The 71,403-nt window shown below is 41.3% G+C and overlaps 3 protein-coding genes and 4 non-coding genes across 8 annotated transcripts; all 7 read left to right on the top strand.

Moving 5' to 3' along the window:
• The first annotated feature begins 1,314 nt into the window (after positions 1–1,314).
• LOC112068088 (ATPase inhibitor B, mitochondrial) lies at positions 1,315–4,167 on the top strand. The gene is made up of 3 exons (XM_024135109.2): positions 1,315–1,634; positions 2,506–2,618; positions 3,876–4,167. Exons 1-3 carry the CDS (start codon positions 1,566–1,568, stop codon positions 4,015–4,017), a joined length of 324 nt encoding a protein of 107 aa, XP_023990877.1. The 5' UTR covers positions 1,315–1,565; the 3' UTR covers positions 4,018–4,167.
• A 10,823-nt stretch (positions 4,168–14,990) lies between these two features.
• Positions 14,991–19,708, top strand: LOC112068086 (large ribosomal subunit protein uL13). Its single transcript, XM_024135107.2, has 7 exons — positions 14,991–15,089; positions 15,728–15,800; positions 16,080–16,145; positions 16,441–16,542; positions 17,013–17,098; positions 17,280–17,339; positions 19,455–19,708. The coding sequence occupies exons 1-7, from the start codon at positions 15,069–15,071 to the stop codon at positions 19,662–19,664; spliced, it is 618 nt and encodes a 205-aa protein (XP_023990875.1). The 5' UTR covers positions 14,991–15,068; the 3' UTR covers positions 19,665–19,708.
• Positions 15,561–15,643, top strand: LOC112068122 (small nucleolar RNA Z195/SNORD33/SNORD32 family). Its single transcript, XR_002893516.1, has one exon. It is a non-coding gene; the product is annotated as a small nucleolar RNA Z195/SNORD33/SNORD32 family (small nucleolar RNA).
• On the top strand, positions 16,254–16,332 carry LOC111969061 (small nucleolar RNA Z195/SNORD33/SNORD32 family). Its single transcript, XR_002877946.2, has one exon. It is a non-coding gene; the product is annotated as a small nucleolar RNA Z195/SNORD33/SNORD32 family (small nucleolar RNA).
• LOC111969066 (small nucleolar RNA SNORD50) lies at positions 16,708–16,777 on the top strand. Its single transcript, XR_002877951.2, has one exon. It is a non-coding gene; the product is annotated as a small nucleolar RNA SNORD50 (small nucleolar RNA).
• LOC112068121 (small nucleolar RNA Z195/SNORD33/SNORD32 family) lies at positions 19,223–19,304 on the top strand. Its single transcript, XR_002893515.1, has one exon. It is a non-coding gene; the product is annotated as a small nucleolar RNA Z195/SNORD33/SNORD32 family (small nucleolar RNA).
• Positions 19,709–19,801: 93 nt separating the features above from the next.
• On the top strand, positions 19,802–41,725 carry LOC112068087 (heterogeneous nuclear ribonucleoprotein R-like). Of its 2 annotated transcripts, XM_070438015.1 has the most exons (13): positions 19,802–20,156; positions 22,958–23,115; positions 23,728–23,846; positions 23,948–24,055; positions 24,172–24,285; positions 24,552–24,731; positions 24,926–25,061; positions 27,066–27,271; positions 27,448–27,597; positions 27,708–27,829; positions 31,738–32,279; positions 34,161–34,237; positions 36,042–41,725. In XM_070438015.1, exons 2-12 carry the CDS (start codon positions 22,962–22,964, stop codon positions 34,190–34,192), a joined length of 1,863 nt encoding a protein of 620 aa, XP_070294116.1. In that variant the 5' UTR covers positions 19,802–20,156; positions 22,958–22,961; the 3' UTR covers positions 34,193–34,237; positions 36,042–41,725. The 2 variants fall into 2 exon arrangements, with proteins under 2 accessions (XP_070294116.1, XP_023990876.1); XM_024135108.2 differs by lacking the exons at positions 34,161–34,237; positions 36,042–41,725 and having other exon boundaries at positions 31,738–33,800.
• Positions 41,726–71,403: the final 29,678 nt, after the last annotated feature.

Raw genomic sequence — 71,403 nt, 5'->3', positions numbered from 1 at the left:
CCACTCAGACACAACCTATGCTGTTGCTAAAATGATTATTGATTACTCCATTACGCTGCTGTCCATTGATTGTCATTACCATTAGTATCTATTTATCCACTATTACTCCTGTTTACAAGTATACACAGTTTACAAAGCATTAAGAACACCTGCTCTTTCCATGACAGATTGACCAGGTGAATCCAGGAGAAAGCTATGATCCCGTATGGATGTCACTTGTTAAATCCACTTCAATCAGTGTAGATGAAGGGGAGGAAACAGGTTAAAGAAAGGTTTTTAAGCTTTGAGACAATTGAGTCATGGATTGTTTGTGTGCCATTCAGAGGGTGAATGGGCAAGACAACTAAGTGGTAGTAGGTAGGTGCCAGGCGCACCAGTTTGTGTAAAGAACTGGAACACTGCTAGGTTTTTCAAGCTCAACAGTTTCCCGTGTGTATCAAGAATGGGCCATCACCCAAAGGACATCCAGCGAACTTGACACAACTGTGGGAAGCATTGGAGTCAACATGGGCCAGCATCCCTGTGGAGCGCTTTCGACACCTTGTAGATTCCATGCCCCGCCGAATTGAGGCTAAGTATTTATATATTCCTGCTACCAATCACTTTTCAGCCCTGTTTACATGTACATTCTACTACCAGTCACTTTTTACAAATATATAAACCTACCTCAATCATTTCAGTATCCCTTCACCACAGGAGGTTGGCGGCACCTTAATTGGGGAGGACGGGCTTGTGGTAATGACTAGAACGGAATCAGTGGAATGGTATCAAATACATCAAATATGTTTTCAATGTGTTTAATGCCATTCCATTTGCTCTGATCCAGCCATTATGAGCCGTCCTCCCCTCAGCAGCCTCCACTGCCCTGCACATTGAATAAGGTACTGTCACTGACCTGTATATACTTCCGTTCTAGTGTTAACTCACATTGTAGTTCTTGTGTGTTCATTTTAATTACATTTGTTATTCTATTTTCTATTACTATCACTGCATTGTTGGGAAAGAGCTCTCAAGGTAAGAATTTCCCAGTACTGTTTTAGACCTGTTGTATCCTGTGCAACAACTTGGACATTTTAAAATACAAAAGGTAATGTCTTATTTTAAATGTCAAGTAGTTGTTGTGTAGGCCTACTGTGTATTTGACAACATGCATATCTGGCAAACAAATCTATAATTTAGCAGAAGTGCTCACAGGCTGGAGTAGACCAATGCAATAAACAAATGGCAACGCCACTACGTAGTGCGCAGCGCATGCACATCAAACTGTGGGTATCATGCTGTCCGCTATATAAGGCCGTACCATTACAAATAGGGGTGGACATATTTCCAAGTGACATTTTGGTTGTTTAAGACTGATAGCCATTTATTAAAACGTGTCTAATGAAAAATTACACACGTTTTTACGGATGGTACTATTGAGCTGGATCTAATTGATCCTTCATAGAAAAATAATAAAGACTCAGCTCATCCGTTTACACACCCATTTTAGACAATGGTGAGGACCTGTTTTGGTTTATTTTGGTAGACAAGGGCAAATGGTCAAATGATAGTTGTTTTGGTGCGAAATGGCAAGATTTTTGAGACCTGACGTTAGGAGTCTACTCACCACACAGCTAAGGATGACATCTGACCAGGTAAAAAGGCACAACATATGATAAGACCACGTTTTGCTTTTCGCTGCTAATACAGTCTAAAGTTCAAGTGAAACAAGTGGTATTCAATTGTCAAGTGATTTGACTATGGCCTTGGACAATTTTTTAATGTTTTTTTTTGTTACCTACTCAGTCAGTCAATGTTTCACAGATATTTGGAACTTTCATCTAGATTCTGGTGCAACATTGTAGCAAACGACTATACTGACAGCATTCTATGAAGCGAAATTGTTTTGTAAGCAGTTCAATGTGTCCAGTTAGTTGAAAGCCAAGTAAAACATATTTTTGGGAAAAATATACTTCCGGTCTGATGTCTTCATGGAATTTGGTTGAATTCGTCCATCCTATGAATCGTTATTGAAACAAGTCTCTGGTGTGCTGTCAGTTGTTGTACACGATGGTCAGAGGTATTTTTTAAATTAAGGCATTGTTGACGTTCTCTTGTCAACTCCGTAGGTTTTTTAAGTGAACATTAAAGGAGGGCGTTTTACATTGGGGCATGAAAATCAATGTGTGAGGCCATATGGGCCTAACATTTTGCAATGTATTGACATATTAGATTAGTGTTCCACATGCAAAAAGATTCCCATTTCAATCTTTGCTTTAGCTAATTCAGCTGCATGTCACATGACACCAATTAATACTAATAACCATTTACTTTTATACAGCATATGCTGATAACAGCCTAGCCTTTACCATTGCACAACGAAATCTTTATGCAATTTGAAGGTCATACATTTTTTTCGGTAATAAAATATGTGAATTACACAACACACCAATGTCATACATGTTCCTTAGTAGGAGTAACTTGTTATTATGTTTACTTATTCATTTATCTTTCCTCATGTACCAGCTGGGTGAGTTGGGCAAAGGTGCAGGGAAAGGAGGGGGTGGCGGAGGATCTGTCAGAGAGGCAGGAGGAGCCCTTGGAAAGAAACAGGCCGCAGAGGAGGAAATGTACTTCAGGTGAGTTGGGGCTTATACAGTACATTACCAAAAGTATGTGGACACCTGCTTGTCGAACATCTCATGCCAAAATCATGGGCATTAGTATGGAGTTGGTCCCCCCTTTGCTGCTATAACAGCCTCCACTCTTCTGGGAAGGCTTTCCACTAGATCAGGGCTGCACAACAAGACCTTAACTAGCTGAATCAGATATGCTAAATTAGGGTTGGATTGAAAACCTACAGGACAGTAGATCTCCAGGAAGAGGGTTGGGCAGCCCTGCACTAGATGTTGGAACAATGCTGCAGGGACTTGCTTCCAGTCAGCCACGAGCATTAGTGAGATTGGGCCTGGCTCGCAGTTTGCGTTCCAATTCATCCCAAATGTGTTTGATGGGATTGAGGTGAGGGCTCTGTGCAGGCCAGTCAAGTTCTTCCACACCGATCTCGTCAAACCATTTCTGTATTGATCTCGCTTTGTGCACAGGGGCATTGTCATGCTGAAACAGGAAAGAGCCTTCCCCAAACTGTTGCCACAAAGTTGGAAGCACAGAATTGTCTGTCATTGTATGCTGTAGCGTAAAGATTTCCCTTCACTTGAACTAAGGGGTCTACCCCAAACCATGAAAAACAGCCCCAGACCATTATTCCTTCTCCGCCAAATGAAGTGCCAGATGGTGCCAGATGGTGAAGTGTTATTCATCACTCCAGCCGACTCTTGGCATTGCACCTGGTGATCTTAGGCTTGTGTGCGGCTCCTCGGCCATGGAAACCCATTTCATTAAGCTCCTGACAAACAGTTCTTGTGCAAACGTTGCTTCCGGAAGCAGTTTGGAAATCGGTCGTGAGTGTTGCAACCGAGAACAGATTGATTTTTACATGCTCGCCGGTCCCGTTTGAGCTTGTGGCCTACCACTTTGCGGCTGAGTTGTTGTTACTCCTAGACATTTCCAACACTTACAGTTGACTGGGGCAGCTCTAACAAGGCAGAAATTTGACGAACTAACTTGTTGGAAAGGTGGCAACCTATGACGGTGCCACGTTTAGGCCATTCTACTGCCAATGTTTGTCTATGGAGATTGCATGGCTGTGCGCTCAATGTTGTACACCTGTCAGCAACAGGTGTGGCTGAAATATCTGAATCCGCTCATTTGAAGGGCTGTCCACATGCTTTTGTGTTTATAGAGGTTTTGTGGCGGTCTCCCCGACCTTTAGAGGCTTTGTGGCAGTCTGTCTCATGTCATCACTGTACCTCATGCTTTCCTATCTCTGAATCCAGACGTAAAGAGCAGGAACAGTTGGCTGCACTGAAGCAGCACCACCAAGAGGAGATTGATCACCACAAGAAGGAGATTTCGAGGCTGCAGAGCGAGATTGACCGTCACAAGGGGAAAATTAGGAAGCTGAATCATGATGATTGAGACTCACTCTATTTGAATGAAGCCCAGGGATTCTTTATTGCCAACCCCTAGTCATTGCCTGCATTGCCTCTCTAGGCCAGCTCTGTGTATGTGTGATTAATTGTTCTGTATATGCTCGAGGTTATTAAAACAATTATTTGAAATGGTTAATGTTCTACTTTTTCATGGTTATTGCTTTCAATTATATTGTTAATGCTAAGATGGTAATTTGAGATGCCACATTACAGAAGGATGATGACAGTCCGTGGAGCTGGCAGAGGCGTCATGCCCATAGGGGGCAACAGGGTCCTGTTTTGACATTTTCCCATGTTAAATTAATTACTAAACTGAATTTTTAAGCCCACGTTTTATAATGATTATAAAATAAATTGTCAGCTGTATTTTGCGGAGTGTCACACTGACTGGACTAGGCAAAGAGTACGCAATATTTTATTTTTATTTGAAAATTTGAAGGATGAAATCTCTTGATGCGCCGTCTCATTTTCAGGATGGTCGGGGGGGGAAAAACTATACATAGTAACAAGAATAATATAGAATCTACTGTCTAATAATCAACTACTGTCTAATAACTAATAAAAACTACTGCTACTACTACTAATAAAACTAAGTACCTATAATATATTCATACAGTGCCTTCGGAAAGTATTCAGACCCATTTGAATTTTTCCACAAAAATCCGCAGCAATATAAAATGTTCAAATGTATTAGAAGTCAAAAACAGACCTTATTTACATAACTATTCAGAACCTTTGCTATTAGACTTGAAATTGAGCTCCGGTGCATCCTGTTTCCATTGATCATTCTTGAGATGTTTCTACAACTTGATTGGAGTCCATCTGTGGTAAATTCAATTGATTGGACATGATTTGTAAAGGCACACACCGGTCTATAAGTTCCCACAGTTGACAGTGCATGTCAGAGCAAAAACCAACCAATGAGGTTGAAGGAATTGTCTGTAGAGCTCCGAGACAGGATTGTGTCGAGGCACAGATCTGGGGAAGTGTACCAAAAACATTCTGCAGCATTTAAGGTCCCCAAAAACACAATGACACATCATTCTTAAATGGAAGAAGTTTGGAACCACCAAGATTTCCTAGAGCTGACCGCCCAGCCAAACTGAGCAATCAGGAGAGAAGGGCCTTGGTCAGAGAGGTGACCAAGTACATGATGGTCACTCAGACAAAGCTCCAGAGTTCATCTGTGGAGATGGGAGAACCTTCCAGAAGGACAACCATGTCTGCAGCACTCCACCAATCAGGCCTTTTTGGTAGTGGCCATACGAAGCTAATCCTTAGTGAAAGGAACATGACCGCCCACTTGATGTTTGCCAAAAGGCACCTAAAGGACTCAGACCATGAGAAACAAGATTGAATTATTTGGCCTGAATGCCAAGCGTCACGTCTGGAGGAAACCTGGCACTATCCCTACGGTAAAGCATAGCGGTGGCAGCAATATGCTGAGGGGATATTTTTCAGCAGCAGAGACTGGGAGACTTGTCAGGATCTAGGCAAAGATGAACGGAGTAATGTACAGAGAGATCCTTGATGAAAACCTGCTCAGGACCTCAGACTGTAAATAGTCAGGGCAGGCCATTTGATTACATTTACATTTACATTTAAGTCATTTAGCAGACGCTCTTATCCAGAGCGACTTACAAATTGGTGCATTCACCTTATGATATCCAGTGGAACAACCACTTTACAATAGTGCATCTAACTCTTTTAAGGGAGGGGGGGGGTTAGAAGGATACTTTATCCTATCCTAGGTATTCCTTAAAGAGGTGGGGTTCAGGTGTCTCCGGAAGGTGGTGATTGACTCCGCTGACCTGGCGTCGTGAGGGAGTTTGTTCCACCATTGGGGTGCCAGGCAGCGAACAGTTTTGACTGGGCTGAGCGGGAACTGTACTTCCTCAGAGGTAGGGAGGCGAGCAGGCCAGAGGGGATGAACGCAGTGCCCTTGTTTGGGTGTAGGGCCTGATCAGAGCCTGAAGGTACGGAGGTGCCGTTCCCCTCACAGCTCCGTAGGCAAGCACCATGGTCTTGTAGCGGATGCGAGCTCAACTGGAAGCCAGTGGAGAGAGCGGAGGAGCGGGGGTGACGTGAGAGAACTTGGAAAGTTGAACACAAGACGGGCTGCGGCGTTCTGGATGAGTTGTAGGGGTTTAATGGCACAGGCAGGGAGCCCAGCCAACAGCGAGTTGCAGTAATCCAGACGGGAGATGACAAGTGCCTGGATTAGGACCTGCGCCGCTTCCTGTGTGAGGCAGGGTATTACTCTGCGAATGTTGTAGAGCATGAACCTACAGGAACGGGTCACCGCCTTGATGTTAGTTGAGAACGACAGGGTGTTGTCCAGGATCACGCCAAGGTTCTTAGCACTCTGGAGGAGGACACAATGGAGTTGTCAACCGTGATTGCGAGATCATGAAGGGCAGTCCTTCCCCGGGAGGAAGAGCAGCTCCGTCTTGCCGAGGTTCAGCTTGAGGTGGTGATCCGTCATCCACACTGATATGTCTGCCAGACATGCAGAGATGCGATTCACCACCTGGTTATCAGAGGGGGAAAGGAAATTAATTGTGTGTCTCTGCATAGCAATGATAGGAGAGACCATGTGAGGATATGACAGAGCCAAGTGACTTGGGTTATAGCGAGAATAGGAGAGGGCCTAGAACAGAGCCCTGGGGACACCAGTGGTGAGAGCACGTGGTGCGGAGACAGATTCTCGCCACGCCACCTGGTAGGAGCGACCTGTCAGGTAGGACGCAATCCAAGCGTGGGCCGCGCCGGAGATGCCCAGCTCGGAGAGGTGGAGAGGAGGATCTGATGGTTCACAGTATCAAAGGCAGCCGATAGGTCTAGAAGGATGAGAGCAGAGAGAGAGAGTTAGCTTTAGCAGTGCGGAGCGCCTCCGTGACACAGAGAAGAGCAGTCTCAGTTGAATGACTAGTCTTGAAACCTGACTGATTTCGATCAAGAAGGTCATTCTGAGAGAGATAGCAGGAGAGCTGGCCAAGGACGGCACGTTCAGAGTTTTGGAGAGAAAAGAAAGAAGGGATACTGGTCGTAGTTGTTGCATCGGAGGGATCGAGTGTAGGTTTTTTCAGAAGGGGTGCAACTCTCGCTCTCTTGAAGACGGAAGGGACGTAGCCAGCGGTCAAGGATGAGTTGATGAGCGAGGTGAGGTAAGGGAGAAGGGCTCCGGAAATGGTCTGGAGAAGAGAGGAGGGGATAGGGTCAAGCGGGCAGGTTGTTGGGCGGCCGGCCGTCACAAGACGCGATATTTCATCTGGAGAGAGAGGGGAGAAAGAGGTCAAAGCACAGGGTGGCAGTGTGAGCAGAACCAGCTGTGTCGTTTGACTTAGCAAACGAGGATCGGATGTCGTCGACCTTCTTTTCAAAATGGTTGACGAAGTCATCAGCAGAGAGGGAGGAGGGGGGAGAGGATTCAGGAGGAGGAGAAGGTGGCAAAGAGCTTCCTAGGGTTAGAGCAGATGCTTGGAATTTAGAGTGGTAGAAATTGGCTTTACAGCAGAGACAGAAGAGGAGAATGTAGAGAGGAGGGAGTGAAAGGATGCCAGGTCCGCAGGAGGCGAGTTTTCCTCCATTTCGCTCGGCTGCCCGGAGCCCTGCTGTGAGCTCGCAATGAGTCGTCGAGCCACGGAGCAGGAGGGGAGGACCGAGCCGGCCTGGAGGATAGGGGACATAGAGAGTCAAAGGATGCAGAAAGGGAGGAGAGGAGGGTTGAGGAGGCAGAATCAGGAGATAGGTTGGAGAAGGTTGAGCAGAGGGAGAGATGATAGGATGGAAGAGGAGAGAGTAGCGGGGGAGAGAAGCGAAGGTTGGGGCAGTGTGGGAAGGTTTGGATGAGAGCGAGAGGAAAAGGATACAAGGTAGTGGTCGGAGACTTGGAGGGGAGTTGCAATGAGATTAGTGGAAGAACAGCATCTAGTAAAGATGAGGTCAAGCGTATTGCCTGCCTTGTGAGTAGGGGGGGAAGGTGAGAGGGTAGGTTCAAAAAGAGGAGAGGAGTGGAAAGAAGGAGGCAGAGAGGAATGAGTCAAAGGTAGACGTGGGGAGGTTAAAGTCACCCAGAAATTAGATTAGTTTATTAGTTGTTAGTTGATTAGTTGTTCAGCAGTCATGGGTTGGGGATAGAAGCTGTTAAGGAGCCTTTTGGTCCTAGACTTGGTGTTCTGGTACCGCTTGCCATGCGGTAGCAGAGAGAAGAGTCTATGACTTGGGTGACTGGAGTCTTTTGTAAAAGAAATGTGGGCCTTTCTCTGACACCTTGTATATACAGTTGAAGTCGGAAGTTTACATACACCTTAGCCAAATACGTTTAAACTCAGTTTTTCACAATTCCTGACATTTAATCCGAATAAAAATCCCTGTCTTAGGTCAGTTAGGATCACCACTTTATTTTAAGAATGTAAAATGTCAGAATAATAGTTGAGAGAATGATTTATTTATGATTTTATTTATTTCATCACATTCCCAGTTGGTCAGAAGTTTACATACACTCAATTAGTATTTGGTAGCATTGCCTTTAAATTGTTTAACTTGGGTCAAAGCTTCCCACAATAAGTTGGGTGAATTTTGACCCATTCCTCCTGACAGAGCTGGTGTAACTGAGTCAGGTTTGTAGGCCTCCTTGCTCGCACACACTTTTTGAGTTCTGCCCACACATTTTCTATAGGATTGAGGTCAGGGCTTTGTGATGGCCACTCCAATACCTTCACTTTGTTGTCCTTAAGCCATTTTGCCACAACTTTGGAAGTATGCTTGGGGTCATTGTCCATTTGAAAGACCCATTTGCGACCAAGCTTTAACTTCCTGACTGATGTCTTGAGATGTTGCTTCAATACATCCACATAATTTTCCTGCTTCATGATGCTATCTATTTTGTGAGGTGCACCAGTCCCTCCTGCAGCAAAGCACCCCCACAACATGATGGTGTTCTTCAGCTTGCAAGCATCCCCCTTTTTCCTCCAAACATAACGATGGTCATTATGGCCAAACAGTTATATTTTTGTTTCATCAGACCAGAGGACATTTCTCCAAAAAGTACGATCTTTGTCCCCATGTGCAGTTGCAAACCGTAGTCTGTCTTTTTTATGGCGGTTTTGGAGCAGTGGCTTCTTCGTTGCTGAGTGGCCTTTCAGGTTATGGCGATATAGGACTCGTTTTACTGTGGATATAGATACTTTTGTCATTTTCTGGAATTTTCCAAGGTGTTTAAAGGCACACTCAATTTAGTGTATGTCAACTTCTGACCCACTGGAATTGTGACACAGTGAATTATAAGTGAAATAATCTGTCTGTAAACAATTGTTGGTAAAATTACTTGTGTCATGTACAAAGTAGATGTCCTAACCGACTTGCCAAAACTATAGTTTGTTAACAAGAAATTTGTGGAGTCGTTGAAAAATTAGTTTTAATGACTTCAACCTAAGTGTATGTAAACTTCCGACTTCAACTGTAGGTCCTGGATGTCTTGGAAGCTTGGCCCCAGTGATGTACTAGGCCGTACGCATTACCCTCTGTAGTGCCTTGTGTTCAGATGCCGAGCAGTTGCCATACCAGGCGGTGATGCAACCGGTCAGGATGCTCTCGATGGTGCCGCTGTAGAACCTTTTGAGGGTCTGGGGACCCATGCCAAATATTTTCAGTCACCTGAGGGGGAAAAGGTGTTGTCGTGCCCTCTTCACAACTGTCTGTGTGTTTGGACCATGGTAGTTTGTTGGTGATGTGGACACCAAGGAACTTGAAACTCTCGACCCACTCCACTACAGCTCCGTTGATGTGAATGGGGGCGTGTTCGGCCCTCCTTTTCCTATAGTCCACGATTATCTCCTTTGTCTTGATCACATTGAGAGGTGGTTGTCCTGGGACCACACTGCTGTCTCATCGTTGTCGGTGATTGGGTCTACCACTCTTGTCGTCAGCAAACGTAATGATGGTGTTGGAGTCGTGCTTGGCCACGCAGTATTGGGTGAAGAGGGAGTACAGGAGGACACTAAGCACGCACCCCTGAGGGGCCCCAGTGTTGAGGATCAGCGTGGCAGACGTGTTGTTGCCTATCCTTACCACCTGGGGGAGGCCCATCAGGAACTCCAGGATCCAGTTTGAGGGAGGTGTTTAGTCCCAGGGTCCTTAGCTTAGTGATGAGCTTTGAGGGCACTAGTGTGTTGAACGCTGAGCTGAAGTTAATGAGCAGCATTCTCACATAGGTTTTCCTTTTGTCCAGGTGGGAAAGGGCAGTGTGGAGTGCGATTGAGATGGCGTCATATGTGTCTTGGGCACAGGGACAATGGTGGCCAGGGAGAGGTTGAAAATGTCAGTGAAGACACTTGCCAGTTGTTCCGCGCATGCTTTGAGTACACGTCCTGGTAATCCGTCTGGCCCGGTAGCTTTGTGAATGTTGACCTGTTTAAAGGTCTTTCTTACATCTGCTACGGACAGCGTGATCACACAGTCATCCGGAACAGCTGGTGCTCTCAAGCAAGCTTCAGTGTTGCTTATCTCGAAGCAAGCATAAAAGGCATTTAGCTCGTCTTGTAGGCTTGTGTCACTGGGCAGCTTGCGGCTGGGTTACCCTTTTTTGTCTGTAATAGTTAATAGGTCAAGCTAGGTGGCCTATTAATTCCTTCTTGATGAATAAATAAAAAAGCTGTTTTGTTTCTCTAATACTAGCCACCAGTGTTGACCTGTCATTCAGGGTTTTGAGCCCCACATTTTTTTGGGGGGGCTTGCCTGTTTTGCATGTTATTTTGACGTTAATACGTGTCACATATCAGTTTGTAAACAATGTAAAAAATATATCAGAGTTAGTAAAGCCGCATACAAATATGGTCTGTTTTCTTGAGTAAGGCAGCCCCAAAATGCAGGTGTGCACATGTAGCCTATAGCCGGTTTTAGAGGAATGTAATCATCAAATTTTGTAAGCGCTTTCATTGTCTGCTTACAAGCCCCCTTTATTTATCCTACGGTTCTAACTTGGTGTACAGGGAGTAGACTGTAAGAATGGCCCATGTTCTGAATTCTGTCGCTGTACATTTCAAAAGTGCTAAACAAATAGTTATATTGACTACGTCCGTCCTAGCTCGCTCATTGATGTCTTAATCAAAATTACGGATTGCCTCTTATCTGCTTGTCGTCCCCTTATGCCATAGTTTGTACATCTCAATTGTCAGTAGAAACCACATTTGTTTAAGCAAGTCAGCCATATCAGCTATGTTTTTTTTAAAGGCAGTAAATGAGGCTGAATGAACTTTCTCACTGCCAGACAAGGCTCCGCTAGCAGTGGTAAGGTTGGGACTGCTGTTGGGACAGATTTATGTAGGCCCTAACAGTTTGTGGGCACTGTTTGTCGCTGTTATAGTGCAATTAATTTATTGTTTAATGTTGTGTAGTGGCTCTGCTGGCATGCATCCCACTTTATTTTTTATTTTTTTGGCCCACCAAGATTTACATGCTAAAATCGCCACTGCTAGCCACCTACCAATTTTTTAAAGTTGGCTTAAGCTAGCCAGCTAGATAAGTTCCCAATCTCCCAACCTTGTAACTAGCTACCAAGCCATTTCAGGCTATCAATCAAGTAAGTAACTTGTCTAACCATTTTAGCTGGAATGCCTGCTGGCAAGGTTGCTAGACTTCATAAAATACTAAAATTGCTTTAATTCTTGGGTTACGGTACTATTTACCAGTGTGTCCTTTGTACTAAACTCCATAAAAGTCATAAAGGTTCTTAATCAATGTGCATTATTAATTAAATAGCAAATTAATAAGTTATGAGGTGTGCTTAGATAACCTATATAGAAAAATATACATGTTTTTTACAGAATTAGGCATAATGATTATGGCTCTAGATTGCAGGAAAGGCTGTTTCAGGTGTTTGAAAAAATGCTATATTCAAACGTCAAGTACTTCGTGCCCCCTCTAAAATAATGGGTGCATGATGCCCCTGGTAGATGGTAATCGATTAGGTGTTACCATCCCCAGCTATTACCGCCAGGCCGCTGATACAAATCCCATGTACACAAAACCGCCAGAATCCACAAATAATTTGTCCCCACCAGTATAAGACATATTAACTCTGCCCAACAATGCCCCCCCCCCTCCTCCTATGAACTGTAGCTAATCTAATGAACCCTATCCAGCTGTTGTTTTTGTTGTAATATTGTCTGTGATTTACATTGTTGTGGTGATGCTGTGCCGTTGAGACAATTTTCATGAAAGGGACTCACAATAAAAATATATTAATTAGATATAAGGTATGGTAATTATTTTAGAGCGCTATGAGAGCCAATACATGTATGAAAACATGAAGCTGACACGTATGAAAACAGATAAAACTCTTCCTTGAGAATCAGGCACTAATTTGTCCACTGAGGATAACGTAGTAGCCATAAGACATCATACATTGAGAATCCCCAAGAGACGCTTGTAGAATATTATACATTTGAGACATCAGTGTCTTTTTTTAATGAGTTAATATAAAAAGATGATGATGGCCCATTTCATGTCTAGGGAGAGACATAGTTTCAAATACACAGGACATGATGTTAAAATGCCTTGTGCCAATAGAAGATCATGAGCACTAACCTAAAATACTTGCTCCGGTGTTGGGACAGGGCAGATACGCCAGTAGAGTTTTCAAGTTGGCACCTTCCATCTTTAATGTTTCATTGATGAGCCTGCGACATCCCAAGAAAGCTCAACAGTGAGTTCTAGCGTCCAAGAACCTGTACCTGCCTAGTCTTCTCCCTCTCACTTTGAGGGCCAGCTGGGATCTTTCCTCTTCAGCCAGAGCCATTGGCAACACCTGATGTTGCCTTGATGGTTTGGCGAAGGGCTTGGCCGCAGATTCCAAGGTCCTTCAGCTGGGTCAGATGGTTTAGACCATTTCTTCTTTAAGGTTGCTGCCCCTATCATCGCCAAGCCTATCTCCGACCTTTTTAACCTCTCTCTCCTTTCTGGGGAGGTTCCCATTGCTTGGAAGGCAGCCACGGTTTGTCCTTTATTTAAAGGGGGAGATCAAGCTGATCCTAACTGTTATAGGCCTATTTCTATTTTGCCCTGTTTATCAAAAGTGTTGGAAAAACTTGTCAATAATCAACTGACTGGCTTTCTTGATGTCTATAGCATTCTCTCTGGTATGCAATCTGGTTTTCACTCAGGTTATGGATGTGTCACTGCAACCTTAAAATTCCTCAATTATGTCACCATTGCCCTTGATTGTAAGCAATGTTGTGCTGCTATTTTTATTCACTTGGCCAAAGCTTTTGATACGGTAGACCATTCCATTCTTGTGGCCCGGCTAAGGAGTATTGGTGTCTCTGAGGGGTCTTTGGCCTGGTTTGCAAACTACCTCTCTCAGAGTGCAGTGTATAAAGTCAGAAAATCTGCTGTCTAAGCCACTGCTTGTCACCAATGGAGTATCCCAAGGCTCGATCCTAGGCCCCACGCTCTTCTCAATTTACATCAACAACATAACTCAGACAGTAGGAAGCTCTCTCATCCATTTATATGCAGATGATACAGTTTTATACTCAGCTGGCCCCTCCCCGGATGTTGTGTCAAATGCTCTACAGCAAAGCTTTCTTAGTGTCCAACAAGCTTTCTCTACCTTTAACCTTGTTCTGAACACCTCCAAAACAAAGGTCATGTGGTTTTGTAAGAAGAATGCCCCTCTCCCCACAGGTGTTATTACTACTTCTGAGGGTTTAGAGCTTGAGGTAGTCACCTCATACAAGTACTTGAGAGTATGGCTAGAAGGTACTGTCCTTCTCTCAGCACATATCAAAGCTGCAGGCTAAAGTTAAATCTAGACTATTGTAATTGCTCCTCATTCACCCCAGCTGCCAAACTAACCCTGATTCAGATGACCATCCTACCCATGCTAGATTACGGAGACATAATTTATAGATCGGCAGGTAAGGGTGCTCTCGAGGGGCTAGATGTTCTTTACCATTCGGCCATCAGATTTGCCACCAATGCTCCTTTATAGAACACGTCACTGTACTCTATACTCCTCTGTAAACTGGTCATCTCTGTATACCCGTCGCAAGACCCACTGGTTGATGCTTATTTATAAAACCCTCTTAGGCCTCACTCCCCCCTATCTGAGATATCTACTGCAACCCTCATCCTCCACATACAACACCCGTTCTGCCAATCACATTCTGTTAAAGGTCCCCAAAGCACACACATCCGTTGGCCGCTCGTCTTTTCAGTTCGCTGCAGCTAGCGACTGGAACGAGCTGCAACAAACACTCAAACTGGACAGTTTTATCTCCATCTCTTCATTCAAAGACTCAATCATGGACACTCTTACTGACAGTTGTAGCTGCTTTGCGTGATGTATTGTTGTCTCTACCTTCTTGCCATTTGTGCGATTGTCTGTGTCCAATGTTTGTACTATGTTTTGTTGCTGCTACCATGTTGTTTTTCTACCATGTTGTCATGTTGTGTTGCTATCATACTGTGTTGTCATGTGTTGCTGCCTTGCTATGTTGTTCTTACGTCTCTCTTTATGTAGTGTTGTGTTCTCTCTTGTCGTGATATGTGTTTTGTCCTATATATATATATATATTTTTTTTTTTTATCCCGTCCCCGCAGGAGGCCTTTGATAGTCCGTCATTGTAAATAAGAATTTGTTCTTAACTGACTTGCCTAGTTAAATAAAGATTAAATGTGGCGACAGCAACCTGGTGGTGGATGTCACAACAAATCCACGACACCCAACCTCCACTGGGCAAACCCTTGCTTTCCAGCCACGCTGCTCTGCATCAGCTGCAAACTCAGCATACCGCAGCATTGTCTCCATATGCTACATTTAATGGGACATTTTAAAATGTATTACAAAATGTAATGGGAAATGTTTTCTGTAATCCCCACTCTGCCCAGGAGGTGGCAATGTGCATATTATATGCTGCGTATAAAGCCCTGAAGAAGAATGAAAATTCGTAATTTCCTTTAACGCTATAGTGCCGCCCAGAAACCCCTGTCTTTTACAGCGGGCAACCCCGTCTGTCTTTCTTTTCGCAAATCATGGCGGACCGGTTCAATAAGGTGTGTAACAGCGCAAGAACCAACATTGCTATATTTGTTTATAATACAGCCATATACATATAATTGTATCCAGAAGTGGAGCTAACTATTGCTCAGTGTTAAGTGAAGACTAGGGGGAAGGTCATTCATTGCTTTATTTGACACGTGAATGGTGTTGCTGACGTCGCTAGCTAAGCTAGTCATGCCTTCATTTAACGTTAGTTAGCTAATTAAAGCAAGGACCCTGCAAAATGAATTCCTGATTCTTAGACCTTTTTTATATAGTGTTTAGATGAAATACCTCAATTTGCTATGTAAGATTACTCAAATAACATGACTGAGTTCAAATCTCAATAGTTGGGTAACGCCATCTATTGCGCGAGCTAATGTTTAGCCCCAGTTAAGCTCTGAACGTTCTTGCCAGCCGGACGTGGCCATGTGGACACACAACCATAACTAAAATGTATTTATCCAAGTTCGTATTTATTTTTGCTTGTCAGTGATGTTTACCACAGTAACGTATTCGAGTTTGACGACCATGAGAATACTTTACATGCACTACCATCTGAGACATAAAAACAAACTCGTTGAATCATTTGAACCCCAGGTGGTGGGCAACTAGTTATTCGCATATGACTTGATTATGCTTGTCCTCCAAGGTTCTGCTGCTTGATGGCAGAGGCCATCTACTTGGTCGTCTTGCTGCCATTGTGGCTAAGCAAGTTCTGCTGGGTGAGTTTTGGAAGTCCAATATTTTGTCAATTAATACCCATCTCGTGACTTTGATCATTATCCAGTCCAGGGATATTGTCACTTGATGTGTAATTACATCTTGATGTGGACACAGCCATGTCTAGTTTGCTACAACTGTCAGTGACGCTTTTTAACCTACATTGTTTGAGTAACTACAATGATAACTCACATTACCCTCTGAGATGGTGTATATTAAACAATTGGCCTGTGTACTTGTCCATGTTTTAAAATGTAAGTCATGATTTCTCTCCTTTTCAGGACACAAGGTGGTAGTTGTGAGATGTGAGGGTATCAACATCTCTGGGAACTTCTACCGTAACAAATGTAAGTTATTGTCAGGTTTACTTTTTTGGTTTAATTGTAATGTTTTGAAGGATTGTGTGGTTATATTTTGATTCACAGTAAATATTTTCTCCTAAATCATAAGCTTTGCTTGTCAGTGATTAACGCAGTAAATATTTGAGTTTAACGACCAGTAAAATACTTTACATGCACTACCATCTGACACATTAAGCAACATAGTATATGTTGACCACAGTTGTGAAATAATTGTGGCTGTGGTGAAGCGGTTGAGACTATGGCTTAGCTTGATGGTGTACTGCACCTGTTTTATGAATAGTGAAGTACCTGGCTTTCCTGCGTAAAAGGATGAACACCAACCCCTCTCGTGGACCATACCATTTCAGAGCTCCCAGCAGAATCTTCTGGAGGACCGTAAGGGGTAAGATCAAAATTCCTTCTTTCTGTTTTTCAGCTCTGGCTTACTGGTCCAGTGATTTGCGTGGATTTAACCTATATGGATATTTATTTAAATGGTCCATATTGGGTTGATAGCATGAAGTACACACATTCTGAACTCTACTTTGGACAATGGATGGTTCCTACTTGACTGTGATGAACACTTATCCCAAAGCTGATCATTTTGATGAGAAACTTCCGGATCTGACTGCTGAGTTTAGTCAAGGCCACAATGTTGTGTTGGGATCTATTAAGTCATGGGGAAGTTACTGTACATTGGGAATTAAAGCATATTCACAATCCAAAATTGTCATGGAACTTCAGTTATGTATCTAAGTATTGTGATTTAATTCCCCCCCCATGGCTTCACTTACACTACGAAGTATTGCCAATCCAGTGCAGGGGGACCTAATTGCCTAAATGTTTTGTTGATGGCCCCTTTGACCCCAACAGGCATGCTCCCTCACAAAACCAAAAGAGGACAGGCTGCATTGGAAAGGTTGAAGGTGTTCGATGGTGTCCCCCCTCCTTATGACAAGGTGACTGATGTTTCAATAATTCAGCGTAACTCTATGATTGTGTGCTGTCAGTGATGCTACTTTTTCATACATACATTGTTTGAGTTTTGACTTTGAGAATACCCCTGAATCTGAGACGCAATTGTCCTCCCCTCTAATGGACTTGCAGTTGTTTGGAGCTGACGTTTATTTTGTTCCACAGAGGAAGCGCATGGTCGTACCTGCCGCCCTGAAGATTGTGCGTCTGAAGCCCACTCGCAAGGTAAGCCTAAAATCAGTTTGTCAAATAACGCCACTGACTTTATCAAAGCTACATTGACTAGTAGGTAGCTGTGTTTCAAAAGTTGCAGCTTGTGCTAATTAGAGGTCGACCAATTAAGATTTTTTGATACCGATACCAATTATTGGAGGACCAAAAAAAGCCGATACTGATTAATCGACCGATTTCATAAATAAAAAAATTAACTGCTTTTGTAATAATGAAAACTACAACAATACTGAATGAACATTTATTTTAACTTAATATATAATACATCAATAAAATCAATTTAGCCTCAAATAAATAATGAAACATGTTCAATTTGGTTTAAATAATGCAAAAACAAAGTGTTGGAGAAGTAAAAGTGCAATATGTGCCATGTAAGAAAGCTAACGTTTAAGTTCCTTGCTCAGAACATGAGAACATATGAAAGCTGGTGGTTCCTTTTAACATGAGTCTTCAATATTCCCATGTAAGAAGTTTCATATACCTTTGACTATTGGATGTTCTTATAGGCACTTTAGTATTGCCAGTGTAACAGTATAGCTTCCATCCCTCTCCTCGCTGCTACCTGGGCTCGAACCAGGCACACATCGACAACAGCCACCCTCGAAGCAGCGTTACCCATGCAGAGCAAGGGGAACGACTACTCCAAGTCTCAGAGCGAGTGACGTTTGAGACGCTATTAGCGCGCACCCCGCTAACTAGCTAGCCATTTCACATCGGTTACACCAGCTTAATCTCGGGAGTTGATGGGCTTGAATTCATAAACAGCAGAGCTGCTGGCAAAATGCACGAAAGTGCTGTTTGAATGAATGCTTTCAAGCCTGCTGGTGCCCAGCATCGCTCAGTCAGACTGCTCAATCAAATCATAGACTTAATTATAACATAACACACAGAAATACGAGCCTTAGGTCATTAATATTGTCGAATCCGGAAACTAACATCTCGAAAACAAAACATTTATTCTTTCAGTGAAATACGGAACCGTTCCGTATTTTATCTAACGGGTGGCATCCATCAGTCTAAATATTCCTGTTACATTGCACAACCTTCAATGTTATGTCATAATTACGTAAAATTCTGGCAAATTAGTTCGCAATGAGCCAGGCGGCCCAAACTGTTGCATATACCCTGACTCTGCGTGCAATGAACGCAAGAGAAGTGACACAATTTCACCTGGTTAATATTGCCTGCTAACCTGGATTTCTTTTAGCTAAATATGCAGGTTTAAAAATATATACTTCTGTGTATTGATTTTAAGAANCTTTTAGCTAAATATGCAGGTTTAAAAATATATACTTCTGTGTATTGATTTTAAGAAAGGCATTGATGTTTATGGTTAGGTACACGTTGGAGCAACGACAGTCCTTTTTCGCGAATGCGCACTGCATCGATTATATGCAACGCAGGACACGCTAGATAAACTAGTAATATCATCAACCATGTGTAGTTATAACTAGTGATTATGATTGATAAGTTTAATGCTAGCTAGCAACTTACCGTGGCTTCTTACTGCATTCGCGTAACAGGTGGGCTCCTCGTGAGGCAGGTGGTTAGAGCGTTGGACTAGTTAACCGTAAGGTTGCAAGATTGAATCCCTGAGCTGGCAAGGTAACAATCTGCCGTTCTGCCCCTGAAAAGGGCAGTTAACCCACTGTTCCTAGGCCGTCATTGAAAATAAGAATGTGTTCTTAACTGACTTGCCTAGTTAAATAAAGGTGTTTTTTCCCCCCCGGCAAAATCGGCTTTCAAAATTAACGATTTCCGATTGTTATGAAAACTTGTAATCGGCCCTAATTAATCGGTCGACCTCTAGTGCTAATGTTTAGCCATGTCGTTCTTGCGAGTCAGACATGGATTTAGCCAGGTACCAATCTTTGCTTATTGTCAGTGATGTTTACCACAGTAAGTATTCGAGTTTGACGACCATGAGAATACTTTACATGCACTACCATCTGAGACATAAAGCAACATCCAAATAATTATTTTCATCCCAAGTTATGGCAACTGTTCTTTTATGATCTGATATTGGATTATGTTAGCCTAATGATTTGATTTTTAATGCTTTTTCATTAGTAATTTTTCCTGTCCTTTGTGTGAACTTGCCTTCCCTAGTTTGCCCTCCTTGGACGTCTGGCCCATGAGGTTGGCTGGAAGTACCAGGCTATCACAGCCACTTTGGAAGAGAAGAGGAAAGAGAAGGCCAAGATCCGGTACACCAAGAAAAAGATAGAGATCAAGCTGTCAAAGCTGGCAGAGAAGAATGTGGAGAGCAAGATTTCAAAGTACACTGCTGTCCTTAAACAATACGGTGTCCTTGTCTGAGCTTGTTCATGGTTGCCTATAAAGATGGATAAATGTTTATAGAATGTTTGACTCGCTTGATTTCTTGGCATGTTTGAAGTTGACATGGCATTGTGAAGGAAAGTAATGAGCAATGCATCATGACATGTAGTTCTACAACTAGAGATGAGGTGTTAATTAAGTTTGAACACAACAGAAGAATTTGGAGCAGCATCCAGATTGTAAATTTTTCAAGGAGACCGAGTAATTTTGCGTATGACATTTAGCACAACAATCAATTGTTAATCTTTCTATGGCGTCAATTCTATTCAACACGATGACCCTGTGTGGTGCTGTCGGAAACCCCGTGTATCAAATACTTGCGCGCGGTTGGAGAGGAGGCCGCGTCAATTGCCCTAGCTGTCAATTCGCCAGTATGCAAACCAAAATAAACAAGAACCCCACTTAGGAACACTTCACATTTGGTATATTGTGACAATTTGAACTTTGCCTTATACTAGGCTTTGTGGATCGGTAAGTGCTTCCTGTTTTTCTGGTATTGTGGAGAGGAAAGGATTGGCCAAAGGGTCTGAAATTGCAATACTGAAGCAACTAACGCTCGCTAGCAACACTAGCAGTAATACTAGCTAGTAAGACAGCTATAGGAGTTAAAAATGGGGTAAAACGCAATCAAGCAGCATATCAGTACTATTTTAAAATGTATTTTTTTACAACTTATGTCTGATAGCAAAGGACCGGTATTTTAAGCGAATTGTCAATTTAATTCTCAGTTGCGGGGTGGGTCGGTCGCCTTAGAATTTGTATACAATACGAACCAAAACATGACTCGAGACACCCGCGTCCCACTCCCAGATATAACATACAGACATGCGTTATGCAGTCCAGCGATTAATAGACGTGTCGCTCACATGCAAAATATATTGCGAACGACTAGGAGCTAGCTACTTCCCTAACTTTTAAACTAACTGGCTGGGACGTTATTATAATAGCATTTCATACATTAAAATGCGTTTCAGTATAGCTCGTGAAAAAGTAGCCCAACCTGGACTCGGGTAGACTAAAAGTAAATACGGGACGCTCCAATTGTTATATTTCGTGTGGTATGTTAATTTGTGGAGGTCCCATAATCCACTTCGCATGTTACGAATTACGATTCGTATGATGCTTTCGTATATAGTGTATGCGGACACTCCTTCAATTGACTGGATTCGGCTATTTCAGCCACACCCGTTGCTGACAGGTGTATAAAATCGAGCACACAGCCATGCAATCTCCGTATACAAACACTGGCAGAATGTCCTTACTGAAGAACTCAGTGACTTTCAAAATGGTACGTCATAGAATGCCTCCTTTCCAACAAGTCAGTTAGTTAAATTTCTGCCCTGGTAAACTGGAAGTGCTGTTATTGTGAAGTGGAAACTCCATGGTTCAGGCTAGGCCCCGTATTTCCAGTGAAAGGACATTCCAGACGATTCTGTGCTTCCAACTTTGTGGCAACAGTTTAAGGTCCTTTGCTGTTTCAGCATGACAGTGCACAAAGCGAGGTCCATACTGAAATGTTTTGTCGAGATCGGTGTGGAAGAACTTGACTGGCCTGCACAGAGCCCTGACCTCAACCCCATCGAACACCTTTGGGATGAATTGCAACGCTGACTGCGAGCTAAAACACCCAACATCAGTGCTCGATCTCACTAATGCTGTTGTGGCTGAATGGAAGCAAGAACCCGCAGAAACTGTTCCAACATCTAATGGAAAGCTTTCCCAAAAGAGTGGAGTCTGTTATAACAGCAAAGGGGGGACAAACTCCATATTAATACCCATGAGATGTTCGACGAGCAGGTGTTTGGTCATGTTATAATTGTTTTATTTGTTGTGGCTAACATTAGCTAGGTGGGTAATGTTAAAGGGGTACTTAAGGATTTTGGCAATAATGCCCTTTATCTACTTTCCCAGAGTCAGATTAATTTGTGGATACCATTTTTATGTTTGCATGCAGTTTGAAGGAAGTTGCTAACTAGATACTCCAAGACATTTAGTCATATTGGCTCACAAAACTACCCCTAACTTCCTGCATACTGGACACACACCACCTTTCCATTCAGGTTTATTTAAAAAATCAATAATAGCTGTGACAGAAACAGGAAGTTCCGGTGTAATTTTATAAACGCCGACAGATAATTTGTTCGTTCGACATGGTGGTGGGATCTTTTTTTGTCAGTAAAAATAATTATGCTGGAAATCGCGGTGGAAACGCCTTCATGTTCAAATATTGATATAATAACCATCATATCAAAGTGAATTTGGAGTCACGCGATGACGTGTGGTGTAGTCATTCCACTACGACTCTGAAAACCATGCAGTATATTAGGCTTCAGATGAAATAAATTATGAGCTTCACACAGTGGTGAAAGTGCACGGTAATGAGGTTGATGCTGGTTTCCAATAAATATTGAGGGTCTTATTCTGGTAACATGATGATCAATGCTTGACTGTCGTTTGACAAATAAAAATATTCTAGCTCTTATCCATAACAATCTCATTACGTTGACTAGACAACCCGCACAGCCTACTCGCACTATAACTGCAAGCTGTTAGCTAGAGCGCAGGTGCCAAGACCAGAGTAGGCACATTTGCTATTTAACTCAACAGTTTTTGAGACAACTATCTTTAGAGTTAACAATGCAATGGAAACACATTTAACTTTAGATTTGTATTCGATGCATGAAAACTTAAGCTAAAAAGTATATTTTGTGTGCACTACTTCATCACGCGCTGATTTTTATCCACAACAAGTCCATTTGGTGGAAACATACCACTGGTGGAAAAATGCACATATTTTTTAAATGTAGATTTTAGAATATTCACATGAATATCTGTCATCAATTGTATGGAAACCTAGCAACTGGCACTTAACTCCTGCTTTGTTGGCAGTGTAGATAGCTAATTTACCAAGTTCAACTTCCTATTTTTCCCATTTCAAATATGCATCCACTGAATTTCTGTCGACTTAGGTCTGATCATTCTTTCTCTGCTGGAGGTTTATTCGGCTATTGTACGACGGTAACATTAGCTAGGTCTGGTGGCAATGGCAAATAATTGTTAGTAAGGCTTACTTTATTGCAGAACAGTTGCATTTAACCCTTTATCTAACATGTTCATATCCATAATTGGGCAGAAAATACTATTAGACTGTATAGTATTATGTCTTGCATATTGTTTGTGAATTAATGTGCAGCATGTATACTCCTTCATGTGGTTTCTAGTCACAGCCATGATGCACTGATATCTCTTGATTCCCATCATTTGTCCCTTAGGAGAATGGCAGCTAAGGTGAATGGCAGTTCAGCTCTGGTTAAAGAGGACGAGGAGCCCATGGACATAACTGTAACACACACAGAGCTCTACCAGACCCTCATAGATGCAGGCCTTCCACAGAAAGTGGCGGAGAGCCTTAATAAGATATTTCAGACTGGTAAATGCAAGGGGGGTTGTTCACAGTACTACTTGATGGCATTTCATGATATTTCAAAGACCTCATAATGTATATTTCTGCAAGCTCGAGAACACTGTATCAATCGAAGGATTCCACCTTGGTCAGTGGTCATATGATTTAAGTCACTTTGAGTAAAGGGGTCAGTATGTGCATAGCTGTGGAATGGTGACATGCAGAGCCCTCTTCGCTGAGCGACATCATGTTTCAGTGGCTCTCGAGGAATATATGACTCTTATCAAATGTGACCCTATAAGTAGAATTTCTCTCTGTCTGTGTGTATAAAAGTAAATTATTAGGTGGGTTTTTACATTTGTCCTATTTCACACATGTACAAGTGTGTGTTGTATGTGTGAATTAGGCTTTTGTTTTTTGCATATCCCACACCCTGAGACACCTGGCTGTGACCCCACTCTCCACGGGTATCAGCCATTATTAATGGAGACTCTGGAGCAATTAGGGTGCCTTGCTCAAGGGCACATCGGCAGTTTTTTCACCGTCTCAGAGATTCGAACCAACGACCTATCGGTTACTGGCCCAGCGCTAGGCTACCTGCCACCCAGTGTGTGTGTGTGTGTTGTCTGTGCATTCCAGGACTGGTGGCTTACACTGACCTGGACGAGAGAGCCATTGACGCCCTCAGGGAGTTCAATGAGGAGGGAGCCCTGTCAGTGTTACTGCAGTTCAAGGAGAGTGACCTGTCACATGTGCAGGTGAGCGGTCTTGTCCACACTGTCCCTCAAAAGCAGTTACACAAAGAAGCTAAAAAAAAATAATTGTGATTTATACTTAAAATCTATTGGTGCTCTCTCAGAACAAAAGTGCGTTTCTCTGTGGCGTGATGAAGACATACAGACAGCGAGAAAAGCAAGGAAGTAAAGTTCAAGAATCCACAAAGGGACCTGATGAGACTAAGATAAAGGTGAACAAATTGTTTCTTATTTTTTCCGTTAAGCGCAGTACGTTTGTTTTAACAGTGATGGAAATATGTCATGTAGGTCTGAATGAATGAATGTATGTGTTGTTGATGCTGTCTAGGCTCTTCTGGAAAGAACAGGTTACACTTTGGATGTCACCACAGGACAGAGGAAGTATGGGGGGCCTCCACCTGACGAGGTGTACTCAAGGGCCCAGCCTGGAATCGGAACAGAGGCAAGAAGCACAACCTTTACTGGTTGTGAAAGACATAGCCATCTCATGTATTGGCTGTTAGGGAGATGTCCTCTCAATTATTGGCTGTAAAAAAAATCTTTGTAACCTAATGGAAATGAATGCCGGTGAAAGACTGTTAAACATCTAATATGCCTTTTCACAAACAAACCTCTTAGATTTCTAGGGAGCACCATCTTATCCAAGTCAAATACAATCAAAGTTACACAGTATGTCTATAATTTGACATTTTTATCTTATCAATGCAGGTATTTGTCGGCAAGATCCCCAGGGACCTGTATGAGGATGAGCTGGTCCCTCTGTTTGAGAAAGCCGGGCCCATTTGGGACCTGCGTCTGCTGATGGACCCCCTTCTCTCGGGTCAGAACAGAGGATATGCCTTCATCACCTTCTGCAATAAAGATGTTGCCCTAGAGGCCGTCAAGCTTGTAAGATTTCCCCTTTTAATCACCAGACATAAAGAGCACGACTTGGCAATTAACAGTATTTGATTTGCTATCCTTGCACCTTGTAGACAGGTGGATCACTTTGTCTCATCATACCAGAGTTATCTGGAAAGTGTAAATGTGCATGACTTACCTGTGTGGTTTGAGAACACTTTTTGTTGATCTTTTTGTTTTAGTGTGATAATTATGAAATCCGGTCAGGTAAATACCTGGGTGTCTGCATCTCTGTCGCAAACAACCGTCTGTTTGTTGGGTCAATTCCAAAGAACAAGACAAGAGAAAGCATATTGGAAGATTTCAGCAAAGTCACAGGTTAGAGAAAGATTAGTACCATTTTTCTATCTTTTTTTGTTCCCCTTAAATCTAAATAATGATTTATATTTGGAATATCGGCTGGCAAGTCAAAGGAAATTGCCTTCAGTAAGTAATCACACCTCTTTACTTTTTCCACATTTTTGTTGTCTTACAGCTGAATTTAAAATGGATTAAATTGAGATTTTAGTCACTGGCCTACACACATTACCCCATAAGGATACATTTTTACACATTAATTAAAAATGAAAAACTGAAATGGCTTGAGTCAATAAGTATTGAACCCCAGTTTTACAGCAAGCCTAATTAAGTTCAGGAGAAAAATATGTACTTAACAAGTCACATAAGTTGCATGGACTCACTCTATGTGCAATAATAGTGTTTCACATGATTTTTGAATGACTTCCTCATCTCTGTACCCCACACATACAATTATCTGTAAGGTCCCTCAGTCAATCAGTGAATTTCATACAAAGATTCAACGACAAAGACCAGGGAGGTTTTCCAATGCCTCGCCAAGTAGGGATCCTTTTAGTAGATGGGTAAAAAATAAAAAAGCAGACATTGAATATCCCTTTGAGCATGGTGAAGTTATTCATTACACTTTGGATGGTGTATCAATACACCCAGTCACTACAAAGATACAGGCGTCCTCCCTAACTCAGATGCTGGAGAGTAAGGAAACCGCTCAGGGATTTCACCATGAGGCCAATGGTGACTTTAAAACAGTTGCAGAGTTTAATGGCTGTGATAGACAACGGATGGTTCAACAACATTGTAGTTACTCCACAATCCTAACCTAATTGGCATAGTGAAAAGGAATCCTGTACAGAATACAAATATTCCAAAACATGCATCCTGTTTGCAACAAGGCACTAAAGTAATACTGAAAAAAGTGGTATGTTTGCAGCAAATGCAACACATTACTGAGTACCACTCTCCACATTTTCAAGCATAGTGGTGGCTGCATCATGTAATGGGTATACTTGTAATCGGTTTCAGGATTAAAAACAAAACAGAATGGAGCTAAGCACAGGCAAAATCCTAGAGGAAAACCAGGTTCAATCTACTTTCCACCAGACACTGGGAGATTAATTCACCTTTCAGCAGGACAATAACCTAAAACATCCAATCTACACTGGACTTGCTTACCAAGACAGTGAAGGTTCCTGAGTGGCCGAGTTACAACCAATTTGACAGAGCTTAAAGAATTTTTAAAATAATAATGTGCAAATATTGCACAATCCAGGTGTACAAAGCTCTTAGAGACTTACCCGGAAAACTCACAGCTGTAATCGCTGCCAAAGGGGCTTCTATAAAGTATTGACTAAGGGGTGTGAATACTTATGTCAATGAGATATTTCTGTATTTCATTTTCAATACATTTTCATTATGGGGTATTGTGTGTAGATGGATGAGAAAAAAATCTATAATCCATTTGGAATTCAGGCTGTAACACAACAAAATGTGGAGTAAGTCAAGTGGTATGAATACTTTACTGTATATGGAGATTTTCAACAAGTTATTAAGCTATCTGAGAAGATCAGTGATTCGGTCCTACATATTTTATTCATGCTTTATTACCTGGATACCCCACCTGGACATAAAGACCTGCCATTCTTTCTCTGTGTTTTATATTGTAATAATGCACAATTATAATTAGGTGGGTGCTTACCCTTGATCAATTCGGGTTAAGTGCCTTGCTCAAGGGCACATCGGCACATGCTTTATTTAGCTTGGGGATTCGAACCAGCAACCTTTTGGTTACTGTCTCAACGCTCTTAATTAACTGCTAGGCTATCTGCCGCCGTATTGTACCATTTGGTATAGCCCTGTGTGATCTGATATTCATCCTAAATTATTTCATTAATCATGAAACTTACCGGAGACACACTTGACCACCACCCAGTGACGACATATCCTAGTCAAACATATTTTACGATCAGTGTAATGGAAGCTTTTCAAGGAATTTTTTGACCGTGCACTTCTGTTTGCTTCCACCAGAGGGCCTCATGGAGGTGATACTCTACCACCAGCCAGATGACAAAAATAAAAATCGTGGCTTCTGTTTCTTGGAATACGAGGAACACAAGTCTGCAGCCCAGGCCCGTCGCCGCCTCATGAGCGGCAAGGTGAAGGTGTGGGGGAACCCTGTTACTGTTGAGTGGGCAGACCCAGTAGACGAACCGGATCCAGAGATTATGGCAAAGGTGAGATCTTAAAGACCTGCACCTCTGGGGTCTAGTGTCTGAACACAGCTAAGCGATGATAAATCACAGATACTAGGGTGTAGAGATATCTTTGCAGATATCTTTCATTTAGAAATAAAATGGCCGTCCTATGTCAGAGAACCACTTCTAAAGGCTCTCTTTTGGTCTTGCACCAGGTAAAAGTGCTGTTTGTGAGGAACCTGGCCACACCAGTCACAGAGGAACTCCTGGAGAAAACTTTCTCCCAGTTTGGGAAGTTGGAACGGGTCAAGAAGCTGAAAGATTATGCCTTTGTGCACTTTGAGGACAGAGATGCTGCCATGAAGGTGAGTACAGGCGTCTTCTACGCCTCCTTTGAGTATGTATGCTGTGTGTTTGCCTTGTGCTTATGGAGAATCTCTGGGAAATTCACTTGGGGAAACCCGCCACCGTTTAGGCAATGCAAGAAATGAACGGCAAAGAATTGGAAGGCGAGGAGATAGAGATTGTTCTGGCAAAGCCTCCGGACAAGAAGAGGAAAGAGCGGCAGGCCCAGAGACAGCCAACCAGGACCACAGGGTGAGTAGTGTTCGAACACATCTAGCGACACCCAGTCTGCTTGGAGTGGCTGGTGTGACCGTCTTATGACCTGTTTTTGTGTTCTACAGTGCCTTCTGAAAGTATTCACACTTGTTCCACTTTTTGTTGTGTTACAGCCTGAATTCAATTTTCTCACCCATCTACACACAATACCCCATAATTAAAGAGTGAAAACATGTTTTTACAGAAATACCCCTGAGTCAATACTTTGTAAAAGCACCTTTGGCAGAGATTACAGCTGTGAGTCTTTCTTTCTGGGTAAGTCCCTAAAGCCCTGTTCACACTGCAGGCCTTAACTTCTCTAGGGTAGGGGGCAGCATTTGGAATTTTGGATGAAATGCATGCCCAAATTAAACTGCCTGCTTCTCGGGCCCAGAAGATATGATATGCATATAACTGGTAGATTTGGATAGAAAACACTCTAAAGTTTCCAAAACTGTTAAAATAGTGTCTGTGAGTATAACAGAACTGATTTGGCAGGCGAAAACCTGAGAAAAATCCATTCAGGAAGTAGTTTTTTTTATTTATTTTTAGTTTTCTATTCAATGCCATTACAGTATCCATTGACTTAGGACTCAAATGGCAGTTTCTATGCCTTCCACTAGATGTCAACAGTCTTTAGAAATTGTTTCAGGCTTGTATTCTGAAWAATGAGGAASTAAGAGCAGTCTGAATGAGTGGACCCTAAAGTGTCACAGAGCTTTTTCATGRGCGAGACTGAGAGAGTGCGTTTCTTGTTTACCTTTTAAATTGACGACGTTATTGTCCGGTTGAAATATTATCGATTATTTAGGCTAAAAACAACCTCAGGCTTGAATATAAACATCGTTTGACATGTTTCTATGAACTCTACGGATACATTTTGGATTTTTTTTGTCTTCCTGTTTTGACTGTGTTTGAGCCTGTGGATTACTGAAGAAAACGCGCGAACAAAACTGAGGTTTTTGGATATAAAGAGACTTTATCGAACAAAAGGAACATTTATTGAGTAAATGAATGTCTGCTGAGTGCAACCATATGAAGATCATCAAAGGTAAGGGATTCATTTGATCTCTATTTCTGACTTGTGTAACTGTTCTACTTGGCTGGTTACTGTTTGTAATGATTTGTCTAGTGGGCTATGTTCTCAAATAATCCTAAGGTATGCTTTCGCCGTAAAGCATTTTTTAAATCTGACACCGTGGTTGGATTCATAAGAAGTTAATCAATAAACCTATGTAAAATATGTTTTGTTTTCTGAATTTTTATAATGAGTTTCTGTATTTTGAATTTGGCGCCCAGCAGTTTCACTGGCTGTTGAAGAGGTGGGACGCTAACGTCTCACGTACCCAAGAGAGGTTAATGCTCAAATCCGTCTTGTTTTTCAAATCCATTTTGGATTACTGACTGTCCAAACAGCAAATGACCAAATCGGATTTGTGTGTGTTCAGACACCAGTCATTTGCTGACCAGGCTACGCTAGATTTCATAGTAATGACGGGTGTATGTGCAGTGGTGTAGGCTTATTGGTGGTGGTGCTTGTGCTTCCTATCACTCAGAAGTTATGTAGCAAGCTAAGGTGACAACAATGCCTTCCGTGAATGTTTCCCAGTTGCTTTGAATGTTCAAAATCATAGGTTAAGAACACTTTTAAAGCTTCAAAGGATAACATGATCCAACTTGATCCAAGCAAGTCCTTTTTGGCTAGCCACAGCATTCAACTAGATAGCTAGGTAGCTGTTTAGTTTTCTATTGCATGCACTAATTTGTTTGTAAACAATTAACAAGCTAGTTAGCTACCTCATGTTCATATCAAACTGTCAACAGAGTAGCTAGCAAGCAAAAATATATGCCAAATAACAGTCTAAAAGCCACTTGGGGGCAAATAAATCAGATTTGACCGTTGAGACAGAAGTCACATGGCCAGATTTGTATCTGACTTCAAACCATTTATGAAACTGTAACTTAGCCACTATGGAACATTCACTGTCAGTGTAGATTTGGCCTTGTGTTTGAGATTATTGTCCTGCTGAAAGGTGAATTAATCTCCCAGTGTCTGGTGGAAAGCAGACTGAACCAAGTTTTCCTCTAGGATTTTGCCTGTGCTTAGCTCCATTCAATTTCTTTTTTATCCTGGAAAAACTCACCAGTCCTTAACGATTACAAGCACACCCATATGACATAATGCATCCACCACTATGCTTGAAAGTATGGAGATTGGTACTCAGTAATGTATTGTATTAAGTTTGCCCAATCATAATGCTTTGCATTGAGGACAAAAAGTGAATTGACCCATTTCTTGCAGTATTACTTTAGTGCCTTGTTGCAAACAGGATGCATGTTTTGGAATATTTGTATTCTGTACAAGCTTCCTTCTTTCCACTCTGTCAATTAGGTTAGTATTGTGGAGTAACTACAATGTTGTTGATCCATCCTCAGGTTTCTCCTATCACAGCCATTAAACTCTGCAACTGTTGTAACGTCACCACTGGCCTCATGGTGAAATCCCTGAGCGGTTTCCTTACTATTCAGCAACTGAGTTAGGAAGGACACCTGTATCTTTGTGGTGACTGGGTGTATTGATACACCATCCAAATTGTAATGAATAACTTCACCATGCTCAAAAGGGTATTCAATGTCTGCTTTTGAATTTTTACCCATCTACCAATAGGATCCCTTCTTTGCGAGGCATTGGAAAACCTCCCTGGGATTTGTGGTTGAATCTTTGTATGAAATTCACTGATTGACTGAGGGACCTATCAGATAATTGTATGTGTGGGGTACAGAGATGAGGTAGTCATTCAAAAATCATGTTAAACACTATTATTGCACACAGTGTGAGTCCATTCCATGCAACTTATTATGTGACTTGTGAAGCAACATTTTACTCCTTAACTTATTTAGGCTTACAATAACAGGGGTTGAACACTTATTGACTCAAGACATTTCATTATTTATTCATTTTTAATAATTCCACTTTGACATTATGGGGTATTGTGTGTGTGGACCAGTGACAAAAATCTCAAATTAATCTATTTTAAATTCATGCCGTAACAACAAAATGTGGACAAAGTCAAGGGGTATGAATATTCTCTGAAATATTCACACTTGAGTGTATGAAACATTAGGAACATGCCACCAGAGTCTCTGGGTTCGCGCCCAGGCTCTGTCGCAGCCGGCCGCGACCGGGAGGTCCGTGGGGCGACGCACAATTGGCATAGCGTCGTCCGGGTTAGGGAGGGTTTGGCCGGTAGGGATATCCTTGTCTCATCGCGCTCCAGCGACTCCTGTGGCGGGCCGGGCGCAGTGCGCGCTAACCAAGGGGGCCAGGTACACGGTGTTTCCTCTGACACATTGGTGAGGCTGGCATCCAGGTTGGAGGCGCGCTGTGTTAAGAAGCAGTGCGGCTTGGTTGGGTTGTGCTTCGGAGGACGCATGGCTTTCGACCTTCGTCTCTCCCGAGCCCGTACGGGAGTTGTAGCGATGAGACAGCCTTGAGACAATTGAGACATGGATTGTGTATGTGTGCCATTCAGAGGGTGAATGGGCAAGGCAAAATATTTAAGAGCCTTTGAACGGGGCATGGTAGTAGGTGCGATGCGCACCAGTTTGAGTATGTCAAGAACTGCAACGCTGCTAGGGTTTTCACGCGCAACAGTTTCCCGTGTATATCAAGAATGGTCGACCACCCAAGCCAACTTGACACAACTGTGGGAAGCATTGGAGTCAACATGGGCCAGCATCCCTGTGAAATGCTTTCAACACCTTGTAGAGTCCATGCCCTGACAAATTGAGGCTGTTCTGAGGGGGAAAAGGGGGTGCTCAACTCTATATTAGGAAAGTTTTCCTAATGTTCCTGTCTGCACAAAAAAACCTGTCATGTTGCCTCTCTTGCTTTGTTGTCACAGGTATGATGATTACTACTACTACTATCCTGCTCCACGCATGCCACCTCCCATGCCAGGCAGGGGGAGAGGCGGGAGAGGTGGATATTCATACCCACCGGACTACTACGGTTATGAGGATTACTACGATGATTACTACAGTGGTGGTTACGACTACCATGACTACAGAGGTGGCTACGACGACCCTTACTACGGTGGTTACGATGACGTCTACGCGCCGAGAGGAAGGGGCAGGGTGAATCGAGGTGCCCCCCCTCCCAGAGGCCGAGGACCACCACCCCCTCGTGGCAGAGGTGGCTACGTCCAAAGAGGGGCTCCTATGGGCGTACCGAGGGGGAGCCGTGGGTGCCGGGGAGGCCTGCCCCAGCTGCAGAGGGGTCGCAGTATCAGAGGGGCCCGGGGGAACCGCGGGGGCAACGTGGGCGGGAAGAGGAAGGCTGACGGTTACAACCAACCGGACTCCAAGCGCCGGCAGACCAACAACCAGAACTGGGGCTCCCAACCCATTGCCCAGCAACCCCTGCAACAAGGTGGCGACTATTCTGGTAACTATGGTTACAATAATGACAACCAGGAGTTTTACCAAGATTCTTATGGGCAACAATGGAAGTAAATAAAAAATGAACTTTTGATTGCTTGTATGTTAGAGCTGGGCGATATGGACAAAAATCCATATCACGATAAATTGACCGAATTATCACGATAACTAAATTGAACGATATGTTTAACTTTAAAGGTCCAATGCAGCCGTTTTTATCTCAATATCAAATCATTTCTGGGTAACAATTAAGTACTATACTGTGATTGTTTTCAATTAAAATGGTAAAAAATAAACAAAAATAGCTTCTTAACAAAGCAATTTTCAAGCAAGAATTTTGCTAGGACTGTACGGGAGTGGCTGTTATTGGCAGAGAGATTTAAAACTTTTTATTGGGCTATTAACCAATTTACAGGCAGGCCAAAACATTTTACTTTTCAAACAGCTCTTACACTAAAATGGCATTATCATAATTTTCCCTGTATTATTCCAACTTCATAGTATGGAAATATATGTGAAACACAGCCAAATCGCGTTTTTAGACTGCACTGGGCCTTTAATGTGCACCACATATGTTTTGATATTACCCTTACAACTGCTTCTACTACTTTGAATGTTATACCTATCAATTTTCCCATATTAGCTGACTTATTTAATTTTAAACTATATAGGTTATATATCGTAATCAACTATAGCAGCAAAATGTCCACGATAAGTGGACGGTGTCGATAATTTTCAGTTTATCGTCCCAGCTCTACTGTGTGTATATATCAGCCTTCACATTCTAAGGCAATATTAACAAAAAATGCATGCTTAAATTGGCTTAACATGGCCCTTTTTGAAATATAGATTGGTTTCACTACAGTACCAATATGGAGCAAAAGAGTACATAAGCTTGCTTAATTTGTTCTAATCCTTTTTTGCTTTTCTTGTGGCTACTTGACATTTTGGGGTTAAAAAGCAATACTATTATTTTTAAAAGTAAATTATAATTTAGATAGTTTTTAAGCTGGCATTTATAGGAAAAAGTGGACAATCATTAAAAAAATATATATATATTTGAGAAAGCATTTGCAATCATGAGAACCATTCAGTGACTGGCCACCAACCCCTTCCCAGACCCCCCTCCTTATTTGACATTTTCCTCCCAGATTTCTGATATGTATACATAGGACATTGCTTGTACAAGGCTTTAAAGTGAGAGCTGTTGCAGAGGTGGGTAAAAAAGGAAAATTGCACTTTTTCATGTACCGTAACGGTTGTGTTAAAGTTGTATGTTTAGCATTTGTAGAAGTAGATAAACTATGTTTTTCTAAATGTGTTACTACAACTTCAACTGTTTTCTCTCAAATTTCCCCTTTTAGATAATGGGTCTGGCAAAACCTAATCGCCAAGACAATTTGTTCTTTGTTGTGTTTGTATTTATAAAAATGTTATTGTTACCTTTCAATAAAACTCAACCATACTACAATGAATTATCAGCTATTTCAAATTCAGTCGTGCAATATTTTGATCAGACCAATTTTTATCTCCATGTTTGGCCTTGAATGTGAGATAAAAAAAAAAAAAGAAAGACACAGAACAACTACATCTATTGAGATCAAAAGTTGTTATTTCACTGATGTTGTACTATTCTGTTTTGGGCATCTTTACACCAAAAAGTGTAAGTTGAGTGACCAACGCATTTACACCAAACACCTAGCAGTTGACGCTAATGTGCTCCCTCCTGGTCCCTCTATTACCTGGCAATATAAATAGTACAGCATCTTTTTCTTACTTTTTTATTGTTTTGATTTCTTATTTAGCTACTCTCCCATTTTATTACAACTTAAGTTTTATTTTGTGTTTTGTTTGTTTAAGTTTCTCCTTTTATTCCGAATTACCCCAGGTGAAGACGCGAGAACGGCAGCGGTTGAGTGAGTGTGGAACACATCTATTCTCTGCTGTGTTCTTCCCCAAAGAAGGGTGAGCCTGGTTTACCTCTTCACTGCTAAACTGGCGCTACCCCTCTGCGGAGGGGCCTCAGCCCACATCACTTGTTTTGCTCAGTAAAATAATACACCATTTTGATTACAACAGCTAGTGTCTGATTTTAATTTATGTTAAAAATGACTAAATTCGTTTTCTAGTAACACCTCTAGTAAAAACAAATTCTGGTAACATGAATGGGAATTTCTGCTTAATACTTAGAGGCATACGTGTGAACAAAGATAATGCCGTGGTGTGTTTACTGAGTAAAACATGGGGAATAGCGCTTTACTCTTATAAGGACTTCAGTCACAAAGCTTCCCAAAACTAGCACTGCCTTATTAAACAGATATTAGACTACCTTGCCAGAGACCAAAGATGGGTACAGATGATGCATATTATACTAGGTGTCACCTGTTGTTTAAAGTCAAAAGTTCACTGCAATCCTGAATAAGAATTATAAGAGGGCAGACGAAAAAGACTAGGCTGCACTCAGGACAATCCTGTTTTATAGACCTATCATGGCCACATGTCCCAAATGCTCATGTCTAAATTTGGAAAACCAGTGATCCTCTGAAGATTGTGATAAATGTTTTTCTGCTCACCATTTTGAATCTTGAGGACTAATGCAATTGGAATATTATGTCTGCTGAACTTCTCATGGAAGGACCACACGATTGGCTAATCTGTTTGTACAGACTGATTGGATCCTGTTGCCTCATAATGGATCTTTGGAAGTACAGATGGACTTCATGATCACTGATCATTGTCTCTACTCTGGCACCCTATCTAGGGTGTATTCAGATATACATCAATTTCAAATTTGCCAAACCTAATTTGTTCAAGGGCACAGAAATTCTATGCCTTGGAGTTGAACCAACAACCCCTTCAGTAATTTGTTTATACCCTCAGACAGACTATTAGATGGACAGAATATAGCCGTTAGCTTGCTACTATTGTATTATAGGCAAAATACATTTTGTTTACAATAGGACTGCTTGTCAAGTGTTTATCATTTTACTGGAGGTTAGTGATATTTGATGTGTTAGTATTTTCGATACAATGCCATCTGGTGTGTTTTTTTCTCTTAGTACAGTTGATGGTCGACTTTTACTAGAGACAAATATGATAATACAATATTTTTTTTTCATTATTAATATTGCTTTGTACGAAAAGGAAATGTTTAATACAGTGCGGTCCTAAATATTGACACCCTTGATAAAGATGAGCAAAAATGACTGTATAAAATAATTCAAACACTACAATGAATGCAAAAAAATGGGGAAATTATATATATTTTTTTATACGAATACAATCATCCATACAGAATCCTTCTAGATCCTTGGTATCCTTCGTCATGGAAATAATATATTTTCCCACATTTTTTGAGTATAGTATTATACATTTTATATAGTATTTTTTGCTCATCTTTATCAAGACGCTAATTTGCTTGAAATCAATTGAAAAACGTTGGTTAACAACATGTAAAGAAAATGTGTTTTATACTCAGTTTGCAATGAGATTTTGCAATTAGAACCAAATCACCACTGAACCAGAAGCTAAATACAATTGATTATTACCATGCTACAAATGATTCAACAACCAAACAGTGCCAAAGCACTACACCCAACTTTACAAATTCACGACCCAAACTGTTTTGAATCTCTAACCTGTGGTTAAAAACAGGAAAGGAATCAACAAAAGAATCTGATTAATTTCAGATGACTTCCAGAAAGAGTGATGTAAGTACTTCCGTATCATATTTTAACTCCTTGCTTTTGTCGCCTGGCTTATCTATCAGGGTGCGTGTCAGAGGTGGCCCCGACCCAGTCTTGTCACGATGTGGACTTGCTAGGTGGGGCTCGCAGTCAGAGGCAGCTGTGAGGACTATGGGGGTAAGTTTAGGACGTTTTCTTCCTAAACCGTTCTCTTTCACTGTTTTTCTTACTCTTCCCATTATTCAGGTTTCACCAAATTCCTGTGGGGATTAAGATCCTGAAAGCAGAAGTCAGTTTCTGGGTGAGGTAAGAGAGAAAAGTATCCCTTAACCCTTTACACGTATACAGGTTGAAAATGGTTTGGGCACTGATAAGCGCTTAAATTGGAACGCAGTGGCTGTACAGTAACATGCTATAAATGATGTCAGAGCACAGGCTCTGCGCTTCACAGCGCTGTGTGGGTTTTGACTGACAGCCTTTCTGAGCTTGAGCACCGCATGCGACAAGAAGTTGCCCCCATCCCTCCCGCTAATTGGGCAACTTTTGTAATTTTTTTGTTGTCCGAGTGAGGAAAATGCTGTAAATTAAGAGGACTCAACAATGTATTTTGAAAGATGAGACATTGAGGATTATAATAAATACTGCTTTGATGTCATACAAGCAAGCCAAATACCTGTGAGTCCAAATGTGCACTTCCATATCATAAAACTCATGTCATATACAGTGTCAACATTTATGATGACTGTTTGTACAGTTACAAGATGACATGGTGTCATACCCTGGGTTGATCTGAACAGATGGAGCCTATGTTTGTCTATTGTGAAGAAAATCTCGCCTGAATGCACCTCATGATACCTTTCTATGCGCACCAAAATTACAATCTGTTTCTCTGAATTGCTTTGTGAAAGCCTGACACTGTAAGATCATATTTTATAACTTAGCTAGTCATGTTGGCATTAAAACAAGCCCACTTGACCTGGATTGCAATTTATAATGTGCTGTTTTTTGGATTGCGTAAACAACAACAGTAATTGTGTGATGGCGGGGATGCAGGGTTGTCTTCCAAAACGAAACAACTACAAGTGTGCTTGGCCTAGTTCCTCAACAGCACAGCTAGGTGAGCTACAAAAAACCTGAACACCAGTTAGTCCTCTCATTCAAACCCTTATGTTGCACCTAACCCACATTTTCCAGGAATATTCTTATGTAAGTAATGCCATCCAGACTATTTAAGATTTCGTTATCAACAAATGCAGCAAAAAGTACAGCAAATGTCAAATGCACTTTATAAGACCCAAGTTGAGGACCAAACAGTTCACCTGACACAAGACTGAATTCAAACATTACACTGTTTCATTTCCAGTGCATTCGGAAAGTATTCAGACCCCTTGACTTTTTCCACATTTTGTTACATTACAGCTTTATTGTTAAATGTATTAAATAGTTTTTTCCCCCTCATCAATTTACACACAATACCTCATAATGACAAAGCAAAAACAGGTTTTTAGAATTGCTTGCAAAATTTCTTTTTTCACTGAAATCACATTTACATAAGTATTCAGACCCTTTACTCAGTACTTTGTTGAAGCATGGGTATGACGCTACAAGCTTGGCACACCTGTATTTGGGGAAGTTTCTTCGATTCCTCTCTGCAGATTCTCTCAAGCTCTATCAGGTTGGATGGGGGAAAATGATGTATTCACCTTATTTGTTGGATATGTAAAAATGATTTACTTAACAAACAGTATGATATTTCTTTCCTGCTAATTCTGTGTTTTATGGTCTCCACTCTAGCACCCTGCAGCTAGTCTGGATGTTGAGGACATGGGTTTTTACTAGAGATAGCTTGAAACTGACAAATGATTGATGTTGGTGATAAAAACCTAAAAGCTGTCATTCTATAGACAAGATGAGTGATAGCCAAGAAGAGTTTAGAACAATGCCTCATTGTCCCATCTTCCTGGCATCTGGGAAACTAAGCCAGGTTGAGGGTAAAACACCATCCTGTGTAGATAACCAAGGTGATTATGGGAGATGGAACCATTGTGACGAACCATTTGTAGGTCCTATATAATATCTTTTTTTTTTTTTCATTTTCAGTTAGGCTCTCAGCCTAACAGTCAGAACAAGACTGTTGGGGTGACGGTTTCATTATTGCAATAATTAATCAATATTAATAAAGATGATTGTTTGAAGAAATGACCAAGACTGTCTCAGTACTGAATTTCCATGACACGCTGCACAGCTATTTTCAGGTCTCTCCAGAGATGTTAATGTCCGGGCTCTGGCTGGGCACACAACATGCCTACCTCTTTGAAGTTGCAAAATATTTTTTATTTTGAAACAAACAAGAAATAAGACAAAAAAAACAGAACTTGAGCTTGCATAACTATTCACCCCCCCAAAGTCAATACTTTGTAGAGCCACTTTTTGCAGCAATTACAGCTGCAAGTCTCTTGCGGTATGTCTCTATAAGCTTGGCACATCTAGCCACTGGGATTTTTGCCCATTCTTCAAGGCAATACTGCTCCAGCTCCTTCAAGTTGGATGGGTTCCGCTGGTGTACAGCAATCTTTAAGTCATACCACAGATTCTCAATTGAATTGAAGTCTGTGCTTTGACTAGGCCATTCCAAGACATTTAAATGTTTCCCCTTAAACCACTCGAGTGTCGCTTTAGCAGTATGCTTAAGGTCATTGTCCTGCTAGAAGGTGAACCTCTGTCCCAGTCTCAAATCTCTGGAAGAATGAAACCGGTTTCCCTCAAGAATTTCCCTGTATTTAGCGCCATCCATCATTCTTTAAATTCTGACCAGTTTCCCAGTCCTTGCTGATGAAAAACATTCCCACAACATGATGCTGCCACCACCATGCTTCACTGTGGGAATGGTGTTCTCGGGGTGATGAGAGGTGTTGGGTTTGCGCCAGACATAGCGTTTTCCTTGATGGCCAAAAATCTCAATTTTAGTCTCATCTGACCAGAGTACCTTCTTCCATATGTTTGGGTAGTCTCCCATATGCCTTTTGGCGAACACCAAACATGTTAGCTTATTTTCTTCTTTAAGCAATGGCTTTTTTCTGGCCACTCTTCTGTAAAGCCCAGCTCTGTGGAGTGTACGGCTTAAAGTGGTCCTATGGACAGATACTCCAATCTCCACTGTGGAGCTCCTTCAGGATTATCTTTGGACTCTTTGTTGCCTCTCTGATTAATGGCCTCCTTGCCTGGTCCGTGAGTTTTGGTGTGCGGCCCTCTCTTGGCAGGTTGGTTGTGGTGCCATATTCTTTCAATTTTTTAATAATGGATTTAATGGTGCTCCGTGGGATGTTCAAAGTTTCAGTTTTTTTTTTTAACCCAACCCTGATCTGTACTTCTCCACAACTTTGTCCATGACCTGTTTGGAGAGTTCCTTGATCTTCATGGTGTCGCTTGCTTGGTGGTGCCCCTTGCTTAGTGGTGTTGCAGACTCTGGGGCCTTTCAGAACAGGTGTATATATACTTAGATCATGTGACACGTAATTGAAGTCCACCTGTGTGCAATCTAACTAATTACGTGACTTCTGAAGGTAATTGGTTGCACCGGATCTTGTTTAGGGTCTTCATAGCAAAGGGGTTAAATACAGTTGAAGTCATACACATACACCTTAGCCAAATACATTTAAACTCAGTTTTTCACAATTCCTGACATTTAATCCCAGTAAAAATTCCCTGTTTTAGGTCAGTTAGGATCACCACTTTTTATTTTAAGAATGTGAAATGTCAGAATAATAGTAGAGAGAATGATTTATTTCAGCTTTTATTTCTTTCATCACATTCCCAGTGGGCCAGAGGTTTACATACACTCAATTAGTATTTCGTAGCATTGCCTTTAAATTGTTTAATAACTTGGGTTAAATGTTTCTGGTAGCCTTCCACAAGCTTCCCACAATACGTTGGGTGAATTTTGGCCCATTCCTCCTGACAGAGCTGGTGTAACTGAGTCAGGTTTATAGGCCTCCTTGCTCGCACACGCTTTTTCAGTTCTGCCCACAAATTTTCTATAGGATTGAGGTCAGGGCTTTGTGATGGCCACTCCAATACCTTGACTTTGTTGTCCTTAAGCCATTTTGCCACAACTTTGGAAGTATGCTTGGGGTCGCTGTCCATTTGAAAGACCCATTTGGAGACCAAGCTTTAACTTCCTGACTGATGTCTTGAGATGTTGCTTCAATATAGCCACATAATTTTCCTGCCTCATGAAGCCATCTATTTTGTGAGGTGCACCAGTCCCTCCTGCAGCAAAGCACCCCCACAACATGATGCTGCCACCCCCGTGCTTCACGGTTGGGATGGTGTTCTTTGGCTTGCAAGCATCACCCTTTTTCCTCTAAACATAACGATGGTCATTATGGCCAAACAGTTCTATTTTTGTTTCATCAGACCAGAGGACATTTCTACAAAAAGTACGATCTTTGTTCCCATGTGCAGTTGCAAACCGTGATCTGTTTTTTTTATGGCAGTTTTGGAGCAGTGGCTTCTTCCTTGCTGAGCGGCCTTTCACGTCTTGTCGATATAGGACTCGTTTTACTGTGGATATAGATACTTGTGTACCTGTTTCCTCCAGCATCTTCACAAGGTCCTTTGCTGTTCTTCTGGGATTGATTTGCACTTTTCGCACCAAAGTACGTTCATCTCTAGGAGACAGAACACGTCTCTTTCCTGAGCGGTATGACGACTGCGTGGTCCCATGGTGTTTATACTTGCGTACTATTGTTTGTACAGATGAACGTGGTACCTTCAGGCGTTTGGAAATTGCTCCCAAGGATGAACCAAATTCTGAGGTCTTGGCTAATTTCTTTAGATTTTCTCATGATGTCAACTAAAGAGGCACTGAGTTTGAAGGTCGGCCTTGAAATACATCCACAGGTACACCTCCAATTGACTCGGACTAATTGACATCATTTATCAGAAGCTTCTAAAGCCATGACATCATTTTCTGCAATTTTCCAGGCTGTTTAAAGGCACTGTCAACTTAGTGTATGTAAACTTCTGACCCACTGGAATTGTGATACAATGAATTATAAGTTTAATAATCTGTCTGTAAACAATTGTTGGAAAAATTACTTGTATCATTCACAAAGTAGATGTCCTAACCGATTTTCCAAAACTACAGTTTGTTAACAAGAAATTTGTGGAGGATTCGAAAAACAAGTTTTAATGACTCCAACCTAAGTGTATGTAAACTTCCGACTTCAACTGTACATATGCACGTACCAGTTTTCAGTTTATTTTTTTGATTTCACTTCACCAATTTGGACTATTTTGTGTATGTCCATTACATGAAATCCAAATAAAAATCAATTTAAATTACAGGTTGTAATGCAACAAAATAGGAAAAACGCCAAGGGGGATGAATACTTTTGCAAGGCACTGTACCTACTGCCTCTGATCTGGCGGACTCACTAAATACATGATTTGTTTGTAAATGATGTCAGTGTTGTACTGTGCCCCCTCTGGCTATCCGTAAATATATTTTAAAATTGTGCCTTCTGGTTTGCTTTATGTTTTAGCAATTACATTTACTTTTGATAGTTAATTATATTTAAAACCAAATACTTTTAGACTTTTACTCAAGTAAAATTTTACTGGGTGACTTGCGCTTTTACTTGAGTCATTTTCTATTAAGTTATCTTTTCTTTTACTCAAGTATGACAATTGGGTACTTTTTCCACGACAGGAGATGAGACTTCATCTGAGTGTACGCCATAAGTCATTCATCAATAAAACATGTTTTTAACTGTCTGACTTTGGTCTGTTCTTATTCTGTGTATCACACACAGGGTTTACAAAAAAAGGTTACTATTTACTAATCAATTATGTTACTAGGAAAAATATTGTAATCCGATTACAGATACTAGATGATTATTTACTATTTTCTACATTTGTAGAATAATAATGAAGACATCACAACTATGAAATAACACGTATGGAATCATGTAGTAACCATCAAAGTGTTAAAGAAATCAAAATATATTTGAGATTCTTTAAAGTAGCCACCCTTTGCCTTGATGACAGCTTTACACACTCTTGGCATTCTCTCAACCAGCTTCACATGGAATGCTTATCCAACAGTCTTGAAGGAGTTCCCACATATGCGGAGCATTTGTTTCCTGCTTTTCCTCATCCCAAACCATCTCAATTTGGTTGAGGTTGGGAGATTGTGGAGGCCAGGTCATCTGATGCAGCACTCCATCACCCACCTTCTTGGTAAAATAGCCCTTACACAGCCTGGAGGTGTGTTGGGTGATTGTCCTGTTAAAAAACAAATGATAGTTCCACTAAGCCCAAACCAGATGGGATGGCGTATCGCTGCAGAATGCTGTGGTAGCCATGCTGGTTAAGTGTGCCTTGAATTCTAAATAAATCACAGACCGTGTCACCAGCAAAGCACCATCACACCACCTCCATGCTTTACGTTGGGAAATACACATGCAGACATCATCCGTTCACCCACACTGCTTCTCACTCCAGACCAAAGGACAAATTTCCACCAATCTAATGTCCATTGCTCGTGTTTCTTGGCCCAAGCAAGTCTCTTCTTATTGGTGTCCTTTAGTAGTGGTTGGTTTCTTTGCAGCCATTTGACCATGAAGGCCTGAATCACGTAGGCTCCTCTAAACAGTTGATATTGAGATGTGTCTGTTACTTGAATTCTGTGAAGCAATTATTTGGGCTGCAATTTCTGAGGCTGGTAACTCTAATGAACTTATCCTCTGCGTCAGAGGTATCTCTGGGTCTTCCTTTCCTGTGGCGGTCCTCATGAGAGCCAGTTTCATCATAGCGCTTGATGGTTTTTGCAACTGCTCTTGAAGAAACCTTCAAAGGTCTTAATTTTCCGTATTGACTGACCTTCATGTCTTAAAGTAATGATGGACTGTCGTTTCTCTTTGCTTATTTGAGCTGTTCTCATCATAATATGGACTTGGTATTTTACCAAATAGGGCTATCTTCTGTATAACCCCCTACCTTGTCAAGAAATTCCACAAATTAACTTTTAACAAGGCACACCTGTTCATTGAAATGCATTCCTGGTGACTACCTCATGAAGCTGGTTGAGAGAATTCCAAACCCTGTTCAAATCTGTCATCAAGGCAAAGTGTTGCTATTTGAAATATCTCAAATATAATATATAAAATATATTTTGATTTGTTTAGCACTTTCTTTGGTTACTACATGATTCCATATGTTTTGATGTCTACATTATTATTCTATAATGTAGAAAATAGTAAAAATAAAGAAAAACCTTGAATGAGTAGGTGTTCTAAATCTTTTGACCGGTAGCGTATGTATACTGTAGCTAAGAAAGTAATACTAAGTGTATGTTGTGTAGTAAGCTTTTAGTAGCCTAATAATTCAGTCTATTTTCACCTCTTTATTTCACCTACTGTTCTGACCTGGTGGTGCGTATGTATACTGTAGCTAAGAAAGTAATACCAAGTTGTGTAGTAAGCTCTTAGTAGCCTAATAATTTGGTCTAATAATTTGGTTTTTCACCTCTTTATTTCACCTACTGTTCTGACTTGGTGGTGCACATGTAGCCTATAACCTGTTTTTGAGAAATGTAATCATTGAATATTGTAAGAGCTTTCATTGTCTGCTTATGCCCCCTTTATTTATCCTACGGTTCTGACTTGGTGTACAGGGAGAAAACAATAAGAACGACCCATATTCTGAATTTTGTTGCTATACATTTCAAAAGGGCTGAGCAAATAGTTATATTGACTATGTCCGTCCCTAGCTCGCTCATGAATGTCTTAATTGAAATTGTACATCTCAATTGTCAGTAGAAACCACATTTGTTTAAGCAAGTCAGCCATGTTCTTTTAAAAGGCAGTAAATGAGGCTGAATGAACTGTTTTGCTTGGCAGACAAGGCTCCACTGGTCAGCTGTAGCAGTGGTAAGGTGTTGGGACTGCTGTTGGGACTCTGCTTTTGGGACAGCTTAATGTAGGCCCTAACAGTTTGTTGGCGCTGTTTGTCACCGTTATAGAGCAATAATGTATTGTTTAGTGTTGTGCTGTGTAGTGGCTTTGCTGGCATGCATCCCACTTTTTTTTTTTTTTGCCCCGCCAAGATTTTCATGCTAAAATCGCCACTGGTAGGCTATGTATTTGTTATTTTTAATGCACTTTGAGTTATAATTTCAAATATAATAATGATTAAGCCTACTTACACAATCATAAGCTTCCTATTCAATCTGCAGCCTATGGCTGGCTGCCTGAATAAATAATTAACTTAGTCTATTTAAGAACTCAGTGGTAAAATAGGAACTCATAATGTAATTAATTAATGAATATGTTCTGCGCTGATTACTTATAGCACACTTCACGATTGTGTAAATGTGTTTGTTAATATGTAGGCGTAATAATCATATCTATTATATGTAGCTCATAACAGTGCTGGAATATATTTGTTTCATTTCGTTTTGGATTCAGTTAGCACAGTATGTATTCATTCATATGATCTCAATTAAGAAATGATGTTCTCTAACCTGAAAGTAGTTTTAATCATGTCTGATGGAATTATCAAGTTTTCACCCTCGTGTCAGAAAATCTCAATTCATTATCGCAATTGGAATATTAGTCGCCCAAAAATCGCAATTAGATCTTGCAGTCCAATTCGAAATGTAATGTGATGCATATTAATGACTTGAGATTTTTTGATCTGTCAGCCCTCTATGTTAGTGTACCTTTATTGACCAACTGCTAGACTGTGATCTGACTGCAGAGACCAAGACCGAGACATGGCCTGGGTTACTGAGCTGGATTTATTGTTGAATCATTTCCGTTATCTGCGTGATTATATTCCAGCTGTGTTGTTCAGTGAACACCAATTGTATCCAACCCAATCAGGGGTCAAGGGGTTGAAACTTTTAATCAGGCTCATGCCACATGTTCAATGGCTTCATTTTGGGAAATTCTATAGGTGTCTGGAGATGATTTCATCTCAAAATAAATTGCCTTTTGCTACCACTTGAGGGCAGTGAAATACTTGCTTGTAGCAGAGAAGGAAGGATGGTCCAGCTTTTCTTCCCTCTAAATTGTTTAAAATATTAATAGTTGCATCACTAACTGTTCAATTTACACATAGGAAAAATGTAACCATTTAGAAAAGCAATAGAAGTGTCCATACATTTTTTATTGTATAAGTGACTCCTTGATAAAATGGTGATTTAGAACTAGGCTGTTAATTGGGCCATTTTGTGGCTCTCTCAGGCGCTCAGGCGGTTTCTTTACAATAGTAAGCATTAAACTCACTGCCAAACGCTTAAGTGTTATGAGCATATTCATTGTAGTTTTCCTATCTCAGTACACCAGTAATATGCTACACTCCTAATTTCTCAATGCTGACTCTATGCTTGGCTACTGGGCAGGGAAGAGAACCACTCCCCTTTAGCTGAAGACTATAATGAGACCATACACTCCGACTTTCAAAACATTTCAGTTCGTCCCGCTCCCTGACCCTCTCTTCCCTTTGAGAATGAAGAGGATGCTTCTTTTGAGGATGCTTCTTACTATACTGAACAAAAATATAAACATAACATGCAACAAGTTCAAAGATTTTACTGAGTTACAGTTCATATGAGGAAATCAGTCAATTGAAATAAATTCATTAGGCCCTAATCTATGGATTTCACATGACTGGGAATACAGATATGCATCTGTTGGTTACAGATACCTTAAAAAAATAATGGGCCTCAGGATCTCGTCACTGTATTTTTGTGCATTCAAATTGCTATAGACAAAATGCAATTGTGTTCGTTGTCTGTAGCTTATGCCTGCCCATTCCGTAACCCCACCGTCACCATGTGGCACTCTATTCACAACGTTGACATCAGCAAACCGCTCGCCCACACGATGCCATACACATGGTCTGCGATTGTGAGGCTGGTTGGAAATAGTGCCAAATTCTCTAAAATGACGTTAGAGGCAGCTTATGGTAGAGAAATTAACATGAAATTATCTGGCAACCGCTCTGGTGGACATTCCTACTGTCAGCATGCCAATTGCACACTCCCTCAAAACTTTAAACATTGTGTTGTGTGACAACTGCATATTTTAGTGGCCTTTTATTGTCCCCAGCAGAAAGTGCACCTGTGTAATGATCATGCTGTTTAGTGAGCTTCTTGATATGCCACACCTGTCAGGTGGATGGATTATCTTGGCATAGGAGAAATGCTCACTAACAGGAATGTAAACAAATTTGTGCACAACATTTGAGAGAAATAAGCTTTTTGTGCATATGGAACATTTCTGGGATATTTTATTCCAGCTCATGAAACATGGGACCAACACTTTACATGCTGTGTTAATATTTTTGTTCAGTATAGTAATAGGACCACCTCACTTTTGAAGTGCTTGGCTTGTACTAGCTTCATGGTATCACTTTTACCTGGCCTTCTACAATATGAAAAGTATCTACTAGACAGAGTATACTAAAATGACTGAAATGTAAGTCAAATTGGTACAGATGTTTGCCTTAAGTGTTTGCTGTGGTGAAGTTGTGATGGTGCTTTTATTGACCGAGGCCATTTGAGCTTGTCATTTGACATTTGATGAATAGCGAAGTTACATTTATTTGGATGTTGATCATCTAAATTCAGTGGCCATGTCTCATTCCTCCAAATCTCATTTAAAAATATAAAACCTTGAACAAATGACAGCTTAAAAATGTAACATTAAACTCCTGTCTACTCTGCTTGCTTTAGAGCAGGGTTTCTTAAGCTTGCGTCCCAGGCAGAAAAAGTTTGAAAACATGGAACTATACGTAAATATCGGTATATTTCATTGCCCTTATGCCTAAAACAAATGCAATATAGAATAATAAAAATGAAATACCCATATAAATAGCTATTTATGTTTATTTTCCCCAATTAAAAACACTCTTATCTGTCTAGGTTGGAACTGTTGCTGTTAAAATACAATAAATAATTTTCATTCTCAACTGGAATAAACTGATTAATCACATCACACAGATAACAGAACGCACACACAGGTTCAGTTGTTTATAGTGCAACCCTAAGTAATAGTACAGATGAGGCCTACTGTATGTCTTACTGCATAAATTATTATTGAAAAAAATGTAGGTTGCTGTTAAAATAAAATCAATATTTTGAACTGGAAGAAACTGATTGATCGCATCACAATAGACGTAGACCAGAAAACAAACGCACACAGTCCTAATGACAGGTGTGTGGCTGGTTAAAGTTTTCAACAAGCAGGTCTATTCTGGGCTCAGTTTGACAGTGCAACGGTGAGGTCATGACCTCAGCATTGAGTCTGTTTCTGTACTTGTTTTTTAAGCACGCCAGAGTTGAGAACACTGTCTCGCATAGGTATGTGGTGCCAAACTGGATCAGAACATCTACTGCTTTCTCAGCCAGGCAGGAGACTGCTTCATACTATAGATTAGCATCCCAGTATTGTGTGAGTGTGTTTGCCTCAAAAAGCATCTTGCTGCCTGCCATTGCGTGCTTCCAGTGTCACTAAGGCCTCCATTTCTGGCTGACTTAGTCCTAGGTCTGATGAGGACACTGCTTGAAAGGGATACCTCACCCATTTAAGTTTTTGAGATCTGTGGGTTAGGGAAGTACCGGTCAAAATTCTTCTGCAGGCTGGCCGTGTGCTCAGCCATGTCCTTCACAAGTGAGCTGACAGAACAGGGAACATGCCATATGCTCAAGCATTCAGCTGCGACTGCCACAATCCCAGGCATGCAGTACATCCTCTGATGCCATCTTCAAGCTCCAAAATGGTTGATTCCTTGCCCTGGAGGCTTGTGTTCAGCTCATTGAGCTTTCTGGAAATGTCAACCAGGTAAGCCAGCATAGCCAGCCATAGTTTGTCACGGAAGAGGTCTGCAAGGTCGCTGTCCTCTTTCTTCAGATAGGCCAGAAACTCCTCTCTCTCAGTTCCCACAGCCCTCCAGGACCCCTCCCCCTGGACAATCACCTAACCTCAAATTGAAAGAGCAGGTGCTCATGGTCTGCTCCCATCTCCCTGCAAAACTCTGAACAGCCTTGTTTGAAGAGGTCTCTTCTTGATCAGATTCATTACCTTTTACAACTGAGTTGAAAACTGCCCCTAGGTTATGTTGTAATGCTTTGCTGGCCAAAGACTCCCTGCGCAGAAACAATGTGTCAGCTTCACATTGGGCCCCACTATGCGGACATGAGCTATGAATCCCGAGTTGCAGTCAGTCATGCATCTTGCAGCATCAGTGTAAATCCCAACACAATTTGCCCAGTCAATTTGTAAGTCTTTCAAATGATTGTCGACCACGCTGAAAATGTCCTCTCCCCTTGTTGTTTGTAAATGGTCACAGAAAATAAATTCCTCCTGGATATCATCATCAAACATGTATCTTGCATATACCATCAACTGCGGAATTCCAGCCACATCTACTGACTCATCTAATTGAAGAGAGAATTTATTGTGCTGTTTTATCATTTCTATCACAGATGCTTGTATGTCAACTGACATATTTCTTATTCTTTTGCCCACTGTGTCATTGGAAAGTGGGACTGAGTCCACTGTTTTTGCTGCCTCCTCACCCAAAAGAGAGAGACCGACATCCCTCAGGCATGGTTTGATGAGCTTCTCTCCTATACTATGAGGCTTCTTTGCCTTGGCAATATTTAGGCTCACCTGGTATGAAGCTTTGAGGGTAGCTCTGTTCCCTTTGAATGCCTGTTAGAGGGGTAGAGAAAGCCTTTTGTCAAAAGCCACCTACAATCAACTATCATGTTAAAATAAAAATTCTAAATATGGCATGCTCTTGATTTATCTTATCAGCGGTGTGTCTGTCTGTTATGGTCTACATCTTTTATTTATTTATTTTATTTAACCTTTATTTAACTAGGCAAGTCAGTTAAGAACAAATTCTTATTTACAGAATCAAACTTATTACTTGTATTATAATAGCAACAGTTCCAACCTAGACTTTTTTCCCAAGTAATTTATACAGTAATATGTAGTCTTCATCTGTACTGTTACTAAGGGTTGCACTAGCTCAGTAGCTAGCTAATTTGCTTTGGCTAACACTAGCTAGCTATTAGCTGTGTACAAGAGGATTGTTTGAAAGAGGAACTCACACCAACTATGAGAGGTGAGATAGTACTCCCTTATTTCTGCTTATCACCTGCTATAAAATGACATCAATGCCTTGCTAGCTTACTTTTAACACACTGTCGAAACACTGTTTCTTGAAGCATTCTGCCCTGTTTACCAACTCCCTGGGTTTACCATCATGCTGTGGATGTTTGGTCAGTATGTCATTTTAATTAGTTAGTTTTGAGAGACTCATTACTAAGCACTTCCCCACACAAAACACATTGTGGGCGCTCCTCATTATTTTAAGTTTGTATAAAACCAAGAGAGAGAAACTCATTGCTGTTTTTGCGTTTCATGACAATTGAGCTCAGTCAGAACTTGTGGCTAGCTTGAGTCCATTCGATGAAAGTGGTTAGTGATGGCGAATAGGAATGACAAGTCAATGGCTGACAGCGTATCATCATCTACTGCTGAACAACAGCGCTGCTGTTGCAGAGCGATCTTCAAGAAAACTGCAGAAAAAAGAGCAGCCAGCTCGTTCCAGTCACTAGTTGCAGCGAGCTGAAAAGACGAGCGACCCAGGGATATGTGTGCTTTGGGGACCTTTAACAGAATGTGAATGGCAGAATGGGTGTTGTATGTGGAGGATGAGGGATGCAACAGATATCTCAGATAGGGGGGAGTGAGGCCTAAGAGGGTTTTATAAATAAGCATCAACCAGTGGGACTTGCGACGGGTATACAGAGATTACCAGTTTATAGAAGAGTATAGAGTGCAGTGGTGTGTCCTATAAGGAGCATTGGTGATATTGACGAGCCTAGAGCACATCCCACCAACCAACAAAAGACACCAGAGAATCTGAGTCACTGCCTCTGTGAGAAGAGCGGAACATGGCGTTTGTGCTAATGTGATTATGGGCAGGGTTGTTTCGGCTTTGTTTTAATGACAGTTTTAATTTCAAGTGGCTCCAACCCGATCATGAACTGCAGCTTATTAATGTAATTAAGGCCTGTGTAGGATTGTGTGTGTGTGACGCACACGCAAACTCCTGGGTGGCTAATTGCTCTGGCCTTCAAAGCAGAGAGAAAAGCGGAGACAAATGAGCAGGAGAAATTTACCTGACTTAAGAGGGAAATGGTGTCCATGAGAAAACAGATGGAGAAATTGCCATGTCTACTCCAAAAAAAATTGTTTATAGATGGTGCTGCTATAGAGCTCTCTTTAACCATAGGCAACCACTGATCCCCCAGTGCTGGAGGGATACTGTTAAAGTGAGAAATATTCTTGCGAGTAGACTGCTGATTGGCCAGCAGGATGACATCATCCTCTATGAGGAAATAGCAAGCATTTTTTAAATGGTCAGAGGTGCGTTCATTTCGCTTGAATGTTTGCTACATTGTGGAATGAGACGTTTCCCCCAAAACATTCTTGTACGTTCTTGAACAGACTGAGGTACGTTTGCTCCTGTTAGGTGGGTGTGGCAAATTGTGGCTTGAAGCAATGAGTGACGTATTTTAAGGGCAGTGGACATGCTGAAAGCGTGCCCCAACCCACAACCCCTCCCTGTTTTTCAACTGGACGTTCAGTACAGCACGGTTTCCATTCAATTGAACGTTCCAGAACGTAAAAATGTACTGAACGCAGCCCTGTTAGTGGTCTGTTTTCTTAAGTGTTCTTGTCTCCAATTTATGCTAGCTTGCACTTGCTAGCTAATTTGTCCTATTTAGGTAGCTTGCTGTTGCTACCTAATTTGTCCAGGGATATAAACATTGAGTTGTTGTTTTACCTGAAATGCACAAGGTCCTCTACTCCACCAATTAATCCACACATAAAACGGTCAACCGAATCATTTCTAGTCATCTCTCCTCCTTCCAGGCTTTTTCTTCTTTGAACTTATATGGTGATCGCATCTAAACTTTCATTGTATTACCACGACAACCGGCAACAAAGTTTGTCTTTCAATCACCCACGTGGGTATAACCAATGAGGAGATGGCACGTGGGTACCTGCTTCTATAAACCAATGAGGAGATGGGAGAGGCAGGACTTTCAGCGCGATCTGCGTCAGAAATAGGAATGACTTCTATTTTAGCCCTTGGCGTCGCAGATGCTCGTTGGCGCGCGCGAGCAGTGTGGGTGCAACGACGCTCGCGAACGCGACGTGTCCGGTCTGGTCAGCATGTTAGTGCTTAAGATGTGGGGCAGTAATTTTCTCCACAGATTCCTGAAGGAAGACAGCCAGACTACACGTACCTATGGAAAATACAGAAATAATGTGAGATCAATAAAAGTTGTGCATGGTGAGGATTTAATAATAAATCGTCATGAGACAAAGCAAAAACAGCGTCTGGACAAGAGAAACAAAACGACATTAATGCAGACACGGGGATGGACTGAGGAAGTGACAGATATAGGGGAAGCAATCAATGATGTGATGGAGTCCAGGTGAGTCCGATGAAGCGCTGGTGTGCATAACGATGGTGACAGGTGTGTGTAATGATGAGCAGCCTGGCGGCCTCGTGCGCCAGAGAGGTGGAGCGGGAGTGGGAGCAGACGTGACAGTAATGTTAGCTAGCAAGCCAGCCGTCTAACATCAGCTAGCTAACAGTAAGCTTTAACTTGCAACGAAAACAACTTTCTGACAAAATAAGAAACGTATATATCTGAAACTGTAGCTAGACTCTTACCCGTATACATGGATGAAAGCTTCACGGCAGACTGCAACCCCTTTCATTAAATAAGACGTCCTGTGTCGTTTCCGTTTTGTTTGTACAGCTTGTTTGGCCCATTGTGTTAAGTCACTCATGTTCACACTGACCGTGTGCAATGCCATAAGAATCATATTAATCTTTAGCCCCCACCCAAACTCTGACCATTTTACTCGCCCTAGCAGAGCTGGTTAGGCTGTTTTCATGTTATCTAGAGCGTTGGTGACTGTAACTAGGCTCCTGGCAACAATTTAATTACGCTTTTTTGCCGACGTTTACTGACACTGGCCATATTCAGCGGGTCTTGAGCATTCGTAAATTCATCGGTTATTCTGTACCCTGGCACACTCAGACGAGAGTGCTCTGAAACAGTTGTTGCAGTGACATTCTATTGAAATGGATACATACTTGCATAATGGAGTCTTTTTTATTAAGTTTTACTACGCGATACATTGAAAAAAAAAAAAAAAGCAGCATTAGACAGGATTACCTACACATACTGAGCAGCTCAAATAGACAGAAGTGGGCTGTATGGCAGACCAATCTAAACTAATCTCTCGGCATGTCCAGCCCACTCATTATCTCAGCCAATAATGGCTAGCGGGAAGATTCCTGTCTTTTTCTGTGGATTAACCAACTAGGCTCGTAATTTAATAATTCTTATTTACAGATGGCATGCAAGTTTGTTATTAAGGCACATGACAGTTCCCATGTTCAAGAAGGCATTTCTGTGTGATGGAAATGTTTATGTTTGTGCTTTTCTATTAACCAATAATTAGAATAAGTTTATAATTTATTAATAGTCCTATGTGTGATTCGGAACACGAGAAGGAGAGAGATAGAGCACACTGCCCCTGAATGAGGGGCACCTGTCTAGTCTATTTTACTATTCCCTTATGGGATACAATGAAGTTAAGATGGAGTCATCAAGGGTTGTAATTGTATTTGTTATTTTGATATGACAGGCAGTGTTGTTTTTTTGATGCATGAATCATGATGTTAGTCATGTGTCCAAAGGGGGAATTACCAGTCCCCTGGGGCCGTTTGGTAAATATGCTAATTGTTTTTATTCACATGCCTGCCTATAAAAGGATGAAATATATGCTGGTCATGGTTGACAGTTACTCCGAATGGATTACCAGTCGCCTGGGGCCCCGGCCCTTTGGTAAATATGTAAATAGATTTTCTTCACATGCCTGCCTATAAAAGGAAGAAATATATGTTGGTAGTGGTTGACAGTAACTCCAAATGGATTGAAGTTTTCCCCACCTCGAGTGATATATGTGTATTGCTGTTGTTGTTTTTTTTGTTTTTGTCTGCTTCAATAACACATCTCACCAGATTGGGTCTAATGGATGGTTGGGATTTCTCCCTAAGGATTAGCCCTCTCTGACCCTGTGCCTGTGAGATCGCCAAGATGATAGGGGAGTATACAATTAAAGTGTTAGAGCCAATGTGAAGCACTAAGGACTGTCATTCTAAATTTGGGTTGGATAATTTAGCAATAGTTCTAATTATGATTTGGAAAGGTGAGGCTTCTAGAGACCGAGCTATGCCCCTAAATTGTCAGGAGAGCCACTAAATTGTAGCTTGGGCTAACCTTGCAACAATCTCACTCTTATCAAGGTAGGTGTGAAACTGTTATAACATGTGTTCTCTCTCTTCCCTGTGAAAGTGAATATGCATGTGCTTTAGACCAAATTCGTGAGATCTCTAGAGACGTAGAGAAAATTGGAAATGCTAAAAAAATTGCGTAAATTGGCTCTCCAAAACAGAGATTGGCTCTGCCTACCTTTTGGCAGGTCAAGGGGGCACTCAATTTGAATTCCCCACAACAAGAGTGGATGCCTGGAACTTGGTTGGAATCCCTGTTTGGAGGTTGGCGTTCCCAAATTGGCTGCAGCGTGTGTGTTTTTTCTTAGTTTGTCTGAATTGTGTTATTTAACATGCTGTGTATGTGTGTGTGTTTTGGATTAATTCACTCCTGTTAATAGATGTATAGCCTTTATTATGATGAAAGTATTACCATACTAATTAGATTGTATAACCCAGAATGAAGGGTTTGAAATTATGAAGTGTCTGTTTTTTTATAGGAGTGTATAATATTTTGATATAGAAGCTAAAATCTAAATGCTTACATTAAAATGTAATGATTATTATCACACAAGTGATAAGAGGATGGAATGTGATGGACATTTTTATGTTTGTGCTTTTCTATAAACCAATTTCTGTGTTTATGCAAGTGACTGATTGAACAAATCCTCACTATCAGTATCTGCAATTTTGCAGTACGCCCAGAACCTTGTTTAGAGAAAGGGATATCTCAGTTTCAAGGTCTCAGCTTAGAGAGAGGAAGCCTCGTGAGTTATTGGTCTATCACATGCATGACCCAGTCATGAATGAAGCAAACATTAATTATGAATGATGAATAAGCTAAATCATGCAAATATAACTTGCCAGTATATAAGGGAACTAACAGGACTGCCCCGTTAGGGCTCATGGTCAACATGTGTACATATGGTGCATTGAGTTGATTGGAACCTCTCCAGCATGCTGACAAACAATGGTTTATTTAAGATTGACTTCGAGTGTCCCTGTGAAAGAATTTCCACGACAATTACCAAAACCTTTCTGCAGCATTGAAGGTCCCCAAGAACACAATGACCTCCATCATTCTTAAATGGAAGAAGTTTGGAACCACCAAAACTCTTCTAAGAGCTGGCCTCCCGGCCAAACTGAGCAATTGGGGGAGAAGGGCCATGGTCAGGGAGGTGGCCAAGAACACGATGGTCACTCTGACAGAGCTCCAGAGTTCCTCTGTGGAGATTGGAGAACCTTCCAGAAGGACAACCATTTCTGCAGCACTCCACCAAACAGGCCTTTATGGTAGAGTGGCCAGACAGAAACCACTCCTCAGTAAAAGGAACTTGACAGCCCACTGAGTTTGCCTGAAGCCACCTAAAGACTCTCAGACCATGAGAAACAAGATTCTCTGGTCTGATGAAACCAAGATGGAACTATTTGGCCTGAATGCTAAGCGTCACATCTAGAGGAAACCTGGCACCATCCCTACGGTGAAGCATGGTGGTGGCAGCATCATGCTGTGGGGATGTTTTGCAGGGAGTGGGAGACTAGTCAGGATCAAGGTAAAGATTAATGTAGCAAAGCACAGAGAGATCCTTGATGAAAACCTGCTCCAGAGCCCTAAAGACCTGAGATGGGGGCGAAGGTTCACCTTCCAACAGGACAACGACCCTAAGCACACAGCCAAGACAACGCAGGAGTAGCTTCGGGACAAGTCTCTGAATTTCCTTGAGTAGCCCAGACAGAGCCAGACTTGAACCCGATTGAACATCTCTGGAGAGACCTGAAAATAGCTGTGCAGAAACACCCCAAATACAGGTGTGCCAAGCCTATAGCATCATAGCCAAGACTCGAGGCTGTAATCACTGCCAAATGGTGCTTCAACAAAGTATTGAGTAAAGGGTCTGAATACCTATCTAAATGTGATATTTATTTTTTAACATTTCTAAAAACTTGTTTTTGCTTTGTCATTATGGGTTATTGTGTGTAGATTGATGAGGGAAACAAACAATTTAATCAATTTTAGAATAAGGCTGTAACGTAACAAAATGTTACCTTTCAATGTAGTATTAGCCTTATATTTAGCTAATAAATTATGGGTCATGCAAAAGCTTCTAACTTATACCTTTTGTTTCTTGCGGAATATGCACCTGCGCTCTACTGGCCTCTCTCCTTAAAAAACGCTCCTTAGCTCTTGGAGTCCCAGAAAAGCTAGACTAGAATAGCTTGCTGGGCATTTTTTGCAAGCTCTTGTTTGCTGAATGTTAAATACAGTAGCTAATAGAACTCACAGGGAGATTGAAAAAAAAAAGAAGAGAACACGCAATGGCGGTAGGTTATAGCAGTTATTTGTTCAGACCCATAACCATTCAATATTCGCGAAGAGAAGTGAAAGCCGTCTGCATCTTATTCAAGTGCTATATTATTCAAGCATGTCATTACAATGATGAACATAAGGACAACACAACGTATTTCATTTTTCTATTGAAAGCGGGGAATGAATGAAGCAACAATAGAGGAGAAAGAGGAGGTAACGTTATTATAGATAGGGTTCGGGTTCACGTTTCTTGGCCTGGTGGGAGATCCGTCAACATGCCCTTGAGCAGGGCATTGACCCTGGATGCTTCTGTGTGTCGCTCTGAATGGGAGTCTGTTGGATGACTGGTGGTAGTTGTTGAGCGGCTTCATTGCAAGTATATTGTATGTTTTGAATATTCAATAACAGACATTTTTTAAGATATTAGTGTTTTATTTTTCATGAATAAATTTTTCTCCAAATTTGACAGTATTTTGTGTAGATTGTTGACAAAAAAAATACAATTAAATCTATTTTAAATCACAGTTTTTAACACACCAAAATGTGGAAAAGGGTCCAGGGGTGTGAATACTTTCTGAAGGCACTTTAGCTACATCTATGGTATTTTATGTTTTTCTGTAGTGTATAATGTGTGATAGCCTATATATGATAAGCTATGTATTGGATAACGGCACAATCATTTCATTTGGGATTTTTTGGGCTTGGGCTCATAAAATGTCAAATGTATGGATCATCAGGTTCAGGTTTCACCAGGCTTGAATTTCATGCCGATCAAAGCTCTAATCAAATCCAGACATATTTATATGCTTTCTATGCTATAGAATGACACCACTGGTTTGGGCCGGAAATACAAGGGTTACCTGGGAGAAAAGTGATTTATTCTCGGGAAAGGGACATTTGTAAAATACAGGGAAAATATTCACCTCTACTCTGGATACTACCCTCTGCAACTGGATCCTGGACTTCCTGACGGGCAGACCACAGGCTGTGAGGATTGACAACACCACCTCCTCCACACTGACCATGGTAGCAGCTACTCTTCCTGGGGTCTGGCAAAATTAAGGCAGTTATACCATTTTAAAAACATTACAATACATTCATGACAGATTTCACAACACACAAAATTTGTGCCCTCAGGCCCCTAATCCACTACCACATATCTACAACACAAACTCCATATGTACGTGTGTGTGTGTATAGTGCGTATGTTATCATGTGTCTGTGCCTATGTTTGTGTTGCTTCACAGTCCTCGCTGTTCCATAAGGTGTATTTGTATCTGTTTTTTAAATTTGATTCTACTGCTTGCTGTCACACTGATCTGTTTCACCTGTCTTGTGCTTGTCTCCACCCCCAACCAGGTGTCTCTCATTTGTTCCCATTATCCCCTGTGTATTTATACCGGTGTTTTCTGTCTGCCTGTTGTCAGTTCGTCTTGTCCAACCTACCAGCGTGTTGTTGCCATACTCCTGGTTTTTCTAGTCCCTGTATTCTAGTCCTCCCGCTTCCAACCTTTTCTGCCTACCTTGACACTGAGCCCGCCTGTCATACCATTCCCTGGTGGCTTGTCATTGTTGATAGACAACATAATTTTTTCACACTCACAGAATTCAAATTTATATTCTTGTCTTTCATAATTTGGAGAGATATACTTGGATGTGTGGAGTCAGCGTTTGTTACTGGCATGTCATGCCTAAGTTTAGCAATCTTGCTAATTAAAGAAACATTAAAGCAATATCAGTCAGTTTTGTGATAAATGATTGAGGGATACCTTCTCGAGCACAAACTTCTTGATGAACTACAATCTGGCTTTGGAACAGCGCATTCCACTGATACTTGCCTTATCCACCTTTTTGACCACATTAAGCAGGGAAGTGAGAAGAGGAACTATAAAGGTATGGCCATGTTAGACTTGCAGAAAGCTTTTCAAACTGTGGACCATGATATTCTCCTGATAAAACTGAAATTCATGGGTCTAAATTATGTAGTAGTGAATTGGTTTAAGTTTTATCTGACCAACAGAACACACGTATGTAATGTTGGTGATATTCTGTCAGAGGCCAAAGAAATGTGCAGTACCGCAGGGATACATCTTACTTACAGTGGGGCAAAAAAGTATTTAGTCAGCCACCAATTGTGCAAGTTCTCCCACTTAAAACGATGAGAGAGGCCTGTACTTTTTTATCATAGGTACACTTCAACTATGACAGACAAAATGAGAAAAAAAATCCAGAAAATCACATTGTAGGATTTTTAATGAATTTATTTGCAAATTATGGTGGAAAATAAGTATTTGGTCACCTACAAACAAGCAAGATTTCTGGCTCTCACAGACCTGTAACTTCTTCTTTAAGAGGCTCCTCTGTCCTCCACTCGTTACCTGTATTAATGGCACCTGTTTGAACTTGTTATCAGTATAAAATACACCTGTCCACAACCTCAAACAGTCACACTCCAAACTCCACTATGGCCAAGACCAAAGAGCTGTCAAAGGACACAAGAAACAAAATTGTAGACCTGCACCAGGCTGGGAAGACTGAATCTGCAATAGGTAAGCAGCTTGGTTTGAAGAAATCAAAAAAGTTGGAAGAGAACGCAGGTCATGCAAAATAATGTTATCCGGTATATGCTGAATGTCCCCCCTAGGACCCACATAGGGGTACAGGAGTTTCGGGAGGTGGGCTTGTTGCCTTTGGAGTCCAGAGTGGACCAATTTAAACTTAATCATATGTTTGACATCTTAAATGATCGTGCCCCAGGTTACATGAAAAACTACATTGATATGGTCTATAACCAACACAATTACAATACTAGAGCTAGTGTTGTCTTGTAAAGAGGCACATTCTTCTATACAGGAATGTGTCTATGGAATAGCCTTCCCTTGGAGATCAAGAAAAAGTAAAAATTGCTTTAAAAAGCAGGCAAAGGTTTTCATTTGAACAAGGTTGTCTAACTAAGAGAAACCACTCCACTGCCCATTGTGCCCCCTACTGCTGGTCAGGTGTATTTATTTGAAGGATCGGTATGATGTGCAATTAATAGATTGTTTTAATGTGAAATGAATATGGTTGATTTTTAAGGTTAGGGAGAAGTGCAGTGAATAGTGCCACTTTTTAGGATGTCAATATAAACTAATGTATTTATGGTTGTTTGTCATTTTGTCTTGCCTTTTAAATCATTATATGTGTTATTGTTTTTACCATCGAGGACCACTTTGGAAACAAGCGTTTTGATTAATACTTTCAAGTGATATCCTCTGGGTGCACATTGTACATTTTGTTGTATATGTCTGTTACTCCAATTCAATGATGGTACTGAGTTTGCCTTTTTCCCCCAAATGTCATTGAAGGTGCTCAAAAGCTTTTTACTATAATTCATCTTTGTTTCATAGTGTAGTTTCTTATTTTTATTCATTTTAGTCACAAAATCTCTCAATTTGCAGTATGTTTGTCAATCGGTTGTGCCATTCCCTTTGCCTAATATAAGGGCACAAGGCGAGACCCAGATGCAGACACGGGAGGCAGGTGGTTTGAGTCTTTGATATTTATTAATCAATCCAAAAGGGGTAGGCAAGAGAATGGTCATGGACCGGCAAAAAGGTCAAAACCAGTTCAGAGTCCAGGAGGTACAGAGTGGCAGGCAGGCTCGAGGTCAGGGCAGGCAGAATGGTCAGGCAGGCAGGTACGGGTTCCAGAAAACAGGCAAGGGTCAAAACCGGGAGGACTAGCAAAAAGAGAATAGAAGCAGGAGTACGGGAAAACATGCTGGTTGATTTGAAAGACATACAAGACAAACTGGCACAGAGAGACAGGAAACAGGGATAAATACACCAGGGAAAATAAGCGACACCTGGAGGGTTGGATACAATCACAAGGACAGGTGAAACAGATCAGGGGGTGACACCTAATCCCTCTCAACCATGCAATTTTTCAATTCCTCATCAATCCATGGGAATTTAACAGTTTTTACAGTCATTTTCTTAATGGGTGCATGCTTATTAAAAACTGGGATAAGCAATTTAATAAATGTGTCAAGTGCAACGTCTGTTTGCTCCTCATTACACACCACGGATCAACAAATATTCTTTACATCAACAATATAGGAATCACTACAAAACGTATTGTATGACCTCTTAAACACTATATTAGGCCCAGCCTTTGGAACTTTGGTTTTCCTAGATATGGATACTTTATTGTGATCCCTACATCCACTGGATCTGGATACAGCTTTTAAACACATTTCTGCAGCATTAGTAAAGATGTGATCAATACATGTTGATGATTTCATTCCTGTGCTGTTTGTAACTACCCTGGTGGTTGACTAATAACCTGAACCAGGTTGCTGGCACTGGTTACAGTTTGAAGCTTTTTCTTGAGTGGGCAGCTTGATGAAAATATACATCTCTGTTGATACAACATACATTATCAAGCATTTCACACGTTATCCAGAAACTGACTGTTAACACTTGGTGGTCTATAGCAGCTCCCCACAAGAATGGGCTTTAGGTGAGGCAGATGAACCTGTAACCATATTACTTCAACAGTATTTAAGATGAGATCCTCTCTAATCTTTACAGGAATGTGGTTCTGAATATAAACAGCAACACATCCACCACTAGCATTTTTGTCTTTTCTGTAAATGTTATAACCTTGTATTACTACCACTGTATCATCAAAGGTATTGTCTAAGTGAGTTTCAGAGATAATCAGAATACAAATGTCATCTGTTACTAGCAAGTTATTAATTTCATGAACCTTGTTTCTTGAAGCTACATATGTTAACGTGGGCTACTTTCAGCACTTTTATGGGATGCTTGCTTGTTTCCATTGCTTTACTGGGAAGCTTAGCAGAAGTAGATATTCTCATGTCATTTATGTTAGTGTAGGGTGAGGTGCACACAGTGGACTTCCTACTAGGGCACAACACCTCAGTGCTAACAGCATACATCTGGTTCATAGGCACATGATTGCTCCATACACTAGCTGTAGGATCAACAGAGGCATTCAGGGCAGTTAGAGGGCCAAAAATTAAGTTACTTACATTGTGTCTACCAACGCCCCTGGTATAATGTACATTTGCTAAAGCATAATGATGACTCAGCAACACAATGGTAGGGATTAACTGAGCTGGGCTTGGGTCATTGATAAGTCATTGTCTCAGCGTAGCCTTATAATGGTGTGAAAGGATCCAGGAACCCAAATGATTTTTGTGGATCCCATCCTCCTTACAAAACGTGTTTTGTTTCCAAAACGTATCACAATTGTCAACAAAAGTTACACCCATTGAGCTGCAATAAACAGGTAGCCAGTTGTGAAGACAAAGAACTGTCACGCCCTGACCATAGAGAGCCTTTTATTCTCTATGTTGGTTAGGTCGGGGTGTGACTAGGGTGGGTTATCTAGGTTATTATATGTCTATGTTGGCCTGGTATGGTTCCCAATCAGAGGCAGCTGTTTATCATTGTCTCTGATTGGGGATCATATTTAGTCAGCCTTTTCCCACTGGGTTTTTGTGGGATCTTGTTTGTTTGTTTTTGGTTAGTTGCCTGTGAGCACGCAATTAGCGTCACGTTTCGTTTGTTCTGTATTGTTTTGGTGAGTTTCATTTATTAAACATGTGAAACTCTACGCACGCTGTGCCTTGGTCCGTTAATTCTACAAACGATCGTGACAATAATAGTTGAGAGAATGATTTATTTCAGCTTTTGTTTCTTTCATCACATTCCCAGTGGGTCAGAAGTTTACATACACTCAATTAGTATTTGGTAGCATTGCCTTAAAATTGTTTAACTTGGGCAAAAGTTTTGGGTAGCCTTCCACAAGCTTCCCAAAATAAGTTGGGTGACTTTTGGCCCATTCTTCCTAACAGAGCTGGTGTAACTGAGTCAGGTATGTAGGCCTCCTTGCTCGCACACGCTTTTTCAGTTCTGCCCACAAATTTTCTAAAAGATTGAGGTCAGGGCTTTGTGATGGCCACTCCAATACCTTGACTTCGTTATCCTTAAGCCATTTTGCCACAACTTTGGAAGTATGCTTCGGGTCATTGTCCATTTGGAAGACCGATTTGCGACCAAGCTTTAACTTCCTGACTGATGTCTTGATGTTGCTTCAATATGTCCACATAATTTTCCTTCTTCCTGATGCCATCTATTTTGTGAAGTGCACCAGTCCCTTCTGCAACAAAGCACCCCCACAGCATGATGCTGCCACCCCTGTGCTTCACGGTTGGGATGGTGTTCTTTGGCTTGCAAGCTTCCCCCTTTTTCCTCCAAACATAACGATGGTCATTATGGCCAAACAGTACTATTTTTGTTTCATCAGACCAGAGGACATTTCTCCAAAAAGTARGATCTTTGTCCCCATGTGCAGTTGCAAACCGTAGTCTGGCTTTTTTATGGCGGTTTTGGAGCAGTGGCTTCTTCCTTGCTGAGTGGCCTTTCAGGTTATGTCGATATAGGACTCGTTTTACTGTGGATATAGATACTTTTGTACCTGTTTCCTCCAACATCTTCACAAGGTCATTTGCTGTTGTTCTGGGATTGATTTGCACTTTTCGCACCAAAGTACGCTCATCTCTAGGAGACAGAACGCGTCTCCTTCCTGATGACGGCTGCGTGGTCCCATGGTGTTTATACTTGCGTACTATTGTTTGTATAGATGAACGTGGTACCTTCAGGAGTTTGGAAATTGCTCCCAAGGATGAACCAGACTTGTGGAGGTCTACAAATGTTTTCTGAGGTCTTGGCTGATTTCTTTTGATTTTCCCATGATGTCAAGCAAAGAGGCACTGACTTTGAAGGTAGGCCTTGAAATACATCCACAGGTACACCTCCAATTGTGTCACGTTCCTGACCTTATTTCCCTTGTTTTGTATTTATTTAGTATGGTCAGGGCGTGAGTTGGAGTGGGTTGTCTATGTGTGTTTTCTATGTTGGGATTTTTGTGTTCGGCCTGGTATGATTCTCAATCAGAGGCAGCTGTCAATCGTTGTCCCTGATTGAGAATCATACTTAGGCAGCCGGGGTTTCACGTTTGGTTTGTTGGTGTTTGTTACTGTGTTAGTGTTTCGCCACACGGGACTGTTACGGTATGTTCGTTTGTTGTTTTGTATCGTATATTGTTTTCGTGTTTATTAAATATCATGGAAACTTACCACTCTGCACATTGGTCCTCCGATCCTTCTCGCCTCTCCTCGTCCGATGAGGAGGACGACTTAGACTGCCGTTACAAATTGACTCAAATTATGTAAATTAGCCTATCAGAAGCTTCTAAAGCCATGGCATCATTTTCTGGAATTTTGCAAGCTGTTTAAAGGCACAGTCAACTTAGTGTATGTAAACTTCTGACCCACTGGAATTGCGATACAGTGAAATATTCTGTCTGTAAACAATTTTTGGAAAAATTACTTGTGTCATGTACAAAGTAGATGTCCTAACTGACTTGCCAAAACTATAGTTCGTTAACAAGAAATTTGAGTGGTTGAAAAACGAGTTTTAATGACTCCGACCTAAATGTATGTAAACTTCCGACTTTAACTGTATACTGTAGCTATGAAAGTAATACTAATTGTATGTTGTGTAGTAAGCTGTTAGTAGCCCATGTGCCTAACCCTAATAATTTGGTCACTTTTCCCCTCTTAATTTTGCCTACTGTTCTGACTTGGTGGTGCACATATAGCCTGTTTTAGAGAAATGTAATCATCAAATATTGTAAGAGCTTTCATTGTCTGCTTTTATGCCCCATTTATTTATAGGCTAGGTGTAGCAGTGGAAAGGTGTTGGGACTGCTGTTGGGACTGCTGTTGGGACAGCTTTATGTAGGCCCTAACAGTTTGTGGGCACCGTTTGTCACCGTTATAGTGCAATTAATGTATTATTTAGTATTGTGTTGTGTAGTGGCTTTGCTGGCATGCATCTAAAAAAATATATTTTGAGTTTGCCCCACCAAGATTGCCACTTTATATATCAATTCAAACTTCTGTTTTTTGAAAATGATTTCTTGCTGATATGAAAGATAAAGTCCTTATGCTTCCAAAACTGTACCGCAAGCGATGCGTGTTAATGTTTAGACCGAGCTCTTAATAAAACTCCCCTCTACAGAAGTCGCCTTCATCCAATGACTTGTGTAATGTAATGGAACAAGGGTATGATCAAGTGCTATGTTGAGAGGTAGTTTGCAAGTAAGCATTTCATTGCACTGTTTACACCCCGCTGTATCCTGTGTATATGACAAATACAATTTGATTTGATTTAATTAGATTTTTTACAGTAAGGATGCTTGCCATTTCAAGAGACACAGTTCTAAAATAGAGTGCACCAAGGCTATGTCTCCGGATAAATTCGGCCAGGAGGGCTGGACTTCTCCGAAGTGCCAACCCAGCAACAAGGCACACTTACTGGGTCAAATCGAGATGCAGTTCAGCCTTTACAAGAACCTTCAAGTGGGTGGTTGAAAATGCCCTGTGGTATACTGGGTGTTTGGTGGCATCGATGAAGAGTAGCCTAGCAGTTAGAGCGTTGGGCCAGTAACCAAAAAGTTGTTCGTTCGAATCCTCAAGCTGACAAGGTGTACAATCTTTCTTTCTGCCCTTGAGCATGGCAGTTAAACCCCTACAACAGCTCCCCGGGCGCCCAATGTGGCAGCCCCCCACACCTCTCTGCTTCAGAGGGTTTGGGTTAAAAGCAGAAGTCGAGTTTATAATGTAAAATACATTTTATCCTTTAATTGAATCATGACACCACACCGCCCAGAGACATTGTGGCTGATGTGGAGGGTTCTTCTGACTGTGTTTGGCCCGTGTTTACAACTGTGACTACAGGAAAAACCAATTAGTGGAACAGAAATAGGCCATTAAATCCGCCCCAAAAATATTAATTTGACCCCCAGTGAAACAGCGTCAAACTGTGTCCTGCGCTCAACTGTGTCTGTTTACCCTGGGTACATGTTCAGTCATCTGAGCAGAACAGTGAATGCTTGATCGCACTGCCTGGAATATAGTGTTTTGGGAGAGGTTGGAGCGAGGCGCAGAGGATGAGATAATCAGATGACTGTCCAGTAGCGACATGACACACACATACCGCTGCGGTTCTATCATATACTCTTTATTCTACTTCGCGACCAAGACACTACCCACTTCATATTTGTAAATAGAGTCCGTTATTACTATGCATACTACATCTTCTATTACTTAGTTTTGATTTGATGCTTATTATTGTTAATATCGATTAATGTACTGCATTGTTGAGCGAGCGAGCACACAAGCACCTTTTATACCCGCTGTAAACTGTGTACGTGACGAATACAATTATATTTGATTTGAGTTTCTCCCCAGACATGGAGCCGCTGGCTCCCTCACTGCAGCATCGTGGCAGTCAGTTCAATTCTTCTGACCCCTTCAGTTTTTCCAGAGCTTAAATGCCAGTCACGTCCAGAGGGAATCTCTGGGAGAGTGGGGTTACATTATTAAAATGGTGACAGACTATTACAAGTGTTCTCCGGGAGAAAAGAGGCAGAGCAGAAGAAGAGACAGGATTATTTTTAACTACATTCTCTATGGTCTCACACGTCCTGCATTTCATGGAGGTGGATAGACAAACAGACAAGCACGAACGCAAACTCAGATAGTATAGCTCCCTCCAGTAACCACGAGCACAACCGTTCCTTGATTTTAACTGGCGGCTTTATTCTGTAGATTTAGTCAGAATTATCACCTTCCGTGAGAATTATAAAGTAAATGAAAAATACAGTTAAGCACACTCTTACAACCTTATCTTACGAGTGACTTATTAGCTTGGTATAACTCTGAAGTGCTTACATACATAAACAGTTTAGCTGGCGCTATAACAGTATTAGATTAAACACATGAATAAAGGAAAAATACTTCATTGGCTGCTTATTACAGAAGGGAGGAAATCAAGCTTCACACTTATTATTCCTGGCATGAATTCACGCTTCATCCTTAATTATTATAACGTTACCATCCTAACATATACGCTTCAAACTTTATGAACTACACCCGATGACATGAAAACTTAGCTAACACAGCGCGGTATTGCCTTCCCTCCAAAAGTGTGTTGCTACAATAAGGATCCCCGTTACAACAGTTATTAGCTACGTAGTTCCTCTTCTCTTATCATTTCCCCGCACAGCGGACACGTAAACAATTCAAACACAAAACAACGACATAACCTGTAAGTCTAACTGGCAGTTACAGATAAGAACGTAATGTTCCCATCTCTTCCCTTCCTCTTATGGATGTTGTGGGGTGGGTGGCTTGAGCCCCTCAAGACCACAGCCAATAAACACAAAGAGATGCACACATATAGTAATTAACCAAGAGTAGGCTAGTTAGAAACATACAACACAACCTTTATCCTTCATTATATCATTTTTTTATCGCTTTGGTATTATTGTCTCAAGGCTTAAAAATCCGTATTTAACCCCTCTCCTTCATCTACAGTGATTGAAGTGGATTTAACAAGTGACATCAATAAGGGATCATAGCTTTCACATAGATTCACCTGCTCAGTCTGTCATGGAAGGAGCAGGTGTCCTTAATGTTTTGTATACTCAGTGTAGGTGTACTATCTGTAATCAAATGTAAGAAATTCAATTAAACAAATTCAATGAATGAAAATAAAACAATGTTTAGCACGCATTTAATTTGCATCAAGCCTGTCTTGAGCACTTGGCCATAAATTCTCATCCACATCACAGTGAATGTCCTCATTGTTCATGCACCACTGGAAAAACCTTTTGGCATGGCGAATCCAAGCTTGGATGGGGATGGCGATGGTACATGGGGATGGCGATGGTACATCTTCCATCTCCATGCTGAAAAAATCTTCAATAGGGTTGAGGAAAGAAGAGTATGGGGGAAGGTATAGTGTTATGAATAGGGGATAGGCCCGAAACCATGCCTGAACCACCTCTGCACGGTAGAACCTGACATTGTCCCACACAATGACATTGGTGACCCATTCACCTTGACAGGCCTGATCAATTTCATTGGGAAACAATGAGGTGTGCAGCATTGTAGGATCCAAGTAATGGCCTACGTCCTACCACACCATCTTCAGAGATACTGTATAATGCTGTACCTGAACATACTCGGCCCGCAGTTGTTTTACGCGGTCGTTGTTTCTCTCAAAAGGCACAAGGTAAATGATTTAATAGATACCTGGTGCCTCTTCCAAAGGCAGGGGAGAGTTGGTGGGCTGAATGATGACACATCGGCAAAGGTGTCACCGTTCTCCTCAATGGCCTGCTTTTTTTCGGACAGCCGCATGTTATTTATTTTCCACCACTGCCCACTCCCACTGCTCGGTCAGCACCCGGCCATGGCCACCACCATGGGGTCTTCTGTCAATTCTGAGGGTAGAACAGAGTATAATGTCAATAGATCATATTGTAAGAATATTGTAACATGTTTTGTGAATTTACATGCATTACAATATGTCATTTACTGTAAATGTAATGGTAAAGCATAGTGCATATCTTGCAGACTTAATGGTTTTCTTGGCGAAATGTTCTCATGATCATATTGACAGTTGATCTTTTCAGATTGGGGTGAACTAATCTGGCAGCCTCTGCCATGGTAAGGCCTCTGTTTATGTTACACGCCTCGGACTGAGATGTGGTCAGCAGATAATAAACCGGAATTATCAGTAAAAAAAATGATGAGACGGAGAAACATTAGTGGTGTTCGGTAGTAGGCATTCTCCAAGATGTATTCAAATATTCTATTTTCTTCATCTTTTTTTGTCGTCAAAATCAATTATGCATTACAACATTACCCATTCCATTATCCCCAAAAATAAAAGGTCTCAGGTTCAAAAAACCTATCATACTTCTACACATTAACATTATATATATATATATATATATATATATATATATATATATATATATATATATATATATATATAAAACTTACTGTACTATCATGTCAATTTAGAAAAAGTTGTAAATTACTGGAGGCCTGTGCTAACAATGCTACAACCATTACACTATAAACCACCAATATGTAAGCTAACATTGCCCGAAACCAACTATCCTAGAGCTAGCTAGTGCCCAGCCAAGCTAAATTTGGTTAGCATCAAGCTAGGGAACTCATAATTTTTGTACAAATATGACCACTTTAACACATTCTGTTGTCACATCACATATTTACATATACAGTGGGCTCCAAAATTACTGGCACCCCTGACTGGCAATGCACAAACAATGCTTAAACAAATATAAACAATATAATTATAGAGAAACTCAAAATACCAACATGTGAGAAATACTGTACTTTATTAATGTTTCAATGGAAGCAACCAAAATAATTTATTGATTTAATTAAAAATCAATGTCCTCCAAATTAAGGTTTCCCAATTAATGGCACCCTTAAAGATTATTGTAAATAACATCTGCAAAAATTAAACCACGAATTAAATTCCACTTATTTAAGTTTATCTAAGTCTTAAGGAACTATATTGAGCCATTACATCACTTCTTGTTTCACTAGGGTATAAAAATGAGGTAACAGACATGCAATATCCCGCCGTCATCCAACACCATGAAGAAATTAAAAGAACTGGCAGTTCAAAAGAGACAGATGGTCGTAGACCTTCATAAATCTGGTAATGGCTACAAGAAGATCCACAAACGATTGAATATACCACTGAACACTGTCAGGGCAATTATTAGAAAATTCAAAAGATATGTGTCACGCCCTGACCTTAGAGAGCCTTTTTATGTCTCGAGTTGGTTTGGTCAGGGTGTGATTTGGGGTGGGCATTCTATGTTTTGTTTTCTATGTTTCTTTATTTCTATGTTTTGGCCGGGTATGGTTCTCAATCAGGGACAGCTGTCTATCGTTGTCTCTGATTGGGAATCATACTTAGGTTGCCCTTTTTCCCTCCTTTCAGTGTGGGTAGTTGTCTTTGTTTGGGGTACTATAGCCCTTGTAAGCTTCACGGTCGTTTCTTGTTTTGTTGGCGACATTTATTCAAATAAACGAAAATGAACGCTCACCACGCTGCACCTTGGTCTTCTTCCAGCATCGGCCGTGACAATATGGAACAGTTGAAAACCTCACGGGTAGAGGACGCAAATGCATTTTGCCCCCCAGGATAGGGAGGAGGATGATGAGAGAAGCAACAAAATCCGCAAGAATCACTGAAAGAATTGCAGGCCTTGGTGGCGTCTTGTGGTCACCAGGTTTCAAAAAGCACCATCAGATGCCACCTCCACAGGCTCTTTGGAAGGGTTGCCAGAAGAAAGACCTTTCTGAACCCAAGACACAGACGCAAGCGCTTGGAGTTTGCCAAACATCATTTAAATTATGACTGGAAGATGGTGCTCTGGTCAGATGAGACCAAAATTTAAAGTTTTGGTCAGATACAGCATCGGCATGTTTGGCGTCGAAACAGAGATGCATACAAGGAGAGGCACCTCATACCCACGGTGAAATATGGAGGGGGGTCAGTGATGTTTTGGGGCTGTTTTAATTCCAGAGGTCCAGGGGCACTGGTTAAGATTGATGGCATAATGAATTCTACCAAGTTTCAGGCAATTTTGGCTGACAATCTGGTTGCCTCTGCCAGAAGGCTGGGACTTGGCCGTAGGTGGACTTCCCAACAAGACAATGACCCGAAACATACCTCAAGATCCACACAGAAATCGTTCTGTGACAACAAAATCAATGTTCTGCCATCTCAGTCGCCAGACCTCAATCCAATCGAAAACCTGTGGGCTGAGTGGAAGAGGGCAGTTGATAAGCGCAAACCCAAGAATGTGAAGGATCTTGAAAGGATCTGCATCGAGGAATGGTCCAAAATCCCTCCAAATGTGTTCCTTAACCTTGTCAAACATTACAGGGAAACACTCCATGCTGTTATCCTTGCCAGAGGTCGTTGCACTAAGTACTAAATGAGGAGTGCCAATAATTATGAAACCTTGATTTTGGTTAAATTTATTTTGTATTAAATAATTGAATGATTTTGGTTGGTTCCATTGAAATATTAAGAAAGCACAGTATTTCTCACATGTTGGTATTTTGAGTTTATCCCTATAATTATATTGTTTATATTTTTTAAAGTATTGTTTGTGCATTGCCAGTCAGGAGTGCCAGTAATTTTGGAGCCCACTGTATTCCCTGAACTAAACTGAGCCTTCGTTCATATAAAATAAAACAAATAAGAGCTAAAACGTTGTTGAAAAAATGTTAAGTTTGGACGCCATCTTAATCCCTTCTCTTACATGTAAACCATTAGCAACCTAGCCAACCTCCATTACTTTCAATGGGGAGAATACCAACAAGTTTCTCTCGATTAAAACTCCCTCCAATTGCCTTCAAACGTCACCAAACTCATGGACTATGTAATTAGCCATGTTACCTCAATATTTTGAGAATCATATTGCACTTTTGCACAATACATACCTGAATTAACAGGATACAATTATGAGACGGAGAAACGTTAGTGGTGTTCAGTAGTAGGCATTCTCCAAGATTGAAGATCTCACTAACGCCATTTGACGTCACAGCTCCCCCTAGTGGCAGTATTCATATACATTAATTGAAACGCAAATACCTAGGAGGCCTAAAAAATGACACAAGGGGTGGCCCCATAAAATAACAAATTAAATAAAACATAAAAAATATGACCATACATATTTGTGTGTGTCACATTTACCACATGGTCAACGATGATGGCCTGGACTTTATTAGACACAACGGTTCCATGCCGTTGGCCTCCCTCTCTCTGATGTCCTCCTCTTTGACGGGGCCCATGCCCACCTCTTTGACCTCTTTGATGGCACCCATGCCCACCTTTCTAACGGTCCCCTTGTCAATCAATCAATCAAGTTTATTTTAWATAGCCCTTCGTACATCAGCTAATATCTCGAAGTGCTGTACAGAAACCCAGCCTAAAACCCCAAACAGCAAGCAATGCAGGTGTAGAAGCACGGTGGCTAAGGAAAAACTCCCTAGAAAGGCCAAAACCTAGGAAGAAACCTAGAGAGGAACCAGGCTATGAGGGGTGGCCAGTCCTCTTCTGGCTGTGCCGGGTGGAGATTATAACAGAACTATGCCAAGATGTTCAAAATGTTCATAAGTGACAAGCATGGTCAAATAATAATCATGAATAATTTTCAGTTGGCTTTCAAAGCCGATCATTAAGAGTTGAAAAGAGCAGGTCTGGGACAGGTGGCGGTTCCATAACTGCAGGCAGAACAGTTGAAACTGGAATAGCAGCAAGGCCAGGTGGACTGGGGACAGCAAGGAGTCATCATGCCCGGTAGTCCTGACGTATGGTCCTAGGGCTCAGGTCCTCCGAGAGAGAAAGAAGGAGAGAATTAGAGAGAGCTAAGATTTTCAAAATGTTCATAAATGACAAGCATGGTCAAATAATAATCAGGAATAAAAGTCAGTTGGCTTTTCATAGCCGATCATTAAGAGTTGAAAGCAGCAGGTCTGGGACAGGTAGGGGTTCCATAACCGCAGGCAGAACAGTTGAAACTGGACAGCAGCAAGGCCAGGTGGACTGGGGACAGCAAGGAGTCATCATGCCCGGTTTGCCGTGATGTATGGTCCTAGGGCTCAGGTTCTCCGAGAAGAGGAGAGAGAGAAAGAAAGAGAGAACGAGAGAATTAGAGAGAGCATACTTAAATTCACACAGGACACTGGATGAGAACGGAGAAGTACTCCAGGTATAACCAACTGACCCTAGCCCCCGACACATAAACTACTGCAGCATAAATAC

The sequence above is a fragment of the Salvelinus sp. IW2-2015 genome, unplaced genomic scaffold (genome assembly GCF_002910315.2).
Source record: "Salvelinus sp. IW2-2015 unplaced genomic scaffold, ASM291031v2 Un_scaffold83, whole genome shotgun sequence".
NCBI classification, from domain to species: domain Eukaryota; kingdom Metazoa; phylum Chordata; class Actinopteri; order Salmoniformes; family Salmonidae; genus Salvelinus; species Salvelinus sp. IW2-2015.
This window is presented reverse-complemented; position numbering and strand designations above follow the sequence as displayed.

What these genes read in the sequence shown, in the direction of transcription:
- LOC112068088 (XM_024135109.2), top strand. Translation starts at nt 1,566, where the DNA reads ATGGCAAGATTTTTGAGACCTGACGTTAGGAGTCTACTCACCACACAG. An exon ending in TAAGGATGACATCTGACCAG is followed by an intron (nt 1,635 to 2,505) that starts GTAAAAAGGCAC and finishes CTCATGTACCAG; the next exon opens with CTGGGTGAGTTGGGCAAAGG. An exon ending in GAGGAGGAAATGTACTTCAG is followed by an intron (nt 2,619 to 3,875) that starts GTGAGTTGGGGC and finishes CTCTGAATCCAG; the next exon opens with ACGTAAAGAGCAGGAACAGT.
- LOC112068086 (XM_024135107.2), top strand. Translation starts at nt 15,069, where the DNA reads ATGGCGGACCGGTTCAATAAG. An exon ending in TCCCCCCTCCTTATGACAAG is followed by an intron (nt 17,099 to 17,279) that starts GTGACTGATGTT and finishes TTTGTTCCACAG; the next exon opens with AGGAAGCGCATGGTCGTACC. An exon ending in GTCTGAAGCCCACTCGCAAG is followed by an intron (nt 17,340 to 19,454) that starts GTAAGCCTAAAA and finishes TGCCTTCCCTAG; the next exon opens with TTTGCCCTCCTTGGACGTCT.
- LOC112068087 (XM_024135108.2), top strand. Translation starts at nt 22,962, where the DNA reads ATGGCAGCTAAGGTGAATGGCAGTTCAGCTCTGGTTAAAGAGGACGAG. An exon ending in AGATTTCAGCAAAGTCACAG is followed by an intron (nt 25,062 to 27,065) that starts GTTAGAGAAAGA and finishes TGCTTCCACCAG; the next exon opens with AGGGCCTCATGGAGGTGATA. An exon ending in ACAGAGATGCTGCCATGAAG is followed by an intron (nt 27,598 to 27,707) that starts GTGAGTACAGGC and finishes GCCACCGTTTAG; the next exon opens with GCAATGCAAGAAATGAACGG.